The sequence below is a fragment of the Cervus elaphus genome, chromosome 20, assembly GCF_910594005.1.
Source record: "Cervus elaphus chromosome 20, mCerEla1.1, whole genome shotgun sequence".
Lineage (NCBI taxonomy): Eukaryota > Metazoa > Chordata > Mammalia > Artiodactyla > Cervidae > Cervus > Cervus elaphus.
Genome location: NC_057834.1, coordinates 86514172 through 86586260, shown reverse-complemented (window position 1 = coordinate 86586260; position 72089 = coordinate 86514172).

Genomic DNA, 72089 nt, shown 5'->3' with positions numbered 1-72089 from the left:
TGCGAATGACTATATAACATCCAGCTGAAGACTAGCAGGGAGGTACTCTTTCCGCCCCCTTCTGATGCCTATGTCAGAAGTTTTCTCTATCTCCTTTATACCTTAATAAAACTTTATTACACAAAAGCTCTGAGCGATCCAGCCTCCTCTCTGGCCCCGGATTGAATTCATCTCCTCCGGAGGATAAGAATCCCAGCGTCTTATCGTTCAGCAACAGCCTTTCACCCATCTATGTTCCATGAAGTGATGGGACCAGATGCCGTGATCTTAGTTTTCTGAACGGTGAGCTTTAAGCTAACCCTTTCACTCTCCTCTTTCACTTTCATCAAGAAGCTTTTTAGTTCCTCTTAAAGTCTATAGAGTTAGCAAAAACAAGACCAGGAGCCAACTGTGGCTCAGATCATGACCTTATTGCTAAATTCAGACTTAGACTGAAGAAAGTGGGGAAAACCACTAGAAGATTCAGGTATGACCTAAATCAAAATGCTTACGATTATACAGTGAAAGTGACAAATAGATTCAAGGGATTAGGTCAGATAGAGAGAATGCCTGAAGAACTATGGGTGGAGGTTTGTGACATTGTACAGGAGGCAGTGATCAAGACCATCCCCAAGAAAAAGAAATGCAAAAAGGCAAAATGGCTGTCTGAGGAGACCGTACAAATAGTTGAGAAAAGAAGAGAAGCTAAAGACAAAGGAGAAAAGGAAAGATATACCCAACTGAATGCAGAGTTCCAAAGAATAGCAAGGAGAGATAAGAAAGCCTTCCTCAGTGATCAATGCCAAGAAATAGAGGAAGACAATAGGTGGGGAAAGACTAAAGGTTTCTTCAAGAAAGTTAGAGATATCAAGGGAACATTTCATGCAAAGTTGGGCACAACAAAGAACAAAAAGTGTATGGACCTAACAGGAGCAGAAAATATTAAGAAGAGTTGGCAAGAATACACAGAACTAGACAAAAAAGATTTTAATGACCCTAATAACCATGATGGTGTGATCACTCAACTAGAGCCAGACATCCTGGATTCCAAAGTCAAGTGGGCCTTAGGAAGCATCACTATGAACAAAGTTAGTAGAGGTGATGGAATTCTAGTTGAGCTATTTCAAATCCTAAAAGATGATGCTGTGAAAGTGCTGCACTCAATATGCCACCACATTTGGAAAATTCAGCAGTGGCCACAGGACTGAAACAGGTCAATTTTCATTCCAATCCCAAAGAAAGGTCATGCCAAAGAATGTTCAAAGAACTGCACAATTGCAGTCATCTCACACGCTAGAAAAATAATGCTCAAAATTCCCCAAGCCAGGCTTCAACAGTACGTAAATTGTGAACTTCCAGTTCAAGCTGGATTTAGAAAAGGCAGAGGAACCAGAGATCAAATTGCCAACAACTGTTGGATCATAGAATAAGCAAGAGAATCCCAGAAAATCATCTGCTACTGCTTTATTGAATATTTGAAAGCCTTTGACTATGTGAATCACAACAAACTATGGAAAATTCTTAAAGATATGGGGATATCAGAACACCTTACCCCTCTCCTGGGAAATCTATATGCTGATCAAGAAGGAACACTTAGAATCAGACATGGAACAACAGATTGGTTCCAAATCAGGAGAGGAGTATGTCAAGACTGTATATTGCTACCCTGTTTATTTAACTTATGTATGGAGTATATCATGTGAAATACCAGGCTGGATGAAGCACAAGCTGGAATCAAGATTGCCAGGAGAAATAAAATACCTCAGATACACAGATGACACCAGCCTTATGGTAGAAATTGAAGAGGAACAAAAGAGTATCTTAGTGAAAGTGAAAGAGGAGAGTGAAAAAGCTTGTTTAAAGTTCAACATTAAAAAAAAGGAAAATCAGGGCATCTGGTCCCATCACTTCATAGCAAATAGATGTGGACACAATGAAAACAGTGAAAGACTTTATTTTCTTGGACTCCAAAATCACTGCAGATGATGACTGCAGCCATGAAGTCAAAAGATGCTTGCTCCTTAGAAGAAAAACTATGACCAACTTAGACAGCTTATTAAAAAGCAGAAACATTATTTTGCCAACAAAGGTCCATGTAGTCAAAACTATGGTTTTTCCAGTAATCATGTATGGATGTGAGAGTTCGACCATAAAGAAAGCTGAGCACTGAAGAACTGATGCTTTTGAACTGTGGTGTTGAAGAAACTCTTGAGAGTCCCTTGGATGGCAAGGAGATCAAATTAGTCAATACTAAAGAAATCAGTTGTGAATATTCACTGGAAGGACTGATGCTGAAGTGGAAGCTCCAATACTTCGGATGCAAAGAATTGACTCACTGGAAAAGACCCTGCTGCTGGGAAAGACTGTAGGCAGGAGGAGAAAGGGACAACGGAAGATGAGATGTCTGGATGGCATCACCGACTTGATCAGTATGAATTTGAGCAAGCCCCGGAGTTAGTGATGGACAGGAAAGTCTGGCATGCTGCAGTCCATGGGTCGCAAGAAATTGAACACATCTGAGCGCTGAACTGAACTGATATGTAAAATGCTCAGAAGTGCAAATCTGAATAAAAATAGTGAATTATAGAAAAAATAGCCTTAGAAAAGAACAAAACAGAAGCTGGACAACATGGGAAACACAGCCATGTTAGTTTATTACACAAACATTTTTACCAAGCATTTTTATATCAGGTTAAAGATTTTAAAGAATGGATAAGACACATTATTTTTATTGAAGATCTAGGAATCTCATGAGAAAGAAAGAACCATTAGTAATTACAATGCAATGCAATATTCATTATAATAGAATTATTTACTCTAAAATTGTTACTTTACTATTAATTAATGTACCTAAACCTGGTTTCTTTCAGGCTTCCAAAAATAATGTAAAAAAAAAAAAAAACATTCTCTTGAATCGTTCTCTTTTGCTTTGTACTTGTACTTTTTTCTTTGTACTTGCCAAGTTAAAACTTCACTGCCTAAAAACTAACCACAAGTCCCTCTACCACTTTGTAACATAGACCAAAGACCGTAGATGGATTCTAGCAAAAGTCTCTGGGTTGTTTGCCTTCACCTCCTCTTGTTACTTCAAAAGAGTTAAGATTCCAGTCTCTTTCATGCCTTCTTCCTCTAGATCAGTTCCTCCAAATTTATTCTGAATGAACCTTCAGTGGGTATATGGTGCATTATGCTTGATTACATCTTTTATTTGGAACCTAAAAAAGACAGATATTTACTCCCATCTTCTTCAATGAATGGATTCATTTTTTTTTTTTTTTTTTTAGATTTGCTGGAATTTGAGACAGAAATATGTAGAATGATTTTCATTGAAAAGAAAAACACACTAAGAGATCAGGGGTCCCTCCACCTCCCCATATGTTCATTGAATTTAAGTGCAAATGACTAAATGAAAGGAAAACATAAAAACAAACGATACTGCTTGGAGTTTTGTAACTAGAATTTCATTCCCCTTTGTTTTTCTCTTTCACCCCTTTCACATAATTACTCTGTTCCTATGTTGATTTTATTCCTATTTTGTTTTGTTTTTAATGATTAATTTAAATCAGAGAAATAAGGCATACTGGTAATAACTTCATTTGTAAATGAAGGAAGCGATTTATTCACTCAGGTACCTTTTAAAACTGAACAGATCTTTATCAGGTGCTTTTGCCCTATCATAGAATGAAATATGTATTTTATTTAAATAATGTGCTCGCTTTATTTGGAATAGATTATGTAAAGAACATACTTCTATTAAAACCTGCAGAGGAATAGTACACATTACTGTAAATCAGATTCTTATTTTGTAAACAATCAGGAAGTGATCAGGAAACATGCAAATTGAGAAAGTATTATTTAATAACAGTATCTTTAACCTCATTTAAAAATTAATCCAATAGGCATATAGTTAACTATCTTTTTAGTTTTCTCACCCAACTTCCAAACATATTTTGTGTTGATATTTTGGGAGTAGATACACAGAAAAACCAATTACCTCTTCCTTGTCTGCTACAGATGAAGCATAAGTTATTAGGCTTATTCTGTAGGTGACTTACACAGCAGTTTAAGGAAAAAATAACTTTTAATAAAGTTTTGAGCCCATGCTTGTTTTCCCAAGGTACAATATAGCTGTTATTTATAGTTTTACTGAAAAAGCTGGTGGTGAATTTTCAGCACTTCATGTAACTAGCTTTCTGCTTGGGAAGGCAACATTACTTTCCAAAACCAGCTAAGAATTTGTCTGTGACAGCAAGATTTTCAAGAAGAGATCTTTTCCCCCAGAAATCCATAATTAAACAACAATGCCTGTAGAAATCCAGTTATAGTTTTGTAAAATACATGTCTTTACTATGACTACTAAGAGAGCTTATTTCTTTAACCTGTACAATATCCAGGTAATCTAAGTGAGGTAAAATATTCAAAAAAGTTTTAAAGGGCATATGAGTTTCCTTCACACTAGGTGTAGAAATTCTTACATAGAAGAGCCAGTGATATTCAGAAACATGTTACATATTTTATTTTACTTGGAGAGCTCTTAACTCAGCTCTTGTATCTGTATTTCAAACATTAGCTGCTAACCACCTGGACTATTTTACTTCCCTTTAACTCTCACTTGTAATAACACTCACTTATGACCAATGCTTCTGCTAATTGAGAAGGTCTTGGGTATCTGATAAAACCTACCAAAATATCACTATCCTCCTTTCAGTGTGCTTTATTCTGTATATAATGTTCTTTTAAAATCACCTCTCTGAGGTATAAATGTGATGCATCACTTCCCCAGCGATTTCATTTCTACGATCTCCACAGTTTTGTTTTCATCATTCTACTGAAAATAATACTCTCAAGACACAAAACTATTTTACAAAATTCAAAGTTCTTTTTTGACTAAACTTGCAAGATATTTCTCAATAAATTCTCCTTCTTTTCATACCAAGAATATTTCTAATTTTTAGATAAGCATGGGACAATTTAGAATAAAGACATTCTTTAATACCCCTTTCGTTGGTAGTGGATTTCCCAATGGTCATAGTCATTGATCAGAAATATCTTGATATATTTCTAAAATATTTCTTTCAAAGGAGAAATGATAGTCTGCTTTATCCCTTCTTTCTTGTTGTTGGCTGTAATATACACATGATATTTGGAGTTCTGGCAGCCGCACTGGAGCATGATTTGGAATCAACACGGAACAGCTTAAAGGAAGGAAACTAAATCATTACAATTTCATGCAATCACCCTATACTGGAAGTCTTATCTACTAGCTTCTTTTATGTGAAATAGAAGATAATTATTTGTGTGTAAGCTAAGTTTTCTGAAGTTTAGTAGGCATTTGATCTTATCCAAAATATCCATAAGTTATTTGGTCCACACAAAGTGGTCCTTGATTTGGTCCATTTAGTCCAATTGGCTGGACCAAGTATGCTCAAAGACATTTTCAATAGGGCCAAATTTCAAGGACCTTTTGCTATAGACCAAGTAAGTGTCTTATGACATTCTGGGCAGGACCAAGTGTCCTGCAAGTCTTCTTAACAGAGCACACCATGGCACCAACCCTCTTTAAACCAATCCTTCGAGTCTGGCAGTACTACATATTTTGTTTCTCCTACACAAATTCTTTGCTCCAGAAGACAATTAAATTCAATATAATGAAATAACAAATCTGACACACCACCCAACAAATATTTGATAATTACCCACTTCTTCCCCACTATTCAGATAGAACCAATGTTCTCAACGTTGCACAAACTTGCCTTCTGTTTTTCCTTCTTTAAAGTTTTATATATGTGGTTTTTAATAGATTGAAATATGTTCTTTTCAACTTAATAATAATTAGAATTCATTATAGAGTTGAAGAAACATGTGAAAGGATACTTTTTATATGATAATTTTGTCTTGAAGCAATCGTGCTTTTCTTTTAGGAATCATGTCTCCTACAGAGTGTACCTTAATTTGATACTTCACATTTAATATCTCATCTTACTACTTACTTAATTCCAGTAAAAAATTAATATTTTTATCCCTCATTCTCTAGAAAAGAAAACACAATCTAGCATAGGTAATAATTTCACAAAAAGAAAAAAACATGGCTACAAGAAAAGTGAAATTAGAGATATTAGAGGTTAGATTATAGAAATAGTTTATTTATAAACTTACATTTATATAATATAAAAGTATATAATATGTAAATAAAATTTATATACTTAAACTATTTATTTAATAAAATATATCATTATACATAAAAATTCTGTATTTATGTAATAAAATAAATATACTCTTTCTATAATCTGACCTCTAATACCACTTTTCTTGTAGCCAAGTTTTCTTTCTTTTATGAAAAGAGACTTCAAAAATCTTGATATTTGAAGAGCCTTGTAAGATTGACTACAGCTTTTACAATAAGTTATAAAGATACTGAGGATGGCATGACAATCCACTCTAGTGTTCTTGCCTGGAGAATGCCAGGGACAGAGGAATCTGGTGGGTTATAGTCCATGTGGTCACAAAGAGTTTGACACAAATGGAACGACTTAGCACAGACACATATAGAGAGATACAAGGCATATATTAAAAAGGGAACCTAGCAAAGAGCTGGCACTTTACTGTGAACTTTGAAAAAATAAGAAATTGCTAGTTTCCCTATATTATAGCTATATATGAGAAGAAAGACAAGTTACATGGAAAACATGCTGGATCATATTGCTGAAGGTTCTAATTCCCACTAGAGATACTTATACTTAATTAGATTTAGATTCAATATAAACCTTGAAGATCTTTGATCAGAGAATTGTGACTGGAGCTTTGTTTTAAGAAATATAATTTGTTACCAACAAAAAGATATTCAGAGAGACTGAGGTAAGAGGTAAGGAAATATCTGAGGAAGTTAAATTTTTTCATAGGTAGTCTTCCTTTTGTATATAGTAAGGTTGTCTAATAATATATCCCTGTGATGTATCTTCATGTCTTTGTATGTAGTACAAGATCAGTTCAGTTCAGTTCAGTTCAGTCACTCAGCCAGGTGTGACTCTTTGCGAACAAATGCACTGCAGCACACCAGGCTCACTGTATATCACCACTTCCCAGAGATTGTTCAAACTCATGTCCATTGAGTTGGTGATGCTATCTAACCATCTCATCCTCTGTTGTCCCCTTCTCCTTCTGCTTTCAATATTTCTCAGCATCAGGATCTTTTCCAATGAGTTAGTTCTTTACATCAGGTGGCCAAAATATTGGAGCTTCAGCATCAGTCCTTCCAATAAATATTCAAGACTGATTTCCTTCAAGATTGATTGGTTTGATCTCCTTACAGTCCAAGGGACTCTCAAGACTCTCAAGACACTCTTCTCCAACACCACAGGTCAAAAGCTTCAATTCTTTGGAGCTCAGCTTTCCTTATGGTCCAATTCTCACATCCATACATGAGTACTGGAAAAACTATAGCTTTGGCTATGCGGACCTTTGTTGGCAAAGTAATGTCTCAACTTTTTAATATGCTGTCTAGGTTGGTCATAGCTTTTCTTCCAAGGAACAAGAGTCTTTTAATTTCATGGCTGCAGTCACTATCGGCAGTGATTTTGGAGCCCAAGAAAATAAAATTTCTCACTGTTTCCATTCTTTCTCCATCTATTTGCCATGAAGTGATGGGAATTGAAGTCATGATCTTCGATCTTTTAATGTTGAGTTTCAAACCAGATTTTTCACCCTCCTGTTTCACTTTCATTAAGAGGCTGTTTAGTTCCTCTTCACTTTCTTCCATAAGGGTGGTGTCATCTACATATCTGAGATTATTGATATTTCTCCCAGCAACTTGATTCTAGCTTTCACTTCATCCAGCCCAGCATTTGCATGATGTATTCTGCATATAAGCTAAATAAGCAGGGTGACAATATGCAGCCTTGATGTACTCCTTTCCCAATTCAGAACCAGTCAGCTGTTCCATGTCCAGTTCTAACTGTTGCCTCTTGACCTGCATACAGATTTCTCAGGAGGCAGATGAGGTAATCTGGTATTCTCATCTCTTTAAGAATTTTCCACAACTAGTTGTAATCCACACAATCATAGGCTTTGGCATAATCAATGAAGTAGATGTTTTTCTGGGATTCCCTTGCTTTTTCTATGATCCAATGGATGTTGGCAATTGATGTCTAGTTTCTCTGCCTTTTCTAAATCCCACTTGAACATCTGGAAGTCCTTGGTTCATGTCCTGTTGAAGCCTCTTGGAGGACACAAACAAAACTTGTGTGCGCCAGGAGCCAGTAGAAAGAAGCAGTGAACCCACAGGAAACAGTCAGACTAGAGTGAGGGAATACTATGCCCTGCCCATCAACAGAAAATTGGATTAAAGATTTACTGAGAATGGCACCACCCATCAGAGCAAGACCTAGATTCCCTGATAGCCAGTCCCTCCCATCAGAAAGCTTCCATAAGCCTCTTCTCCTTATCCTTCAGAGGGCAGACAGAATGAGAACCACAATCACAGAAAACTAACCAAACTGATCACATGAATCACAGCCTTATCTAACGATGAAGCTATGAGCCATGTCATCTAGGGCCACTCAAGATGGACGAGTCATGGTGGACAAAACGTGGTCCACTGGAGAAGGGAATGGAAAACCACTTCAGTATTCTTGCCTTGAGAACCCCATGAACAGTATGAAAAGGCAATAAAAAAAAAGACACTGAAAGGTGAACTCCCCAGGTTGGTAGGTGCCCAATATGCTACTGGAGAAGAGTGGAGAAATAACTCCAGAAAGAATGAAGAGATGGAGCCAAAGTGAAAACAATGCCCAGTTGTGGATGTGACTGGTGATGGAAGTAAAGTCCAACGCTGTGAAGAGTAATATTGCATAGGAACTTGGAATGTTAGATCCATGAATCAAGGTAAAATGGAAGTGGTCAAACAGGACATGGCAAGAGTGAACATCAACATTTTAGGAATCAGTGAACTAATATGGACCGGAATGGGTGAATTTAATTCAGATGACCATTATATCTACTACTGTGGGCAAAAATCCCTTGAAAGAAATGGAGTAGCCCTCATAGTCAACAGGACTTTCCTGGTAGCTCAGACAGTAAAGCGTCTGCCTACAATGCGGGAGATTCGGGTTTGATCCCTGGGTCGGGGAGATCCCCTGGAGAAGGAAATGGCAACCCACTCCAGTATTCTTGCCTGGAAAATACCATGGGCTGAGGATCCTGGTAGGCTACAGTCCATGGGGTTGCAAAGAGTCAGACATGACTGAGCAACTTCACTTCACTTCATAGTCAACAAAAGAGTCTGAAATGCAGTACTTGGGTGCAGTCTCAAAAATGACAGAATGATCTCTGCTCATTTCCAAGGCCAACCATTTGATATCCATGGCAAAACATTTGATATCACAGTAATCTATGTTTATGTCCCAACCACTAATGCCAAAAAGCTAAAGTCGAGTGGTTCTATGATGACCTACAGGACAAGACATATATAGAATATTTAAATAAATTCTTATTAGTTTAAATCATAGCTCCAGTAGAGAAGCTATTAGGGAAAAAACAAAACAAAACAAAACAATGTGGGATGCTGAATCCAAAATTGGGCTTCCCTGGTGATTAGTAGTAAAGAATCTGCTTGCAATGCAGGAGATGTAGGTTTGATCCCTGGCTTGGGTAGATCTCCTGGAGGAGGGCATGGCAATCCACTTCACTATTCTGGCCTGGGAAATCCCATGGAGAGAGGAGCCTGGAGGGCTACAGTCCATAGGGTCACAAAGAGTTGGGCATGACTGAAGTGACTGGGCATGCACGCATGTTTGACAGCAAGGCTTGAACCATTAAGAATTTACTTTCCTCTTCTTTCTAAAATCTAACTTTTGGTATTTACAATCAAAAAATACTTCATGTGTGCTCATTTAAACATATAGTTCATGCATCTGGGAAATGCAACATAAGATAGAAAAATCCATATACTTAGCATTTTACCATGGCTCAAGGGAAAGCATTATAAGGATACAGTGTTGAACTGCAAATGAGAATAATTTATAGTGCAATTACATAGTTTAGTCAAGGAAATAAAGAAATAAGAAAAACGTGTTGCAACATAAGGACTAGTATTGCAAAGGGAAAATAATTAAGAGGTTTTAAATTATAAACAGATGAGTCTCTTTATGTTTATGTATCAGTTTCATCATCATTTAGCCAATCGCATTGATTTGGTTGCTTCATTTACCAGCCATTTGATTCATACACAGTCTCTGTCCTCAAGAATATCCCTTGATTCAACTTTAATAGTTTTCTAGGCTCAAAAAACAAACAAATGCCTCCACTTTCCAACCTGACCCAAACACTGCTGATAAACCATTATGTTTATCTTGCTGATAAACCATTACATTAAATGTAAAAGTAAAATCATATTCTACAGTTTACCTGACTATCCCTCCTAAAACACAGACAGATTACCATACCTAGAAAAGCGATTCCTATTTAAGTAAAAGGTATAAATGCTAAAAATTTTAAACAAAACATTAGAATTTGTTTAAAGGAGAATGTTAGTCACTAAGTTGATATTTCATATGTTAAAAAAAATTAGATCTAATCTCAATAATATTTTCTAAAAATGAAATAAGACAATGTGCTATTTAACAACATTTTAGAAGAAAAAGCACCTAAGAAAGATAATTAATTGCCTTTAAAAATACATTTGAGCCTTGAACAACTTAGGAGTTAGGGATGCTGACTCTCTGTGCAGAAAATCCAAGTGTAGTTTGTAGTTGGTCCTCTATATCCATAGCTCCACATCAGCAGATTCAACCAACCGTGGATTGTTTAGTAACCTAGAATTCACTATTGAAAGGAATCCGGGTATAAATGGACCCATGCAGTTCAAATTCATATTGCTGAAGGGCCAAGTATATATGTTAAATGTAACACCACCACCAACTGTAGTATGCCTTAGTACACATTAATATTTACAGTAGAGGACTCACTGGATGTGCAGGTTATTGGAATTTCAATGGAAGACTATACATAACTACCACTTCTTCCCCCTTAACTTGAAATTGGCCACTCACCTTTCTCCAGACTAAATCAAGCCCCTTTGCTTCTATATCTCCTATATGTCTCAATCCTATTTACCTGTGCTGTGCTTAATTGTGTCGTCTCTTTGCGACCCCATGGACTGTGTCTTGCCAGGCTCTTCTGTCCAAGGCAAGAATATTGGAGTGGGTACCCTATGCCTTCTCCAGGGCATCTTCCCAACCCAGGAATCAAACCGGGGTCTCCTGCATTGCAGGCAGATATTTTACCAGCTGAGTTACCCGGGAAGCCCCCTATTTACCTACTGTTCTCTATTTCCTTAACTATCCTGTAACTACAGAGTGCTTTACTTTTGTACTTGCTCAAGACAGTTTATTGACAAGCATAAATAAACACATCTTCAATGAAAGTATTTCTTTGGTGTATCTGAAAATTAGCATATAAAATTGCATAAAGATAAAAGCCTTTTTTACCCTTTCACAACTTTTTTGTTGTTATTTTTATTTATTTTTTATTTTTTTCATTTATTTTTATTAGTTGGAAGCTAATTACTTTACAACGTTGTAGTGGTTTTTGTCATACATTGACATGAATCAGCCATGGATTTACATGTATTCCCCATCCCGATCCCTCCTCTCACCTCCCTCTCCACCCGATTCCTCTGGGTCTTCCCAATGCACCAGCCCCGAGCACAACTTTTATCCTAAATTTATACTATCCCTCATTGTTTGTGTATGAATCAAAATACTCAGGAAAGTATGTGTTCAGATTTTACCCAATGGTTGTCTTTCATTTGGTTTTCTATTTTTAAAGATGAAAAAGAAATCTCACGGAGGAGTAAAGCAAATTTTAATAATGAGCACTTAATCATCCTCTTTTTCTCTTTAGACATAGATAGTTCAATCTAAACAACGGATATACAAAAATTTTGAAATGTGTATAAGATCCACAGATTATTAAATGAGTATCAATTCTTAGTATTTTGGAAAGGGGATTCTCAGGTAGCGCTAGTGGTAAAGAACCCCCCTACCAATGCAGGTGACATAAGAGATGCAGCTTCAATACCTGGGTAGGGAATATACCCTGGAGGAGGGTACAGCAACCCACTCCAGTATTTTTGCCTGCAGAATCCCATGGATAGAGGAGCCTGGCAGGCTACAGTCCATACAATCGCAAGGAGTTGGACACAACTGAAAATATTTAGCACATACACTCTCATACACTGTCATATGATATCATTCTTTATTATTCAAGCTCAGCTCTTTAATCCACATACTAGAAACTTTGAGCTTATTAATATCATTCGTGCTGATAGAATAAAATTACTAAGATAGCTGTTCTGTTCAAAATCACTAATTGGGGAGGTAGCAAATATCATGAACACATACGCAAATTAAAGAAATTGCAAAGAGCAGTGGTATTCTTTTGGAGTTTTAATATCCTTTGAGGGTCTCACATAAGCCTCAAATTTATTTCTATTGGAGATTTCAGAGTAAAGGAGGAGAAAAGTTCTGCATTGTTTCAAGAACTGGCCTTAATATATGTCAGTAAATTGATGATAGTTTAAAATGATTCTCTAGGCACATATTAAAGATCTCATGGTACCTAAAGAAATACAGTGAGTAATAGTAGTGTCACGCCACACACTTAATAAAGTAGCTCCTGATAGCATTATTAATGACTTCCACATTCTTAGAGTGCTTCAAAAACATTTTTTATAGTGCCAAATGCTTTCTGTCTTGTGACTAAGCAGATAATCATGGCTATTTTTATTCAGTAAGTCACTTCTTGAATTGTTTGGTATTGCCATGTATATAAAAAACATCTTGTAAAACACAATTCTATTCAATAAACATTTGCTCTCTTTTTTTCCCTTTAGAAAAACTGAATCGTAGAAAAATACCATAAACTAAGGAGGCTTTCAGTAGAGTTAGACTTTCTAAAGCATTGTTGACCTGTCGCACATATACCTCTCATGTTCTAGTACAAAGTACTAGTTTAATAAGTAAATTTATTGATGGTCCTTGTGAAGTTTCCTCTAAAAGTGACATTCTCACTTCAAGATACTTTAGTTGGAAGCCTCCTAGAATGAATTTATCATCTTTAAATATTCATATAATTTTCCAGCTTTGAAATCAACATCCTTGTTGATTGAGGTTATCTGTATATTTAGAAGTACCATTATGACCAAGAGAAAAAGAGGGTTGCTATGTAAACAATACTCTCTACACTGCTTATACTACTCAGTATCCTTAGATTAATATTTAAATCTACATACCTGGCTTAGAAATGCAGCCTAAGCAAGATCTGGCTTTTTCAGTTACTAGTTACGTAAACTGTTAAACTTGAGATTAGGTCATTATTATTCTTAAAATCTAGACACATATTCTCACATCAACTGAGAAGTCAATATTTAGATTTAATTCTTACTATGTTAACAAATAATTTCTGTGTGCCTATGCCATGTCTGGAATTGTGCTAAGCCAAATTTAAAAAAAAAATTGACCCATCCTCTTCCTTTGTAAAACTTAATCACAGTTCTGTGGAAGCGTAATTATAAGTTTTGCTAGTTTCTATGATTAAAAACTATGCAGTATCAACTAGATATATTGCTGGCTGGAGAGTAAAATAATGCAACAACTTTGCAAAAGACTTTGGAAGTTTCTTTTAATATGAAAGATACTCATAAGACCCATTAGCCCTCATTCTCCCCAGAGAAATGGAAAAATATGTCCACATAAAGACTTTTGCATGAATATTCCCAGCACCCTTATTAGTAGTATACAAAAATTAGAAACAATATAGATGTCCCTCTGTTCAGTGTAGCATATGAATAAAAGGGATGCTTCTCAGCATTAGTAAGGAACAGAGGGCTGATACATACCGCAACACTGATATATTGCAAAATATATTGAAGAAGCCAGACACAAAATATGAAATTTTTTGTGAAATTCTAGAAAAGAAGATTCTAATGTGTGGTAAATTTTAATAATAATTCGAGCCTACCATAAAGCAAACATATTTTCAGTGGCACTGACTGAACAAAACCAAATAAAAATTTCTGGGGTGATGGAAATGTTCTATATGTTGATTCATTAGTGATTGTACAGATGTATAGATCTGTCAGAATTCATAGAATTATACCCTTAAACTGAGTAAACATCACTGAAGTTGCTATATTTCAATAAGTCTATTTTTAAATGTGTATGGTAGCATAAAAGGGAATAATAGGGGATATAGCTTATCTTGGGAAATCAGGAATGTCTTTATTTTTTTATAGTTGCCTTACAATGTTGTTAGTTTCTGCTGCACCATGAAGTGAATCGGCCATATGTATACAAATGTCTCCTTCCTCTTGGACCTCTCTCCCATCTCCACCCTATCCCATCCATCTAGGTCACCACAGAACACTTAGTTGAGGTCCCTGTGTTACACAGTAGGTTCCCACTAGCTATCTATTTTAAACATAGTAGTGTATATATGTCAATCCCAATCTCCCAATTTATCCCTCTTCCTTTTCCCTGCTCCCCACACTGTTCACAGTCCCACTACTGGGCATGTACCCTGAGAGAAACATAATTTGAAAAGACATATGCATCCCAATGTTCATTGCCGCACTATTTAAGATAGCCAAGACATGGAGACAACCTAAATGTCCAAGACAAATGACTGGATAAAGAAGATGTAGCATGTATGATATATACAGTGGAGTAGTACTCCCCCATAAAAAGGAACAAAATAATTTAAAGATATGGATGAACCTAAAGTCTGTCATAGTGAAGTCAGAAAGGGAAAAACAGATATACTATATTAATGCACAAGTATGGAATCTAGAAAAATGATGCAGATGAATTTATTTGCAGGGCAACAATAGAGGTGCAGGCATAAGAGAGCAGAGAGTACTAATGAAAATTGAATCTGGTGAATTAGGGAGTCAAATAGTATTGAGGGAAGGCAGAGAAGGGCCTTCTATGGGAGAGGAACATGTCTTATGCCGATAGTAGGTAGACACTGAAGGAACTGGTAGAAAATTGCAGTTAGAACTCAATGATTGATGGAGACAAAGAGGTGTGAAAATTCTGGAGAAGCAAGTGTATGACTAAGGGTCTCTGTGCCATATTAAGAATTGTTCTGTGTCTGTAAGGAAGCTTGGCTAGAAAGAGTAGAATAAACTGTAGCCCACCAGGGTCTCCTGTCCATGGGATTCTCCAGGCAAGAATACTGGAGTGGGCTGCCATTTCCTTCTCTAGGATATCGTCTCAAGCCAGGGACTGAAACTCTGTCTCCTGCATTGAAGATTTTTCTTTACCAACTGAGTCAGCAGGGAAGCCCAGATAAACTCAGAACCACTTCCTATTGTTGACTGGCTATCTTGTGACAAGTAGATACCTTCTGCATATTTTTTGCAAAAATCTGATTAAGTTCTTAATTACCATTAGAACTTTGGTAGTTTGCAGATTTATGCCCTGTATTTGGTGTAGTTTTGTTTTATTTTTAAGATGTGTAAGTACAAGCTCCTTGATATTCATCTTGGCAATGGTTTTTTGGAATTGATAATAAAATTAGAGGCTAAATAAATAAATAAATAAATGAGTGGGACTACCTTAAACTAAAAAGCTTTTGCACAGCCAAGAAAACATTCAACAACATGAAAGCAATCTATAGAATGGGAGAAAATATTTGCAAATCATATATGTGATAAAGCATTTGTATCCACAAGTATATAAATAACTCATACAACTTATTGGAACAAAAACTAATAACCCAATTAAAAACAGGTCAAGGATCAGAACAGACATTTTTCCAAAGAAAACTTAGACATACAAATGGCCAAAAGTTACAGGAAAAGGTATTCAGCATCACTAATCATCAGGAAAATGCAAGTCAGAATCACATGATATCACTTCATATTTGTTAGAATGGCTATTTCAAAAAGAGACAAGAGATGACAAATGCTGATGAGGATTTGGAGATAAATGAAAAATAAAGCTACTATATGATATAGTGATCCTACTTCTGGGTGTATATTCAAAGGAACTGAAAATATGATATTTAAGAGATATCTAAACTCTCATGTCATTGTAGCATTTTTCAGTACAGCCAAGATATGGAAATACCCAATGTGTCTATGTTAGTCAATGGAAAAAAGAAAAATAGGGTGTATTGGGTGTGTATGTATGTATATAATATTACTCAGCCATGAGAGAGAAGGAAATCTTACTGTTTACAACAACATAGATGAAAAGTGAAGGTTTTATGCTAAATGAAATAAGCTAGATAGGGAAAGACATACTGTATGGTATCACCTCTATATAGAATATAAAACTCAAATTCATAGGAATAGAGAGTAAAGCGGTTAACAGGCTGAGGGTGGGGAAAATAGAGAGATGTTGGTGAAAGGGTACCCATTTTTAGCTACAAGATGAGTTACAAGATGACTAAGATTTGAGGACCTTTATATATGAGGATCAATGTAAACTTTAAATACCTTACAATCTTTTGTGAATTATACTTCAGCAATTTGAAAATTACCTTCTACATTTTCATAGAAATTGCTGTGGAACAAAAAAAAAGCCTATGCTATATACTACAGAGTTTGTATTTTCTTTAAGCTTCTGGGGGTTCTCAGCTGATATTGTTAATTTGAATATAGCTTGAAATGAGGAAAAATTAAGTAAATGAGAGGGGGAGAAAAAAGAATCCTCTTGTTGTGTTCATTCTATAACAAGCATTTAGCACATACAGTATGTTGAACACTATATTAAGAATAACCCCTCATCTGAATCCCAACCATTCTCTAATTGAGTATCTTGGAATAAGTTATGTATTTTAAAATTTCCCAAAACTGTAATGAGAGTACTGTCCTCATGAGTTAAATCAAAGTCCAAATTACTTACCAAAGCCACAAATCTTGCTTATGAAGTTATTGAAATATGTCAGGGTGGGATACTATGGTAGGCAGAAATTTAATAACTCCTTGAAAGAGATCTATACTCTAATCCCTGAATCTGAATATATTACCTTACATAGTGAAAGGGACTCTACAGATGTGATTAAGGTTAAGGACATTGATATAAAGGGAATATCCTGGATTGTTTGGGATACAGACAAGGTAATCACATGATTCCCTTAAAGTGGAAAATGAGTAAATCAGTGAGATTCAAAATATGAGAGAGACTCAAGCTGGACCATGAGGCAAGGAATGTGAGTGGCCTCTTAATATCTCAGCCAACAAAATATAGGAATCCCAATCCTACAATTGATAAGGATAGAGTAGGATAATTAAATAGTTTAGAAATCCCACTAGGAGATTAAGGGCAGAAAGGGAATTTTAAGGGAGTTTGGGAGACTGTTGTAAGCTAAAAACCACTCAAGAATATAATAAACTAGCAACAATCTACTCTACTTTTTTTTTTTTCCAGTTTTTTAAAATTGTTTGATTGGAGGCTAATTACTTTACAATATTGTGGTGGTTTCTGCCATACATTGACATGAATCAGCCATGGGTTTACATGTGTTCCCCATCCTGATCCCCCCTCCCACCTCCCTCCCCATCCCGTCCCTCTGGGTCATCCCAGTGCACCAGCTCTGAGCACTTGTCTCATGCTTCGAACCTGTACTGGCGATCTGTTTCACATATGATAATATACATATTTCAATGCTACTCTCTCAGATCATCCCACCCTCGCCTTCTCCCACAGAGTCCAAAACACTGTTCTATACATCTGTGTCTCTTTTGCTGTTTTGCATGTAGGGTTATCATTATCATCTTTCTAAATTTCATATATATGTGTTAGTATACTGTATTGGTGTTTTTCTTTCTGGCTTACTTCATTCTGTATAATACCCTCCAGTTTTATCCACCTCATTAGAACTGATTCAAATGTATTATTTTTAATGGCTGTCTACTCTACTTCTTGAAGGAAGACTAAGGGCATCAAAGCACCAGGCATAAGCAAGACATAAACCCTGATAATCAAAGTGTTAGTTGCTCAATCATGTCTGACTCTTTGCCACCCCATGGACTGTAGTCCACCAGGCTCCTCTGTCCATGGAATCCCCCAGACAAGAACACTGGAATGGGTAGCCATTCCCTTTTCCAGGGGATCTTCCAGACCCAGGAATAAAATCCAGGTCTCCTGCATTGCAGACAGATTCCTTACCTTCTACCAGGGAAGCCCAAAACACAGGATGGTAGATAATGGGATTAGAATCTTACATGAAGTCAGAATTAATTGCCATTGAAGAGTAGCATTTCTGCATGTAGCCAAGACAGAAATATAGGTGAAATGGGAAAAACTAGGTAAAAGGTGTCCTTAAATGGAAACCAGAGATAAGTTATCAAATTTTACTATATGTTTCCACCCTTTTGGAGAAAGGAATGACAACCCACTCCAGTTTTCTTGCCTGGAGAATTCCAGGGACAGAGGAATCTGGCAAGTTACAGTCCATGGAGTCCCAAAAAGTCTGACATGATCGAGTGGGTAACACACACACACACCAACCTTTTAGGGGATGACAGAGGATGAGGTGGTTGGATGGCATCACCAACTCAATGGACATGAATTTGAGCAAACTACAGGAGATAGTGAAGGACAGAGGAGCCTGGGGTGCTGCAGGCCATGGGGTCACGCAGAGTCTGACATGATTGGGCGACTGAACTATGACCACCCTTTTGCTAATATTCATATGATTTGAATAGTGTCATGACTGTTATGGTTAAATCATAAAGGGCCAAAGGAGGAACTAATGATGTAAGCCTTGATGTCTACTCAAGAATGAGGAAGAAGGTGGTATTCTTCCCTCCCTGCTTTTTCTTTTATTATAAAAATATAGCCTTCTTTATTCTCAGGACTGCTGCATTCCTTTGTTAGCCTGCTTGTCTTGCTCACAAGTGTTCTGTGCTAATAAATTTATTATTTGCCTGGTGCTTTGCCTCAGACTAAATTCCTTCTAAGAGAAAAAAAAAAAAAAAAAACACCTGAGCTTCTAAATCCTAACACAAGGTAAGCAGTTTTAATCAAATGATAGTGGGTTGGATTACGCTCCTCATCAGGGATTGTGGTCAAGTCCCAACCTGATTTTAGGGTGAGTTTGAGTTCCACCCCAGATGTGTGGTTTTACAGCCATAAGAAATTGAGTTCTGCCCATAACTTGAATGAGCAAGAAAACAGATTCTCCCTTAGAGTTCCAGAAAGAAACTCAGCTCCACTGACACTAATTTTATCCTTGTGAGGCCCATACTAGACTTCAAGCCTAGGCTTCCCTGGTGGCCCAGACAGTAAAGAATCTGCCTGCAATATAAGAGACCTGAGGTTGATTCCTGGGTCTGGAAGATCCCCTGGAGAAGAATCCCTAGAGAAGGGAATGGCTCTATAAAACTGTAAAATAATATATCTGTGGGATTTTAAATCAGTGTTTTTTAACTTTGCCAAATTGTAATACTTCCTAGATTTGATTTTCACAGAAAAAAGCTAATGTCTGATGACTGTTTTATTCTCCTATTGTTTTTTTTTCTAGTGTTTCTCCTAGTCTTTTTTACAATAGAACTATCTGTGTATATTAAAATTAGTATTTTTTAATCTCAATTACTCTGCATGACATTTAACCCAAAAGTTTTGATAAGCTTCTCTTTCCAATCAGGAAAAGACTACAGCCTGGCATTCAGAGATGTCCATGTTAAGGTATCAATCTTCTATATAGAAAACCTGGGTTTTCCATTTGTATCTGAATATATTCTGTAATTTCTTTCATCTCTATCTCTTGGAATTCTATACTAATGCTTGCCTTTCCTAATATATCTCTTTTCCTATTCCTTCCTACTTTAATTTGTATCCTGCATTATGTCCATTTTAAAGACCCTTCCAAAGCTATCCTTTCCTTCAATGATTCTACAATGTATATCAAAGCTGTATTTCATTTTTTAAGTCAAATATTCCTAGTCATGTTAGAAGTTACTTATGTCAGCATAATAAAAATAGCAACACCTGACAGGCAGTAAACACACACAACAATTACATTCATTTACAAACATACAAGTATAATAGTAGCAAATTAATTTTCAAATGTTTTAGAGAAATGAAAAAATAACAGTGAAGTTTATTCAGATAACAAATATAAATGTACAACATAAAATCTTGGAAAATAAGTTTTATAAATATGAAGCCATAACATCTCTACATATTAAAATGTGTTTTGAATCTACTATATTTCATATCACTAAAATGAAATTGAGTAGGGAGTTGTAAAAAATCAAAATACATTTATGACAAAAAGCAAAATTTTAATTAATGGGAAAAATTCAGTAGAGTATTTTTGAAAGACAGACCACCAAATTGGAGAAAAGACTAAACTGAATTTCCCATGTTATGCCTGATATCAACACACAAATTTGTTGATATGAATATTTTCCTACAAGGGCAGTCACCTTTGTTTTGTTCAGTGATATAGTCCTAATCCCTTGAAAAGTACCTGCCATGTAAAGAAGCTAATAAGTTTTATGTTTTGTAAAAATAAAATCTAGAGGAGAAATAATAGAACATATATAATAAAATGTTTGTAGAGGATAAAGCTTACAAGTATTTAAATGAATAGCACAGAAAAAACACAGCTCACCAAGAATAAGATTGACAATGAGCTAATTTCTTTCATTTACAATGAATTCATATGAAGTAACAGGAAAAGCAGGCTGCCAGAGCAACAGATAAGTTGAATAAAAAATAATTACAAATACTCAGTAAGCTTTAGAAAATATTTCCATCTCACTTTTAAGGAATGCAAATAAAAATAAGATACTTTATTTTGTTTTTTAACCAATTAAACACAGAAACATGCAAATGTTTGGTAATATTCAGAGCTTATAAAAGAGTGAAGAAATATACAGATTCAAATACTATAGTTGCCAACTATTTGCAGAAAATTTTGGCAAAATTTATTAAAATTACAAATGCACATATCAATTGATATAGATCACATTGCTGGAAATTTACTCTGCTGGAATTCACACAAACTATATAAATGTATTTACCATCAAGTGATATTTATTGAACTACTCATGAAATAGGAATATCCATGGAACTGGTGTGAAAGAGGTTAATAAGGAAGATATCATTTGACTCAATATATGTAACCAGCCAAGGGGTTCACAGTCTAGTCAGAAGGTAATATGGTATCTGTGTAAGTATGGTCAGCAAATTACTGTTTATAATAACAAAATAAGCATGAACCACATAAATTATCCACATGTATAGTACCTGTTATTAATTTTCACATACCCATCCAACGGAATATTATATAACCAGTATAAAGAATTTGATAGACATATTTGCACTAGTATAAGAAGATAGAAATTATATACACTTAAATGAAAAAAAGTAAGATGTGGAATAGTGCATCTGATATTATTTCTTTTATGTATATACAAAAATTCAAAAAAAAAAAAAAATGAACACAGCTTTTTTGGTAAGAGTAGTGCCTTTCTTGGAAGATATAGGCTAAGAGGGTAAACTTCTTTTTAAATTTGTTTTATTGAAGTATAGTTGATTTACAAAGTTGTGTCAGTTTCTTCCATATAACATAGTGATTATGTTTCATACTTTGTTTTTCTTATATCTGCCTATAATGTCTGGATTTTTAAACCATGTCTAAACAAAGCCAGCTTCCCTGGCTTTAGTAAAGCTTCCCTGGTAAATAATCTACCGGCCAATGCAGGAGACACAGGTTCAAGCCCTGGGTCAGGAAGATATCCTGGAGAAGGAAATGACAACCCACTCCAGTAGTCTTGCCTGGGAAATCCCGTGGACAGGGGAGCCTGGTGATCTATAATCCATGGAATCACAGAAGAGTTGGACACGGTTTAGCAACTAAACAACAATGACAAAACAATATCAAGAGAGATTTTTGGACAGCAGCTTTATCTGCCAATTTGATTTTTTTTTACACACACAAAATTATTTTTAAACATTGATATATTTTGCAAAATAATTAAAACTATAGAGAAAAATAAGCTTTCATTTTTGAGGCCACAGTTTGGAAGAGGGAGAGAAACTGTTTCTTTTTGGGTCTCAGGAATGATGCTTTCTTAAATTTATTGTAAGTAGAGATTACTTCATGTTTTCAATTTCCCAAAAAGCAGACCACAAAAGTATACTTCATTTGTTTAAGTCTGAGTTGTAATCTGAAATGAAAGTTATAATTCCATTCGTGCAATCAACAGAAGCAGGAGTTGTGGAAGTGCTGACACCATACAAACTAGTCTTGTACTGAGAACGATGTTATAATGAGTTGGGCTCATTGTGAGTTTCTCAGACATATGCTTTTTATTTATTTATATTTTAAATCATTCTGTTGATGGCCTGCATCACTTGCACTATGTAAAACCTCTTGATAAAATATTTTATCAGTTATTTGAAAAGAGGATCATTTTGTTCAGTTAGCTTTTAGTTTGCCAAAGGTTTTAAAAATGTGCAAATTTATTTTTACAAATAATTAAGAAAAAAAATCAGCATTCTGCATCAAGGTGCTAGATGTTCATTTCATCTTTTTCCTAATGAGATACTTTAGATAGCTCCTTTCTCTGCTCTGTAGCTCATGGAGGGTAGATGTTATCTGCATTATTCATTATTGAAACGTTGGTATATCTTGGTTAGATTCTAAACTCAAAGTAGTTCTTATGACTAACCCTATGTCTCCCATAAAAATCATGAATTATGTAATGTGCAAATCTTTTCACTATAACATCACAGTTTCTGGCAAGATAGTCAGTTATTTTTATTAAACGTTGCTCATTTGCCATATGGACCCCCGTTTTCAAGGTAATTATGCAACAGAGATGAGGATATATTAAATGTACCGAGTATCTTTCTAATTAAAAATATTTTAGACCACACATATAAAATCATTTCTGCACGACTCCAAACATCAAGATTGAGTGTTCTTTCCCCTAATTATGTCTAAAATGACACAAAATGCTAAAATGTTTTCTTCAGGTGGAAGTTGTAAACTATTAAAAAATATACCATCACTTCAACCTAAAAAAAAAAAAGTTGCATTCTGCACTATACAGATATATAGAGTCCATAGCACTTTTAATTGTCTATGGTCTTTATAATGATTATTCAAGTTGTTGTTAAATATGTATAAGCTTGAAAATGTGTCATATCATTAAGACAGCATTGATGTGAACTAAAGTCATTTTAATGTGTTAATAAACCATGATTAGTTCTCCTTGAAATTCCAATCATTGTATTTCTTTCTTCATCTCAAAACTATATTCTTTAGCTGCATACATCCTCTGAACTAAGTATCTTTATTTTAAATAACCTACTTTCCAATTTGTATCTAGAATGCATTTCCTGAATTAAAACTCTTTTTCCCCTATGGATATTGTTTGAAAGAAGACTGTTGATTTTTCTAGCCATGTTACTTCCTGAAAATCACCTTCTCTAAATTATCTGACTTTTCTGTGTATGCTTAATTATTCAATTACTTATTATATTGGTGGAGAGGATGATCATACTATTTTTGCTAAGATAAGGGTGAAATCCTGGATCTTTTTCTTTCTCAGTTTACAGAAGTGTTAAAGAGGGAACAAACTTTATATTCACTCATTCATTTATTCTCCAATTGCTATTCAATTGCTATAAATTGCTATAATTTGCTATAGCAATTGCTCCAATTGCTATAAATAAGGATGAATTAAGCCCCCCAAAAAGGAAAAACTGAAGTTAAGTAAGGGTTTCTCAGATCAGTTATGAGGTCTTAAATTGGTAGTTAACTAGAATGGCTACTACTATGATCTAAAATTACTAATAACTTTTCTTTCCAGGAACTGACGTATTTATATTTAAGAAGAAGGAAACAGATATGTGGGCTTCCCTGGTGGATCAGGCAGTAAAGAATCTGCCTATAATGCAGGGGACCCAGGTTTGATACCTGCGTCAGAAGATCCTCTGTAGAGGAGAATGGCTACCTACTCCAGTGTTCTTTCCTGGAGAATTTCATGGAGAAGTCTGGTCGGCTACAATCCATGGGGTCACAAAGAGTCAGACACGACTGAGCAACTAACAGTTTCACTTTCAAATGAATATATGTTGAGAACTAATAGGTTCTAATTATGTCCAGTTATATATTATAATCTCATTAAATCACAGAAAAAGCCTAAATAACTTCTTCATGTCATACAATAATGGGCCAAATAAATACATCTAATTCCAAAATCTATGCTGTGCAACCATTCTGAAATAGTGTTTCAAAAGCTGTAATTATCAATATGACTGTTATTTTGTTCTTCTTTCCAGTGTAAAAATTATCTTAAGAACCAGTACGTAATCTATTATTTATAATAATTCAGTGAGGCATGAAACAGGGGCTGTTATCTCCACTTTACTGACAAGAAAGTTAAAGAGTTATGAGTTTAAGGAACATGCTAGATTATCACATTATATAAGTGAATATAACTTTGCTATAGTATGATCCTTAAATACTAGTTATTTAACCCACAAAAGATGTATTGCTTAGTCAAGCAAGTCCGCATTTCATTTGTCCTGGTATTTGGGAGATGCTGTATGTAGTCCTTCAATTATTCACCATGTTGTTTCCAGGATCATCCTGGACATCAACTCCCAGGAAACAAAAGAGAAGGGGCGGTGGATTACACAGAAATTGTTTTTTCTGGGCCAAGTCAGAGAGCAGTTCTTAACATCTTTAATACACATTCCATTGGTCAGAACACAATCATATAGCTAGGAGATCGGGAATGGAGTTGTTTTATCTATTCTTGCATGACAAACTACTCCAAATCTTAATGCCTTCAACGGATTAGTGGTTCTGACAGTTGACCAGATTCAGATGGATGGTTTTCATGTAGGGTCTCTTAGGATTGTATTTTGATGTTGGCTGGGTCAGTAAACATAAGAAGATAGCTTACTTTCAAGATAGTTCACTCACATAATTGACAACTGATATTGCCTATGGACTGGTAGCCTAACTGAGGTTGTAAACCAGAACACCCACAGGTAGACTGTTCACGTGAAGTGGGATTCTTATAACATGATACCTAGGTTCCTAGAGGAAGCATCCTAAGAGTAAGCATTCAAGAAAGCAGGAAAAGGAAACACTGTTTAATTTAGAACTATGCTGGAATTGGCACAGTGCTGCCTCTGCCATATTCCTTCAAGTAGAGGCCCCACCCTGTTTCAAAAGAGAAGAGAAATAAACATCACTCCTTAAGTGGGATAGTGGCAAAATCACATTGAATGAGTATGGAAGGTGGGAGAAATTATTGCCACCATCCTTATGAAATACTGTCTGCCACAGTAATCTAACTATGTGACCAGCAAAAAAAAAAAAAAAAAAATTTATTTAGAAATAGCCAGACTATTTCTGCCACACTGAATTAATAAGATGTACACCAAGGACATAAAACCAAGTATCTTGAATACTCAAGTTAAATACTATATAATCAGGGTAGAATAAACTTTTATGATTATTTTGTTAACTATTAATATGACCAACCTAGACAGCATAGTAAAAAGCAGAGACATTATTTTGTCAATAAAGGTCCATCTAGTCAAGGCTGTGGTTTTTCTAGTAGTCATGTATGGATGTGAGAGTTGGACTATAAAGAAAGTTGAGCACCAAAGAATTGATGCTTTTGAACTGTGGTGTTGGAGAAGACTCTTGAGAGTCCCTTGGACTGCAAGGAGATCCAACCAATTCATCCTAAAGGAGATCAGTCCTGGGTCTTCATTGGAAGGACTGATGTTGAAGCTGAAACTCCAGTACTCTGGCCACCTGATGCAAAGAGCTGACTCATTTGAAAAGACCCTGATGCTGGGAAAGATTGAGGGCAGGAGGAGAAGGGGACGACAGAGGATGAGATGGCTGGATGGCATCACCGACTCAATGGACATGAGTTTGAGTAAACTCCAGGAGTTGGTGATGGACAGGGAGGCCTGGTGTGCTGTGGTTCATGGGGTCACAAAGAGTCAGACATGACTGAGCAACTGAACTGAACTGAACTGAATCTCTACTAAAGTTTGATGAGTAATAACACCAGGCTAATCACCATTTGCAATGGATCAGCTGCTACCTTCTTGCTAAATACTAGAACTCTACCAACAAATGGTAGGCAGGTTAATTTAATTTGACCCCTTCCATCATAGAGGGAATTCTTATTCTTCACTAAAAAAAGAAAATTACTCTGAATGTATATTTGCCTTTTCTTCCTGCAAAACTTCCACAAGCACTAACAGCTATAGACTTAGTTCATTATACATCTTACATGAAAAATTCTGCTTCTGCTCTAGGAACTAATGTTACAGCAAAAGAAATTAAACAATTATCTCACCCCATACAATGTATGGTTCTTAATGCTTACTCCATTACCCAGATATAACAGGCCCTAGAGAATATTGAAATAAGCTTGTTGAAGACTCAGTTACTCTCCTAATTGGGAGAAAACACTGAATCATTATAAACTATATCCCATTATAAACATGTTTGAATGAGTAACCACTATATGGTGATCTTTATCTTATAGCTATACTGTATTTGTCTGATAGTCAAAGAATGAAAGTCAGTTTAGTATAGACCATAACTCATAATGCTTTATATACTGTCCCCAAAATTTTAGACTTCACTGGATTTGAGTTTGTCATAATGATGGTAATTAATTTTAGTCATTGAGTAAGTGATCTCCAATATGTCATCATTGGCTTAATTCTACAAAGGTTTATTTCTCATTCATGTAAAGTTTGGTAGAGTCTCTCTTCTATCCTTGGAGATGGAAATGGCAACCCACTCCAGTATTCTTGCCTGGAAAATCCCATGGAGAGAGGAGAGGAGCCTGCAGGGCTACAGTCCACATGACTGCAAATCAGTCATGTCTGAACAATGGAGCACACACACATGCTCTTCTATCCTGTGATTCAGGAAGACTGATTCCAACTATTTTGTAGTTTGTTCTCAATGCACAGTTTCCAAAATCTGGCTGATAAGTGAAAAGAGTGATGAAGAAAGCATGCCAAATCTAACGTGCCACAGACTAGCTATGATACAACTCCACTTACATTTCCATTGGCCAGAACTCAACCACATAGCCTTAAATCAACTTTGAGGAATCGCTCTCTGTCTCTCTCTCTCTCTCTTTAGTCACTCAGTCGTGTATGACTCTTGTGACCCTATGGACTATAGCCTGCCAGGTTCCTCTGTCCAAGGGATTTTCCAGGCAAGAATACTGGAGTGGGTTGCCATTTCCTTCTCCATTGAGAAATATAGGGAGTGTGTTAATATTTGTTGGCCTTAAGTTTTTCTGCCACAAAGATCACAGTGACTAAGAGACAAATGATCCCACTAGAAGACACAGCAATACTTCTACTGAAATTAAGTAACTTGAAACTGTCACCTTTTGGGATCCTCATGCTACTGAATCAACAGGCAAAGAAAAATGATTACTGTTGAGATGATTAATCCTTGTTCAGTCAGTTCAGTTGCTCAGTTATGTCTGACTCTTTGAGACCCCATGGGCTGCAGCACAGAGGCATCCCTGTCCATCAACAACTACCAGACCTTGCTCAAATTCATGTCCATTGAGTCAGTGATGCCATCCAAGTGTCTCATTCTCTGTCATCCCCTTCTCCTCCTGCCTTCAATCTTTCCCAGCATCAGGGTCTTTATTTTCAAGAGAAAATAATATTGCTACCATACAATGGCAGTAGGAAAATCTCAGCCAGATATCTAAGGACTTCTCTAAGGATAGATCCTAGTATTGCCATTCCCAAAGGAAGAACAAAAATATAGTTACAGACTACTGTACCCTAGCAATCAAGAAAAACTATATTAGCCTTTGCTACATAACAGTAAAACTTCACCAACAACAATAAAGCCACAGAATTTCAGTAGCTAACAAAACAGACATTGTCACATATACATGTTTACTGGCATGTAAATTAGCAGAGACATTACTTTGCCAACAAAAGTGCATCTAGTCAAAGCTTTGGTTTTTCCAGTAGTCATGTATGGATGTGAGAGTTGAACTATAAAGAAAGCTGAGTGACAAAGAATTGATGCTTTTAAACTGTGGTGTTGGAGAAGACTCTTGAGAGTCCCTTGGACTGCAAGGACATCCAACCAGTCCATTCTAAAAGAAATCAGTCCTGAATATTCATTGGAAGGACTGATGCTGAAGCTGAAACTCCAACACTTTGGCCACCTGATGCAAAGAACTGACTCATTTGAAAAGACCCTGATGCTGGGAATTATTGAAGGTGGGAGGAGGAGGGGATGGCAGAGGATGAGATGGTTGGATGGCATCACTGACTCTATGGACATGAGTTTGAGTAAACTTCAGGAGTTGTTGGTGGACAGGGAAGCCTGGCGTACTGCAGTCCATGGGGTCACAAAGAGTCAGACACAACTGAGTGACTGAACTGAACTGATTGAAATTAGCTAAAGTTAGGCTTATCTGGGCTAAATTCAGCTGAACAAGTCTGGATCTCATTTTTGGACTGGTTCAGGTCTTCTCTATTACTTTTCTGAAACTAGGCTTTAGGGATAACATGATCCTTACCTGGAACATGCCCTTCTTCTGCAGAACACAGAGAGTAAATCACACTGAAGACTCATACTCACATCACATCTGCTAAGTTAAAACAAATAATATGACCAAGTCCAGTATCTAAAGAGCAAGAAATTATTCTTTGACTAGGGGGAATTAAAAAGTTACATGGCAGAAGAGGTAAATGCATAGTTCTATAGCAGGATGGAAGAGAAGATTTGGAAATAATACACTTAAGTAATATTACTTAAATAATGATGCTACATTCATTAATGAAAATTTCAATCTGTTGCTGCACCAATAGCAAGATTTTGGCTGAGGGTTAAAAGAATGCAGAATTGGGAGCAGAAGAGGACAGTAAAGGCTAACTTGTCCACAACATGAAAAGTGTTGATTTCATGGAAACTAGCTGCCCTCTCATAATTAAAGCACTCAATCCTGTTCTGATGAAATACCTGGACTCCAGGTTCCTTAGTTATATCAGGAAGGGCTCTAGTACTCACCCAATCATGATAAGAATTGAGCAATGCCATTCATTCAACAAGTTTTGTAATTGCAATCACAAAGTGTGTGCACATTCCCTGAACCGACTGCAACCCATCATATTGCTATTGTAACCTTGTCCGTCATTCTGCAACTGCTTTCCTAATCAAAGCCTCTAATAAATTCCCCAGAACTCAAGTTTCAGAATCTAATCTTTAAAATCTAGTGTTTGTCCCTGCTTGATCTCTAAACACTCTGTCTAGAATTTCAAGGCAAGAAGGGCCTGGACTATCTGCTGCTGCTTTGTCTTTGTGAGGTTTTACTAACAGGCCTCTTGTGTGTGTGATCAACCACTGCCTTTGTTTGCTTAACAGTCCCCACCTGCAATTTTATGCAAGATTGTTGATATGGTTTAGGTTTTGCGAAATAGGAAATATACTCATGAGACACTTAATAGACAGAAAAATGGGGTAGAAACATTCTTTTACTTCCAAAATAGGTGGGAGTTATCTGGACAGATGAGAATTTTTAGTTTCTGATTAAATTTATTTCCCTAAAAGTGATGCATGATTGAGGTGTTATGATGTCAGCACAATTTTCTGTAGGTTTCTAACCGTTAGGGGAAAATTGCAACCTTCTATTTCCTTGAGCCTCAGCTGTACCCCCACTCAGAGACTACCTAGATTTTCAGTTCACCAGTTCTCCCCAAAATGTTTAAGCACACTATTTCCTATATGACATCCCTTTTCTACCTGTGATATATATTTTTCCTCCTGATTAACTCTTGCATGATGCTACATCCCTACCTTAATACTTTACATTCAATACCAACTTTTTCCTAAATGGGTGTTACTGTTTTCAAGGGTCAGAATTAAAGGCTCTTCTGAATTAAAAGCATTTGGGATGCTTTAAATAATCCTCTCATAACCAGCCTTCTATTATTTAGGGTTGGATGCCAGGCTGTTGTCTGTTGTCTGTTGAGCTTAAGAGCCTGACTTGGCTTGGCTCTCAATGCGGATCAACCATGTCAATCAACTTAACCAAAAGAGTTACAGATTCCACCTGGAAATACACGCTTGTAAAGCAAACGTATAATACAAATTCAGAATGTGTTTGATTACTTAAGCTATTCTGTCATCTCTCAGTTCGTGTCAAAATATTGTATAATGGGAATATTCAATTGTTTTGTTAATAAGCTGATTGTATGCAGGCACTTTCATAGTTACAAATTTCTCTATTCCATTTTGGGGCTCAATATAATTAGATAATATTTGTAAAATCAGTTTTTACTTTAAACCAGGGAGATAGATGTCAGATATCCATTAGAGGCAGATAGAAAAGACAGATAAATGTACCACACAAAGAGTGGCAGTGAGAGGGGAATCAGATGCTGTTGAAAATAAAGGAATTAAACTTTGTGAGTGTACAGTTGAATCATGTAGAAGTAAGACTAATGAGGCAGTATGTTAGAAAGTCTTGAATTATAGTAATGAAGAGGCTAAAAGTGTGTTTACATATAAAACTTAAAAAAAATATTAATAGACCAAAGACTTACAGGTGCTTGAAACAGAAACAATGGAAATGACATAGAATTGAAATCCTAATTCTAATGTTTTACATTTCTCTCTTACCAATCATAACTTTCTGATATATCTAAATGACTATTCATTATTCAGTTTGCTCTTTTCTTGCCCTCTTAATTTAACTCAATAAACATTTATTAAGGGCTTATGTGGAAATCACCATGTTAGTACTATAAGGAATACAAAATTGAGTTACACAATGTGTTTTAAGTTCTAAAGAACTTGCAATCTAATGTAGAAGACAAGTACACCTGTTACTTTATTCAAAGCTAGATCTGCAAGTGATGAGTGGAAAAGAAAGTTCCATTGTATTACCCATGAATTTTAGTGAGGCAAAGATTCTGATTATGGATATAGAGGCATGTATGTAGAGGATATGCAGTCTTAATTAGGTAGAATTTGGAAGGTGAAAATAAAAACATAATAAATTGTTTTCCTAACACTATAATATCAGGGAATTTATTCCTCATAATTTCATAATAAATTGAAAGTGATTTAAAAGTGATTTAGTAGGGGAAAACATTTTTCGTTCATGTAAATGTGAATACATTATTCTTTTCAAACTACTGTGGCGATCCATTAATGGACTGTGAAATCATCAAGTAGGTATCTATCTACATTAAAAATATTAATAGGAAGAGCAAAGATCACAGTGCATACCTGTATTTAACATAAAAGCAAACATGAACTATTTGTTTCATTATTGTGTATGTGTGTGTGTGCACATTTATGTGCCTATATAATGAGTTACTGTGTAAACTGTCCTTACTATTGGATATGTTCAAAATGTTTGATCTATATGTATACTCTGTATATATATATATATATATACACACACACACACACTATCTGTACAGCTATATTAGAATCTCTTTGTATACTGTAATCAGTATGTAAATCATACATTTTGGATAATATAGGATACTCCTAGTAAGACATCTCAGTAGTGAAGCTCATTATCTTTGCTTTGTAGTTTTGTGTTGCTATGTCCTATATATGGACTATGGGATAAGATTATTATTTTGGAGCTTTGATGTTATTTCAGGGGCTGAATTTGAGCATAGGGTATGGTGGCTGAGTGAGTCATTCCATCTCAAGAGCTATCTTTAGCCATTTTTCCTTCCTATTCTTCTGTATTCTCTAAGTTTTTTCTGTTGTTTTTGTTAAAGTATTTGTTAATGTATTATCTATTCATGAGTAAGATGGATAAAACAGAAAACATGAGAAAGAACAAAGACTGAATACTCTTCAAACTTAGCGAGAACTGGCATTGATTTTTAGGCTGATTTATTTTTCTCTCCTGTTGTCACGATTTACTTGATTCACTTATTATAATTTCTTTAGTCAACAGAAAACATAAGGCCTTGTTAAGAAAACACTATTTTACTGAAGGTCTGGCAGGAAGGAAGAGGTTTCCACTTGCCAAGTATGCCTGGTATCAACCTAGCAGTTTTCAAGGAGGTCATAAAAATTTTGCAATATATGATTATGATAACAGAAACCAAAGAATCCAAGTTCGTCTCCCAGAGAACATACACATTTTCATTGGTTTGTCCTTCTTGTCCTTGGTTTGCCCTTTCATTGTTTGTCCTTCTAGGAGAACATAGAGTGTTCCCCTATGAATTTTATAAAGAATTGAGATAAAAACAGAGAAACCCTTGAAAGTAGAAGTGTTTGTCAGTCGTGTCTGACTCTGTGACCCCATGGACTGTAGCCCACCAGGCTCCTCTGTCCATGGAATTCTCCAGGCAAGAATTCTGGAGTGGGAAGCCATTCCCTTCTCCAGGGGATCTTCCCAACACAGGGAGTGAACCTGAGTCTCATGCACTTGCAGGGAGACTCTTTACCATCTGAGCCACCAGGGAAGCCAAGAGAAACCTTTGGAGAGTTCTGAATTGAAACTGAATCCTCCATCTCCTAATTCATAGGCAAAGGCCTCATTATAGGGGTAGACCTGAGGTCAGAAACATCTACAGTATAATAAGACAGATTGGGGTTCAGTCACTGAGAAAATGGTTTGGCCTCCTTCCATAAGCAATGCCATTATATATTTACATGACATATATATTTCACTTACACCTATTTGTGCTCTAAATAAATTTCCAACTAGCTTTCTTTGTACAGATTTTAAATGAACAAAAACAATACAAAATCCATTTTAAAAAAAGTAGAGTATCAAAATGCATAATCTGTAGGATATGCTTTTTTGTGAGGTGATAATATTGAAATAAACAACAATTTCCCATTTTTCCCTCCTCTCATCCCCCGGCAACCACTATTCTACTTTTCAATCCTATGAGTTTAACTGTTTTAAATAACTCACTTAAGTGGAATTATACAGTATTTGTCTTTTTGTGATGGGCTTATTTCACTTAGAGTAATGTTATCAACTTTCATCCATACTGCAGCATGTGTCAGAATCTCCTTCCATTTTTAAGACTGAAAAGTATTCAATTTTTTATGTATGTTTTATTTTGTTTATCCATTCATCTGTCAGTGGACACTTACGTAGCATCATGTTTTGGCTTTTGCTGCTATGAACATGTGTGTGCAAATAGCTCTTTGAGTTTCTGCTTTCATTTCTGTTGAGAATATACCCAGAAGTAGAATTGTTGTAACATATGTTAATTATATTTTTAATGTTTTAGGAATTGTCATACTATTTTCCATACTGGCTCCAGACAGTACACCTTTTAAAAATTGAATTATCCTCTATTTATTCATCTTATCTCCTTCCCAAATAGATTATGATATCCATGGTTCAGGTAGGGGTTGGTTATGAAACTCTGTTACTATTACAACTATATTGACATAAATAAGCATAGTACACAATGAATAAACACTGATTTGATCACTAACCTTTCAGTAAACATTTATTGAACATTACCTATGTTTTAGAAATATTTTTAGAGGTTAAACATATTGAAGTAATCCAGCCAGAAAATCTTTGCCTTCCTCTAGTGTGGGCGACAAATATTAAACAAATAAATATAAAATATATTATCAGCTAAATTATACTGATATTTTAATAAACCACAATAAAGGAATATAGAGTGAGTGAAGAATTTTGATGGGGTAAGAAGGTAAAATCTCTGACTATGTGATGATTGAGTAGAGAATAAATAAAGTTGATTAGTTGGAAGGGTCACAACTCTCTAGAGATGGGATAAGAAATGGATATCTGAGTAGCTTATTCTTTCTCTGATGTGTTTGTTTTTATGACTATTTTCTGCTATATATATGAAATTCATTCTAAATACTGTGCATGAAATGGAATTGAATTAGCAATATAAGCCTTTAAAATTTGGATTTTATGTTTTTCTTTCATTTTCTATTATGTTGAACATGTAGATATGCAGTAACAATTTGCTCTGAAAAATATTGTGAATTTCATGGTTTTGTACATCTATGATAATGTCTCAGACATCTCATTATATTTCCTAATTTCTTCTTTGACATGTAACTAAACAACATTTTACTAACTTTAGTCACTAGGCCATAAAATTTGGAAAATTCAGCAGTGGCCATAAGAATAGGAAAGATCAGTTTTCATTTCAATCTCAAAGAAGGCAATGCCAAAGAATAATCAACATACAATTGCACTCAATTACACACAATTACATATAATCAATACATACCATTACATACAATACATACATGCATGCAATTACATACAATCAATAATTACATGCAATTGCACTCAAATACATACAATTTCACATGGTAGCAAGTTTATGCTCAAAATCCTTCAAACTAGGCTTCAGTGTTACGTGAACCAAGAACTTCCAGATGTACCAGCTGGATTTAAAAAAGACACAGGAACCAGAGATCAAACTGCCAACTTCTGCTGTATCATAGAAAAAGCAGGGGGATTTTTTTAAAAAAAGCTATTTCTGCTACACTGACTTTGCTAAAGCCTTTGACTATGTAGATCACAACAAACTGTGGAAAATTCTTAAAGGATGGAAAAACCAGACCACCTTACCTGCCTCCTGAGAAATCTGTATGCAGGTCAAGAAGCAAGAGTTAGAACCAGACATGGAACAACCGACTGGTTCAAAATTGGGAAAGGAGTAGGTCAAGGTTGTATATTGTCACCCTGCTTATTTAACTTATATGCAGAGTACATCATGTGAAATCCCAGCTAGATGGCTCACAAGTGGGAATCAAGATTACTGGGACAAATATCAAGAACCTCAGACATGCAGATGATACCACCCTAATAGCAGAAAGCGAAGAGGAACTAAAAAGCCACTTGATGAAGGTGAAAGAGGAGAGTGGAAAAGCTGACTTAAAATTCCACATTCAAAAATGAAGATCATGGCATCTGGCCCCATCACTTCATGACAAATAGATCAGGAAAAAGTGGAAAGAGTGTCAGACTTATTTACTTGGGCTCCAAAATCACTGTGGATGGTAACTGCAGCTATGAAATGAAAAGATGCTGTCTCCTTGGAAGAAAAGCTATGACCAATCTAAACAGTGTATTATAAAGCAGAGACATTATTTTGCTGACAAAGGTCCTTCTAGTCAAAGCTGTGGTTTTTCCAGTGGTTATGTATGGATGTGAATGTTGGACCATAAAGAAAGTTGAGCGCTGAAGAATTGATGTTTTCAAATTATGGTGCTAGAGGACTCTTGAGGGTCCCTTGGACAGCAAGGAGATAAAATCAGTCTATCCTAAAGGAAATCAATCCTGAATATTCATTGGAAGAACTAATATTTAAGTTAACACTCCAGTACTTTGGTTATCTGATTGGAAGAACCAAATCACTGGAAAAGTCCCTGATGCTCGGAAAGATTGAGAGCAACAGAAGAAGAGGATGACAGAGGATGAGATGGTTGAATGGCATTGCTCCAGGAGATAGTGAAAGACAGGGAAGCCTGGCATGCTGCAACTCATAGGGTCACAAAGGACTTGTGACCTAACATGACTTAGTGACTGAACAACAACAAATAAATTTTGATATAATTTTCAAATATTTAATATTCAAAATACACTACAAAAATGAACTGTCCTTCAGTTACTAAATGTTTATTATATTTAGCACTACTTTCTTAAATAGATTCTCTGTTGCTATTTCTTGTGTGTGTGTGTGTGTGTGTGTGTGTGTGTGTGTGTATAATGTATTAATATATAATATTACTAGTAGTTTGCTAGAGCAGCCATACAAAAACACCACAGACTGGGTGACAAGAGAAATTTCTTTGTGGATGGACCTGATGGCCGGAAGTCCAAGATTAAGGCTTAGTTTCTTCTAAGACCTCTTTACTTCATTTGTAGATATAGATTCTTGTTGTGTCCTTATTTTCTGTGTGTTCATCTCTGGTGTTTCTTTGTGTGACTGTCTCCTCTTCTCCTAAGGATAGTAGTCAGATTGAAATAGGGTCTACCCTATCAACTTTATTGTAACTTACTCACATCTTTGAAGGCCTAATATCCCAAAACACTTACATTTTGATGTACTAGGGGTTTGAACTCAATGTTTGAATTCAGGGGGTAGACAATTCATATATATGTATATGTGTGTATAAATATATATCTCTCTATATAATTATATATATAGTGTCTTATTACCCTATTGTGAATAATTTCTTATTCTCAAAACCACCTATTTTAAGACAAGATGAATACTTATAAAATATTGAATTTCTTGTCCTAACAATAATAGGTAAAAGACAAAGTCCTTGGACAGAAAATAGTGAAGTGAATATGTGTATTAATATATTCCCCCTGAAATATGTCCTAAAATGTTTAGATGTGAATGATATATTTTATTACTAATACAGACTCCCAATATATAATATGAAGTGATCTAAAAATGAAACATTTGCAAAAAGAAGCTGAAAATTAAAGAGAAAATAATTAACTATCTTAGTAAATTACATTTTTTTTAATATGAAAGCAAAACTGACTACACTTCTGTAGGACAGCCCTGAAATGTTAAAAAAAAGGCTTTGTAGTTCTAAAATATAACCTTTAATATTGTTGGTTAAAATCGTATTAGTTTCATCAATTTATGTTCTGTGGTTTTACGTATGGCTGGTTATGATTACTTACGTGTGGGTCATAAAAACTCAGTGTGTTTTCCAAGCAGTCAAATTGCCTGTCAGCTGCTAAAGGGGCAGAATTAATGAGAAACTTACTTTATAGTCTAAAGAATAGCAGCTGGGGTCTGTTTTAACAAGTCCCGGGAAACATACATGGAAGGAAATTCTTTGTGGTTAGACTTATATTCTGCCTTTCTCTACAAAGTTCTACTCATTGAGTTGAACAGTCAGACAAAAATCAAGGACATTGTAATAGTTTTGCACATCACTGATTACTAGTAAAAGAGGACAATTTTCCATTTATTTTCTACTATGGAAAAGTGTAATGTGTTTCACCAAAGTCCTTTTCCTCCTAGTATATAGCTGGACCACATTGCTCAGCCTCCCTTGCATTTAGATGCAGCCTTGTAAATTAATTCTTGCCAGTGCACTATGGAAACAAGTCAAATGTGCTACTTGCAGGCCTGAACCTTCTCCATTATGGATGTCTTTTTTCCCTCCCTAATACATCCACCGAGAGAACTTAGAGCAGTTCAGAAGACCTGGAAGAAGACTGAATAATAAGACAAAAGGAGCCTGGATCTTGTAATTATCATATAGCCCATCAGCCAATCGGGCTTCCCTGGTGGCTCAGACGGTAAAGAATCTGCCTGCAATGCAGGAGACCTGGGTTTGATTCCTGGGTTGGGAAGATCCCCTGGAGGACAACCCAACCCAGTATTCTTGCCTAGAGAATCCCCATGGACAGAGGAGCCTGGCGGCCCACCTCCATGGGGTCGCAAACAATCAGACACAACTGAGAGACAGCACAGCACATCAGCCAATCACTAGTATTCCTGTGTAAATTAGAAAAAAATTGTAGTAAGTGTCAGATATTTTTAGATTTACTATTAATTATAGTTAGCTTATTCAGAAAAATGTATCTGCTCAAGATGTGAATTAACTTATTAGGAAAGCTACCTGATAATCTAACATAGTGGTCTCCCTAGGGATGAAGAAGAATCAATTGAGGAGGTATGAAATTTTTAAAATTTTTCTAAATGTCTTTTAATTTCAAAGGAAGAAATCTTTCCTGCCATTTTACATATACCTTATAGTATGTACCTCTTAAATAGACATATATTTTTTTGTGATAAAAGTCAAAAAAATTTGTTAGTTAATGGGACATGATTAAAAGATGTAGATATCTCTGATCAAAGATCCAACTCCAGTGTCAAGTTTCAAAAAATTTTTACTTTTGAAAATTTGAGTAGTGTAGCATATCAAAAATACTATGCAATTTCAAGAAGCTTGAAAAGTATAAAACATAAGGACATTTGATACTTAGTTTATCAAAATCAGCTAGTTTATATCACTATTAATTATTTTAATTAATTAATATTAATAAAGACAGCATCATTGTTTATTCTCCACTTCTTGAAACTAAAATGGCCTTATAACTTGCTTTGACCAATAAAAATGTAGTGGAAGTATCACTCTGTGAATTCTGATCTGAGGTCTCAGGGTGACTTGACTTTTCTGCACTTGTCCTTTTGGTAACTGGCTGCCTGGATCACAAGTCTAGCCTTGACTTCTGGGAATGAGAGACTATAACAGAGAACAATCCTGACTCCATACTGCATCTGTTTCTTTAGTTTAACCTTTGTGCTCTATTGCCTATGCTTAGTCATGCTGACTCTGCACCTTTGTGAAGGAATGGCTACTGAACTCTGAAATATACATAGTAGCGCTTTCTCAAGGCTTTGCCCCCTATTTGATCTTTCAGTTATATAGAGATAAAAAGCTGCATAAGGGAAAATATTTGTCTTATTGAAGGTTTATAGAACATCATGACCAGACCTGCCTGAATAGGTGTAAAAACAAAGGATTTTCATTTCCCCTCTAGGATCTGGCTGGCACCAAGAAGTTTGCAACAGCCAGCCACATGCCTCCTTTTTTAACATAAAAAGTCCCTAATTCTAACCCAAGTAGGAAGGTTTTTCAGGACACTAGTATGCTATCAATCTGCTGACTTCCTGAATAAAGTCACTATTCCCTGCCCCAACACCTTGTCTGGATTTACTGGTCTCTCAAGATGCAAGCAGTACAAACTTAGAACTCGGTGACAAGACCATATACAGAAGATGATCCAGCTTTCCTAAACGTCTCAGCCATCCCAGTGATCCTAAGGGGCAAAATATTCTAGCTAATCTGTTGTCAACCCAAACTGTTGACTTGCAAAATATTCTAGCTAATCTGTTGTCAACCCAAACTGTTGACTTGCAAAATAGTAAGCAAACAAAAAACTTTTTTAAGCCATTAATTTTGGGATGTTTTGCTACATTGCAAAAATTAACTGATACATATGTTATTATAGAAGGCATGTATTACAAAGGTAAAAGATGCATTGTAGTATAAACTCAAAGTTGATTTCAGTTAAAATTAATATTTTAAATGACTAATTATAACAATTATATATAATGTTAATAAATAATTGAAATAAATATGCTATATCTTATAATTTCCAAATAAAATACCTTTAAAGAATAATTTTACTAACCAAAAAGTTGATCATTGAACTCACCCAATTTTACACTCCCTAGGAGGGTGGTATATACATCCCCACCTTTGCCATAACATTACTATAGTTGAAGTGAATGTCCCAACTCCATGACTTTGGGCTTGAATGTGTTACTTAGATTGGACACTAGGATGTTAGCAGAACTGAAGGGAACAAATACTTATAATGCATCTGTGTGATTGGTTTATCCTTTTACACTTCTTAATGCTTTATCTTTCTTATGTTTCATGAGTGGAACATACCCGTGCTTCCAGACTGAATCCTAAAATGAGAGATGTGAAGATTTATCCTAGTTTATCCACCTATCAACATCCTGAAGTAGACATTCCCAGGTTGAGACCATCCTAAACCACTTGCAACCCATAAACTTTAGAATATATTGCATTTTGAGATTTTTTATTCAATATTATAATGATAGTAATAGTCTAATAGACATATCTATATTCAAAAATAAGTGTAAATGCATAAAAGCACAAAAATATTCTGAAAAACTGAAAAAATCTATTTCCCTTGTTTATTAGTGTTCTGTGCTCATTATGTGTGTGTGTGTGTATATATATATATATATATATATGTTTGTGTGTCATGCTTAGTCATGTCTGACCCTTAGGCACAGCACACACACACACACACACACACACACATATAATAAGAACAGGACACAATAAACAAGAGAATCAATTTTTTCTATTTTTCAGATTTTTTTGTGTGTTTTTATGCACTTACATTTATTTTTGAATATAGATATGTCTATTAGACTTTCTATTACCAGCAACTATCATTATAATATTGAATAAAATAATCTCAAAATACAATATATTCTTATGTTTCTGGGTTGCAAGTGATTTTTTTTTGTTCATTTTATATATATATATATATATATATATGTATATATACACAAATATATAACAAGTCTACTGCTACTGAACAATCTGATCTAGAAAATAATCATAAGAAGCAAATTAACCCTCTCAACAACTATAATTTTCATATATTTTTAGAATCAGTACCTGATTAATTATCAAGCAATCATATTTTTATGACACCACCCAATAAAACTGAATGCTCTCCTGGACAGACAAAAGGAAAGTGAATTCGCTCAGTTGTGTCCGACTCTTTGCGACCCCATGGACTGTAGCCTACCAGGCTCCTCCGTCCATGGAATTTTCCAGGCAAGAACACTGGAGTGGGTTGCCATTTCCTTCTCTGGGAGATCTCCCTGACCCAGGGATTGAACCTGGGTTTCCCACATTGCAGGCAGATGCTTTACCATCTGATCCACCAGGGAAATCAGGGAAAGTCAAAGCCATCTTAAATTCATAAAAACAAAAATGTTTCTAATAATGCAATCTTTTGTTTCTAATATGCAATCTTTTATTTTGTTCTCATGAAGAAAGTAGAAATGATATTCTATTTATTTACTGATATAAAATATGGTTAAATTCTCAATCTCCTTCAATTAAATTTTCAGTTGATACTAAACTCTTTGATGATGTGTGCTCAGTCACTCAGTCAGGTCTGACTCAGAGAAGCCTGGCAGGCTACAGTCCATGGGATTTTTCCAGGCAAGAACATTGGAGTGGGTTGCCATTTCCTACTCCAGGGGATCTTCCAGACCCAAGGATCAAAATCTGCATCTCTCACGTCTCCTGCCTTAGCAGGCAGATTCTCTATCACTAGCACCACCTGTAAAGCCCAGGCATTGATGATAGTAATCATATCTATATATTTCTATATGTTAAAGGACACTTAATGTATTGTTCTGCAATGAGTTCTCTACAAATCAATGATTTTCAAATTTGTCTGTTAACTGATAACCATCAAGATCACCTAAGATGATGCCAGAGCCTCATTCCAGGTCTACTGAATCAGGACCTGTAGGGCTGTAACATGCATCTGTGTATTTAACAAGATCTTCATGTAATCTGTAAGCAAGGTTTCAGAGTCAATGCCCTCAATATTTCTCAGTGATTCACTTGACACATTTTGCCTCTTTGTCATAAACACCATCTCTTCCTACTCTTCCAGAACACAAGTATTTTGCATATCAATCCTTCAAAATCCATCTTCCACTTTCATACCAGCTCTAGCCTTAAAAATGGATATATGAATATGACCTCTATTGTTAAACACTGATATTCTTGTAGGGAGAATGCAAACAGAATTATAATTATTTGATGATTTCAATTATTCAATATTATATAAAGTAGAAGACCCTTATTTTATCATTTTTATTTTAAATTTTTATTGATGTAACTGTGGATTCACATGCAGCTGTAAAAATAACATGTAGAATTCTAGGAAAAATTTACTCAGATTTCCCCAAGAGTAACATTTCAAACTATGGTGCAATATCGCAACCAAGAATTGGTGTACATATAAGTCATCAATACGATTTACATTTTCTCAGTTTTACACATCCTTATGTATGTTTCTGTATAGTTTATGTTTCCACCATCCCAGTCTAGATACTGACCAGTTCAATCACCATGAATCTCTCATGTTGCTCTTTTGTAACAGCCTTCTCCCTCCCACCCTGTCCATCTCCCCAAGCCCTGGAGAACACCCATTTTTCAACTTTTGGAATGTTGTCACTTGGAAATGTTATATAAATAAAATTAATCATATGACTGACTTATGGGTTTGGCTGATTTTACTCAGCATAGATCTCTGTTACACATATCAGTACTTATTTCTTTTTATCGCTGAGTAGTATTCCGCAGTGTTTAGGTACCACAGTTTGTTTAACTATTCATCAGTTGAAAGATGTCTGAGCTGTTTTCAATTCCTGGCTATCATTTTAAAAAGCTGCTATAAACATTGGCATACAGGTTTTTGTGTGAACATAGGTTTTCATTTCTCTGGGATAAATGTTCAAGAGTGCAACTTCAGGGTCAATAAATGTTTAATTTTTTTTTAATGAATTAACTTTATTTTTTTAATTTATTTTTATTAGTTGGAGGCTAATTACTTTACAGTATTGTAGTGGTTTTTGCCATACATTGACATGAATCAGCCATGGATTTACATGTGTTCTCCATCCTGAAGCCCCCTCCCACCTCCCTCCCCATCCCATCCCTCTGGGTCATCCCAGTGCACCAGCCCTGTGTACATTATCAAGTGTGAAACAGATCGCCAGTCCAGGTTGGATGCATGAGATAAATGTTTAATTTTTAAGCAAACTGCCAAATTAGTTTCCAAAATGCTTGTACCATTTTCATTACCAACATCTAAGAATGAGTGATCCAGTTTCTCTACATCTTCACTGACATTTGGTATTATCTCTGTATGATATTGTGGCCATTCTAGTGTGTATGAGATTTCATTATAGTTTTAATTTGCATTTCTCTGATGAATAAACTTGAATACATTTTCATGTGTTTACTTAACATCTATGCATATTCTTCAGTGAAGTGTCTTTTCATTTCTCTTGCCCATGCTTTTCACTAACTGTTGAGAGGATGAGATGGTTGGATGGCATCATCGATTCAATGGACATGAGTTTGAGCATGCTCCAGGAGTTGGTGATAGACAGGGAAGCCTGGCATGCTCCAGTCCATGGGGTTGCAAAGAGCTGGACACAACTGAGTGACTGAAGACTTTCCTGATAGCTCAGTTGGTAAAGAATCTGCCTGCAATGCAGGAGTCCCTGGTTCAATTCCTGGGTTGGGAAGATCTGATAGAGAAGGGATAGGCTACTCACTCCACTATTCTTGGACTTCCCTTGTGCTCGGCTGGTAAAGAATCCATCAGCAATGCGAGAGACCTGGGTTTGATCCCTGGGTTGGGAAGAAAACTGAACTGAGAGTCTTTACACATACTAGTATGCAATTTGCAAATATTTTCTCCTAATTTATCATTTTTAAGAAGATGGATATAAAGTATTTTATTTGATTCTCTAAAATTATAAGAGGACAAAATAAAATTTTTGAATGTCAATTTGAAACTAAAATTATGTAATAGATCAAGTAAAAATCAAGTAAATATTATTTACATAAAATTGAAAAGCAAATTAGACAAATTTGATAAGCCCCTTCATCTAGTTCTTTCACAATGTTCTATTCCATATTTAATGACAGTGAAGGATATTAAAAACCCAGAGTAAGGAGAAAATAAGAGGATTTTGAATTTGATATACAAGATAATTCATGAATAATACACAGAATTTGGAGAGGATATTTTTTAAATTTTTACCTTAAAGACTCCTACAAATGTCTAAAGAACCCATAGAAAATTAGAAAATTTCACCCTAATCACTGCCTTTCTCTTTTTCTAAGACACTATTTTCCTGGAAAATACTCTTAAAATTGAAAAATGTACATTTTATTATCACAGTGTTCTTATAATGCTCCATTTTTTTTTAATATTATTAAATTTATGATTAATTTTAAAAATCTATGGTATCTAAGAAACAAGAAAACTTAGTAAATTTGTGGTGCTTTATAAGATGTCCCAAATACTCTTATTTATTTTTATATTAGACTTATCACTAGTTCAAAATTACTTTAATCCAACTAAGACAAGAGATGCATTTACATTTTATTCCATCACTCTGTGTTTATGCCTCAAAAAATGAAAAGAAATACAAAATATATGAAGTGGTTCATAAATAGGTAAGTATTACTAAAGAAAATGAGGGACTTATTACATGATAAAAACAGCATACTAAATAAAGGTGAAATGAAGGAATACCATTTAGGAAGTCAGAAGACTTACTGTAATTTTGAGCAAGGGTTTTATTGAGAGAAAAATTGAGATAAAACAAAACTGATATGAATCTCAGCTCTGTTACTTTGGGCAACCTTAACTCCCTATGTATATCAACTTCTCATTTATAAAGTGGCATAACACTTTAGGTTGTATAAACGGGAGACTTTATTATTACAGGTAATACTATGGGTTATAGACAATGATAAAGGGGGCAGTCAAGGTTGTTTTTAATTAATTAGGACAACATGAGCTAGGCCTTGAAAGATAAAATTAAGAGAAGATACAAAAAGTAATCATGGAAGTCTTATAGAAAAAGTGGAGTGACATATATCTTAAAAAACTGGGTAAGAATTTTAGAAAAGAGGGGAATCAGTGGAAGTGTTTAGACAATGAAAACACTAAAGCCAAGTCACAAAGAAATATTGATAGCTAAGAACAGAAGACAGGGGCCCTCTAGTACCAGGCAGTGGACTTCAATGCGTTTGGGTAGGCATCGCATTCTGGACATGATACGCTAAAACTGATTCTGTGGCATATTGAATATGTTAAGCCCAAGGAGTTTGAGAAAACGGCAGAAGCGGGAAGGTCATTCAAACCTTCGCTCTCCGTGGCCTCTTACCCTGAAAGGAGTCATAAAACTCTCATGTGAGAATTATTCTCTCTTTATCCAAAGGGAAAAAAAAAAAAAAAACAACAAATCCTTATCTCCAGACAGAAAGATGCCAGAAGAATCTGAAGGAACAAACGGGCTTTGTGCCTTTTCCCTAGTTTACTACATTTACCCCATATTCTTTGAACTCACGCTATTTTTTGACTTTATGCTCTCCATATTACATCATATTTCTCCATGGCAGTGTACTTGTCATCAAAACTAGCAATAAAATACTCCAATTTAACCCTTTTATCTGAAATATATATATAGGTATTCTATATATATATAACTGATATTATAAATATAAATATATATATATATATACATATACATATCTGTATAACTGAACCACTGTGCTGTAAATCTGAAACAAACACAATATTGTAAATCAACTATACTTTAATAAAAGAAAAATAGAACAAAGCAAAACAAATTCAGCTTTACAATTTTTCAGGCCTTGATTTCCTTATGAGGGGTCCCATGTTATGAAAAACTTGTATAAAATAAATTCATATGTTTTTCTCCTGCTAATTTGTCTTTATCAGCTTAGTTTTCAGGTAGCCAGGACCTCTGAGAGGGTTGAGGATAACTCCTCCACTTACACCCACAGTAGAAAACCCTCTGAAAGTTTTTGTATGGGTTGGCAAGAAGATAAATACATTAGTTTGGCAGGCCAAAAAGTGGACGGATAAATGAGCCACTTTAAGAAATCAACAGAAAATCCAAAAATGTATGCTTAAATTCCAGCTCAAGTAAAAGAACTTGACTTAACCTATTCAATATGCCACAGAATCAGTTTTAGCATATCATGTCCTGAATGTGATGTCTACCCAAGCACATCGAAGCCCACTGCCTGGCACTAGAGGGCCTCTGTCTTCTGTCCTTAGCCATCAAGTTTCCTTTTGTTATGGGAAAGTGCTAAAGTACCTTAGTGATCTTAAATAGTCAACATCCATGAGCGCAAAAAGGTGACTGCTTGATTATATGTACTTTTATCTCAGTATTTAGCACTTGATTTAGTTGACAGGGTCCAGGTCTTAATAAATAGTAAAACTAGTCCTACAAGGTGAACTGTATTTCCAGAAAATAGAGTTTTCTTGAAAAAAAGAAAGAGGTTGCCATTCAGAGAAGCCTCTGCAAGGACATCCCATTACACTATGAGAATTTCAATGGAAAACGGAAAGGAAATCCTCTGAAATATGTTTATCAGCAAATGACCTGATCAGCTATGATCCATCACAGGCAGATCACGGCTCTGTAAATCAGAACATCCCAGGAAGTAAGTTTAAATGGATTTGAGATTATTGACACTTTTTATTAAAGTTCTCTCATAACTCAGGAAAGGAAAATATAATGCCCCAAATGTTGCACTTTTAAAACTTCATAGGTTATCTTATTTAAAACAGAAAACTTTCTTATTTTAGGCTTCTTTATAAACAGCTTAAGCCACTAAGGTTTAAAAGTAGAGCTGACAATTTTTAAAGACTCTTTCTGAGATTGTATGCCATTTTTGGAGCACTGAATGCTTCCTATCGCAGACTTGATCAGTCCAAGGCAGCTCTCTCGGTAGCTTCCTCAGCTATGAGACAGAATGATATAATACACCATCTGAGGACAAGAAGCAGTCAGTGAGAACAGCAGCCCCAAGTACACTAAAAGTACTTAGGGTCCTCTTACTTTAACGCTGAGGAAAATAGACATTTGTTTTTACAGAGTAATCAGCTTGGAAGCCTTAGTCTTTAGGCAAAGCATTTTGAAAATTATCCCTGCTTTGGGAGAAATACCCTGGTGGAGTCAGATTTCCTAATTTGCAAACCTTGGTTGACCCCAGTTCTTTGAATGACCTTAAATGTGAATCTTGAATACATCTTTTCAGTTGTACTAATTAGTTTTACATACTTAAGCACTATATGCAAATTTATGTAAATCAACATTCTTTTTTTTTTTTAAATATAAAGTCAAGTAAATATGCATGCCCTAGATTCTTTCAAAGGAAGTTTCAAATTTGTTTATTTTAGAGGTCCTTTCACTTTGGTCTTCTAATAATCCCAATAAGTGGGAAATAATTACATTTGATATTTTAATGTAACCCTGTAACAATAAATTCTAAGTCCTCTGATTAACTTTCATAGGAGGTATGCTTTAGTCTTTGTTTCCTCAGTTTTCAGATAGAATCTGATAGCTCTGTTTTCATTAACTGGCTTTGATAGCCTTCCTTGCTAGATTTCCAACAGACAGAATAAAGATATCAGAAAGTTCAACTAAGATCATGAAATGTTAAGACACTAATATTTCCTTATTATCAGGGACCTCTAGGGTTCTTTTTATCTCTTTCCACAGAGTCAGTCAACCTTTATTTGTGTTATAGGCCATTAAACCTATTGCTCAAAAGTCTATTTGAGCAATTAAGACAAAATGAATTCAATAAAAATGTACAATAAAGTACCTCACTAGGCTAATTTTAATTTAAATATAATATTTGAAAATAGTGGTATGTCAAAATTATGGGGAAATTTTTGTTAACAAGTGTGTTACACTTATACACACATTTTGTTAACAAATGTGTGGCACGCCAAGAATAGCATAAGTTTATTATTTTGCTTATTTGGAATTCACAGTGGTCACCTAAATCTTGATTGTAATTGGGAATTAGAGTTTATGCAGCCTTATCTGTAACTGGAGAGATTTATAATGTTCTGATTACAGCAGAAAAATGTAAAGAGCATGCACACAGACACACACAGCACAGAATATCCTATAGGAATTTCCTATACATTCAGTTCCAACATGAAAATATATAAACTAAAATAATATATAGGATACGTTTTAATAACACAACAATCCCTATTAGGAATGATCAATACATACAGATCAAGGCAATCTCTCTTCTGGTCTTCTTGAAAACTTACATTTTTTGTTAGCATTTGAATGAATATTTTCTAGTTATCAGGGCTTATATACCAACTGCACAGAATTTTGATTCTTTTTTCTGTAATGAATATTTTTCATATTGTTACATCTTCACTATTTATTTAGATAGTTCTATTCCAGTTATTGCAGAAATTACTCACATTTCCCCAATATATGATTTAAAACATCTATTTTACTGCTATTGTTAACTGAGATATCATCTTTTGCTGTTTTTACTTCACTTCATAAAGTAGAGCTGTATGACACTTGAAAATAAGCAAAAAGGATATGGAATGTACTTTTAACGTCATAATGCTTTTTTGTTTTGCAAGTACACCCAAGGATTCTTTAATTTTCCGGGAGAATATCCCTGGGCTTGGTATTGCTATTTAACTAGAGTTATGTGTTAACCTGTAGATTTCTAATCAGTAGAAATGGAGAAGGAAATGGCAACCCACTCCAGTGTTCTTGCCTGGAGAATCCCAGGGATGGGGGAGCCTGGTGGGCTGCCGTCTGTGGGGTCGCACAGAGTCGGACACGACTGAACAACTTAGCAGCAATCAGTAGAAAACATAAGTTATGGTTTTAATGCCTTGTGGATTGTTAATCAGTTTTGTATGCAATTTAAGAACCTTATTTTTATATCCATATTTAAAAGCATATCCTTTCTGATGGCTATATAATCTTCAATCCTCAAAGTCTTTTGAAACTATCTTTATTACTCTATTGACTTTCTCATTAATTAATGAGTTCAATAAAATATCTGACATGAATCCATTCTCTATTTGTATGAGAGTCATGAAACTACACTTTGACAGTTCAAGATTCTTTTTCCTTCCAAGCTGTGAATGCCTCATTCATATACAAACAAATTCTCCTTTTAAAGAAATTGAAATATTCTACATAAACCTAAAGTTTAAATCCTTTCTCCCCTCTTCTCTAAATCTGCCTTATGCTACCAAATTAGGTGACTCCCCAGATATAACTACTGTTATTAGCTTGGTGTTTAGCCACTGTGACATTTTCCGTGCATTTACACATATCCATATGTGCTTATGTTAATTTAAATAATAGTAAACTTGTGGTTCCCAAATGTCTCAGTGGTAAAGAATTTGCCTGCTACTATAGGAGATGCAGGAGACATGGGTTTGATCCCTGGGTTGGGAAGATCCCGTGGAGGAGGAAATGGCAACCTACTCCAGTATCCGTGCCTAGAAAATCCCATGGATAGAGAACTCTGGCAGTTTACAAATTAGCGACTGAGCACAAACTTGTGACAGACTTACACAACAGACTGGTTAGACAGGTAGCCTCATCATTAAATATTGAAAACAGAACATTTTGCCAAACTATTCAATGGGGTAGTTCAATGGAGAAACATAGTTTTCAAGAGTTAAATTCTAGTCATCAAGGAAGAGGAAAATAGTGTATAGAAAAAAATTTACCCCTGAAAATATGTTTGGTTTACATGTACGACACTGTAGAAATTTTTAGCAGTTTCTCTAAGTTACATTCAATATATTTCTTTGAAATATCATTTAACTCTCATTTAAATCTTAATGGGAAATCAACAACACATTTTTTCATGTTTCATGTTTGTTTCTTACAATAAAATTTGAAATACTGTCTCTCTCACCCAAGGCACAAAGCTCATCGAGCTAAGTGGTAGATGTTAAATTTTGCAGTCTTCTATTTTATATAAACAATTCTGAGAAAATTTTGTGGAGTTTTTATAAGTTAAAAATTGTGCTTTATGATACTCTCCACTGCAGCATATTGATCTTTTTGAAATGTAAATCAGATCACATTTCTCCAATCTTTTTACCATGGCATTTTTCACCTCTCATTACATTTAGGATCCCAAAGGAGAGAAAAGTGTTTGGCACATAGAGCACACTTGGTAAATACCTGTCAAGTGAATGGATTGTTGTTTACTGAAGGGAATCAATGTATGGCTAGTTTATCAATGTTCTATTGATGCATTTTGGAAATTGCGAATTATCTATTGGTTTTGAAAAGATACATATACACTTATTAATATAGACAATTGAATTGTTTTACTGAAATATTTCACATGTTTAATTCGTTTTTAGTCTATTTGCCCCATAGCTTTCTTTTTTTTTTTTTAATTTTTTAATTTTTTAAATTTATTTATTTTTTATTAGTTGGAGGCTAATTACTTCACAACATTTCAGTGGGTTTTGTCATACATAGACATGAATCAGCCATAGAGTTACATGTATTCCCCATCCCGATCCCCCCTCCCACCTCTCTCTCCACCCGATTCCTCTGGGTCTTCCCAGTGCACCAGGCCCGAGCACTTGTCTCATGCATCCCACCTGGGCTGGTGATCTGTTTCACCATAGATAATATACATGCTGTTTTTTCAAAACATCCCACCCTCACCTTCTCCCACAGAGTTCAAAAGTCTGTTCTGTACTTCTGTGTCTCTTTTTCTGTTTTGCATATAGGGTTATCGTTACCATCTTTCTAAATTCCATATATATGTGTTAGTATGCTGTAATGTTCTTTATCTTTCTGGCTTACTTCACTATGTATAATGGGCTCCAGTTTCATCCATCTCATTAGAACTGGTTCAAATGAATTCTTTTTAATGGCTGAGTAATATTCCATGGTGTATATGTACCACAGCTTCCTTATCCATTCATCTGCTGATGGGCATCTAGGTTGCTTCCATGTCCTGGCTTTCTGAAAAAAGTAATAAAATAACTAGAGTTGTGGATTTGTCACAATAGCAGTTGTCACTTCTTGAAACTCAAAGCAATTTAAAATTTAGGTGCAAGAAGATTTGTGTCTATTACATTACTTTGATATGTTGCTATTTGCAGGACTTTCCCAGTGGCTGAGCTGGTAAAGGATCTGCCTACAATACAGGAGACCTGGGTGTGATCTGTGGGTTGGGAAGATCCCCTGGAGAAAGGAACAGCTACCCACTCTGATATTCTGGCCTGGAGAATTCCATGGACTGTATAGTCCATGGGGTCATAAAGAGTCAACTTTCACTCACTCACTTATTATTGTTATGAGCTATGTCTCTTTATAGCAGTTAAGGCATTTTGCCCTGAAATTGATTTTGGAATTTTGGTTTTGTTCTGCTTTTATTTGAGTTTTAGTTTTAAACCACTGAGAACATTAATGAGAACTAATATGTATCTTTATCCCAACGGGTACCTACTTTGTGTTTTCTATTTGCCATATCTTATTGTATGTATGTGTTCAGTCACTCATCCACGTCCAATGCTCTGCAACCCCATGGACTGTAGCTTGCCAGATTCCTCTGTCCATGGGATTCTCCAGGCAAGAATACTGGAATGAGTTGCCATTTCCTCCTCCAGGGGATCTCCCAAACTCAGGGGCTGAATCCATGTCTTCAGTGTCTCCTGCATTGGCAGGTGGATTATTTACCACTGAGCCACCTGGGAAAACCATATCTTATCCTTACTATTGTACTTTCCTTCCTATTTTTGGACAAGGGTTGAGTGCTCTCTGATTTTCCATTTTATTCATTTGAAGGGTATGATCTCTTCCTATGTATCCCTAAATGCTTGACATGCTTAGCTATTATTGCATTTTTCAAATATTAAGTGTTAATGAGTGTCCATAGCTATCTCCTACCAAGACAAGATTTGGAATGCTTTTACTTCATCTCTTTTCCCTACTCAATCCACAAACCATGATGGCTATTATTGAGGAATTTTATTTTATATTGTTAGAATTTATTTTTGTTTGTTTACAGTCAACAGTGTTCTACCTCACATCTCTGGGACTTAAATTTCTTATGTCACTTTGTCAGGCCTATTATGTCCATAACTTATGGCATACATTCACTGAGATAAATCATAGGTATTTATGTCTTATCTTCTCTACTAATTTTATATAAATGTGTTTCTGTGGATTTATTTAAAGTTAACTTTGGACTTGATGAGTCCTCACCTTTTCAAACCTAGAGAAAATAAATGACTTAAGTGGCCAAAGCGCTTATCTAAAAAGAAACAGCTAGAGATACAGGACAGAAAACTACTGAATTGCAAGCTCAATTTGCAATTTGAGCATCACAATCTCTATTTAAGACAGTTTGAAATGTATTTTTAGTCCAATTGCTAGGAAAGTTAGATTTTTTTTTTTCTCCAACATATGTACCAACTTGCCTATATGCATGTTTTTGCTGGTTTTTCTATTTATCATTAAGGGTTCTAAGTACTGAAAGAGAAATCTGTTTATTTCAAGCAGAAAGAGAATTGGGGCTTTTACAAAATTGTTGGAAGGAAGAAAAAGGGAGAGTGGCAGTACTCAGATTAGGATGAGCAGGAAGCCAGTAGGTACTAGTGCCTACTCTGCATTCCTCTGGGGCTGCCCTTCCAGGGGCCTACGTTTGTCTGCTGTTATGGCCTTAAGAGTCCAAACTGTTTTTGCCTACTGTAGCCACTATTATGGATACACAGTAAATAAATAAATGCAAGTACTTTCTGCCTGTTACATGGATGTGAGGGACTTCCATTGACAGAATCTAAACCAGAACTTGGGCTTCTCTGGTGGTTCAGTGGTGAAGAATCAACCTACCAATGCAGGGGATGTGGGTTCAATCCCTGGGTCAGAAAGATCCCCTGGAGAAGGAATTGGGAACCCACTCCAGTACTCCTGCCTGGGAAATCCCATGGACAGAGGAGCCTAGCAGGTTACAGTCCATGGTGTCTCAAAAGAATCAGATATAACTTAGCAACTAAATAATAACAACAAAACCAGAACTTTGGTGGCAAAGTGGTCTGAGACATATAATTTCTCAGAATCTACAGGAGAAATGGAGAAAATGTCAGAAATGATGTTAAGACCCCAAAATAAAATTTAACTTACCCAAGTGATAAGAGATAGCTTTTTTCTTATCTATTCCGACTCATACTTTATTTCTGGTTTTAACCCATATTGAAAGCCACTCCTGCTGTGAAGTTGAATCTTATATCCCTCATATGATGCAAACTCAATATTCTTTCAACTCCCTATACCCATGTACGTCTCTTCCTGTACTTAAGATCTTCTCTGTATTATAGTAATATTTGTAGCACCTTATCTCTTCTCACTAGTTTGTAGCTGTCTGGAAGGGAGAGAACTTGCACAAGCCATTAACATGGCTTATACAAGATTTAAAGATACGTTTTCAATCTTAAATGCAGAATCAGCATTCACATTTTAGTCACTTTCAGAATTTGTCTTTGTCTTTTATTTTTTTTTTCATTTATTTTTATTAGTTGGAGGTTAATTACTTTACAATATTGTAGTGGGTTTTGTCTCATACATGACATGAATCAGCCATGGATTTACATGTATTCCCCATCCCTATCCCACCTCCCACCTCTCTACCTGATCCCTCTGGGTCTTCCCAGTGCACCAGGCCCGAGCACTTGTCTCATGCATCCAACCTGGGCTGGTGATCTGTTTCACCATAGATAATATACATGTTTCGATGCTATTCTCTCAAAACATCCCACCCTCGCCTTCTCCCACAGAGTCCAAAAGTCTTTGTCTTGTATTATGATATTGATTTAGTTTATAGTAGAGATCCCTCTCAATAATCCAGGGCGTGGGTGATTTGGTATGAAAAACTTTAGATTTAATAAATGATCTCACGTGAAGACAAAAAGTATGCATTCAAATTCTCTTTGCTACTAATTTGAAATCAGCTTATGAGAACTCATTGATGAATAATCAGCTGGAAGAAAATAGCTGTGATATTTTGTTTCCAGATACAATTGAGTTTTCTACTGATTAGATACATAAGTGAAAAAGATCTACCAGGCTTCAGTGTCTCAAATCATGACATTTCGCTCTGCTATATATTATTGACAAACTCTGTAAATGAGAAATAAACCAGAAGACTTCCTTCAAATGAAAATGATTTAGTAGCACACACTTTTTGGAATAGTTCATGAAAGAGAGTATTACAGAGGAAGGCTATAATGATATAAGTTTTGAACTCAGAGAAATAATTGTCAGTTATCAAACTCAGTAGAGTAGGAGACTGTTTTTCCATCAAAAGTTTTAAAAAAGCAATTAATTGAGAATTAAATGAAATAATATACATAATGGCACTTTTAAATTATCTCACAACTGTTTGATGCTATTATTTATAATTATAACAATTATTCATTTCTGCCCATGTGCCAGTCACAGACAGGAGCATTTTACCTTCAACTCATTTAGTTCTTATATCAAAACCTTATAAGTTTTATTAATTTGAATTTATATTAAAAAGCAAAACTTTCACAAGGTTACTTAGGACCTTGGTGACAGAGCAGTGGTATAGTCACAACTCTCTTTGGAGCAGACATACTTACTCCTTATCCCATACATAGGAGTAAAACTGCTTTATCTTATATTAGCAAGGAGAGTTAATAGTCAATTATCTGAAACATGGGTTAAAATGGAAAATCATAAAAATATATTTAGCATTTTTAAACATAAAAGATATAACTTCATTTTGCTCATCTCTGCATTAGTTATGAATCATTTTCTTGTCTAAAACACAAAGATATTGTTCATCTACAATTTCAGTTTTTATTTCTTTAATTGGAGAAAGGAATTAAATAAATACAGATTCATCCAAGGGTAGAATTTCTCTTTGGTGCTATCCAATAGAATTGGGGGATGACAGAAATGTTCCATATTTATGCTGTTTAACTTGGTAAACACAAGCTGTATGTGGCTATTGAACACAGAGCAACCAAAGGACTGAATTTTTTATTTTATTATATTATAATTAATTTGGATTTTAATATGAAGAGCTATATGTGGCTAGTGGCTACTGTATTGATTTATATGTTCTGAAATCACATTCCCTACCACCAACCACCAAAGAGTTTACATTATTTTTATTCACACCTAAATTCAATAGCATTTAGGAGAGTTACATAAATATAACCAGACTATTTAAAAGTTTTTATGGGCAAACATGTCAAATATTTTTGCACTCCTCTTTTCCTTTTTAGTTTATACAGTAATTAATACTTTTACCTAATTACAATAGAAAGTTCTAACCATAAAAGGTTGTATAACAGTGGTTCTGACTCTTGGAAAACAAACAAATCAATTGGTAGAAGCCTAAGCATGCAGACATACTAGGGGCAGAGCAATGGCTACAGATATTTAGTGTATTGTGAACATCTGGAAGCACGTGTATGCTTTTCAGGAGCAGAGAAATATTCCTGATACTGGGCGAACAGACTAAGGAGGTTGGTAAAACCAGTGCTACTGACCATGAGTGCTTCTGTTGATTATACATCATCAGCAAAAATCAAATAATTAAACAGATATATGAAATAATATTAAAAAAAAAACAGGGTAATGGGAAAGTTATTTTCTAACACACACACACACAAAACAGCATGCAAATACACACATGACGAAGTGAATTTAAAAAGGTAAAACAAAGTCAAGATAATGCAAAAATAATTTAAATTTTTTTAAAAAAATTGTTCTACTAGTTAGAAATAGCTCATTTGAAAAGCATGTTATATAAGGCATTCTCATTCTAAGGGAAGCCATGCTGATAAAGAGAAAAATCCTACTGATTTGCTTCATGAGAAATTCCTCAAAACTGCTTGCTAGGTTGCTGTGAAAAAATGGCTGGCTCAAAATGAATCCCAAGTAGCCCTTCCCTCTATCCTAAAAGTTCTCTCTTTCAGTTACTACACCTGCAGAAACAGGTGTAGCCAGGTTATAAAAGGCAGCTTGATTGGTTATATGCCAGATCAAAGTATGGTATATATTTGAAAATAGAAAAATGTCTGGAAAATAGGAGACTTAAATGAAAGTGGCCCTGGGGGCAGTAACAACAGATGTGCTGAAAATTTATGAATATTTTACTGTAAATACTCTCACTTTCCATTAAATAAGGAACTGCATAGCGCCAGACACTGTGCCGTGATGCCTAATGCTTCCTTAGAATAACTTGTAACAAACTGGAATTCTTTGAAAAATAAGACTCAGGAATGTGCACATTTGACTTCTGTTCATCTCAGTAAGTAACACTGATGTGTCCACAGGCAGGGTTGTGCACATCCACAGCACAGATATATTTAAACAGGAAGTACTAATACATATCAAGATTGCCAGGGGGAATATCAGTAACTGCAGCTACGCAGGTGACACCATCCTGATGGCAGAAAGTGAAGAAGAACTAAAGAGACTCTTGATGAAAATGAAAGAGGAGAGTGAAAAAGTTGGCTTAAAACTCAACATTCAGAAAACTAAGATCATGGCATCTGGTCCCATCACTTCATGGCAAACAGATGGGGAAACTGGAAACAGTGACAGACTTTATTCTTTTGGGCTCCAAAATCACTGCAGATGGTGATAGTGGCCATGAAATTAAAAGACGCTTGCTTCTTGGAAGAAAAGTTATGACCAAACTAGATGGCATATTAAAAAGCAGTGACATTACTTTGCCAAGAAAGGTCTGTCTAGTCAAAGCTATGCTTTTTCCAATAGTCATGTGTGGATGTGAGTTGGACCATAGACAAAGCTGAGTATCGAAGAATTGATGCTTTTGAACTGTGGTGTTGGGGAAGGCTCTTGAGAGTCCCCTGGACTGCAAGGAGATCCAACCAGTCCATCCTAAAGGAAATCAGTCCTGAATATTCATTGGAAGAATTGATGCTGAAGCTGAAACTCCAATACTTTGGCCACCTGATGCGAAGAATGCACTCATTTGAAAAGACCCTGATGCTGGGAAAGATTGAAGGCAGGAGGAGAAGGGGACAACAGAGGATGAGATGGTTGGATGGCATCACCAACTCAATGGACATGAGTTTAAGTAAGCTCTGGGAGTTGGTGATGGACAGGGAAGCCTGGCACGCTGCAGTCCATGGGGTCTCAAAGAGTCGGACAGACTGAGCAATTGAACTAAACTGAACTAATAAATATCAACTCATTCACAGTGCATGCACACCCACACGTGGTTGCAGCAGGGAGATTAGTTTTGGCATTCCATTGCCTGTGTTATTATTTGATATACTGGTAATTGTGACAACTCTTGAGAGAGGTAGCTAACACTTGCCGGGAGCACAACCCAGGGGGTTCACCTTTAAATTCTCCAAAGAGCTGCACGAATTAGGATAAACTTTACATCTAGTGTGTCCTCAGTCACTCAGGCATGTCTGACTCTTTGCGACCCCATGGACTGTAGCCCACCAGGCTCCTCTGTCCATGAAATTTTCCAGGCCAGAATACTAGAGAGGGTTGCCATTTCCTTCTCCAGGGAATCTTCCCAACCCAGAGATCAAACCCACATCTCCTGGGGCTCCTGAATTGGCAAGTGGGTTCTTTACCATTAGTGCCCCCTGGGAAGCACTGAGCTTTACATCTAGAACTGCATACAAATAGGCTTTAATGGGAGAGAGTCCTAAAGTGCTTCCATATCTAATAGTAGGGCTAATTTATTCTCCCCTTCTCCAATGATACAAATTAAGCCTGTATATGAAATCTGTATAACTCAGGAATGTTATTTTATAAAAGTAAGGTTTAGGATACAGTGTTCAGATTTGTCTAACATTCGTGTATGCTGGAATGATTCTAAAGAAAGGAAGATTGAAAAATAGTCTTTCCAAAACACTGGTGCAATGGGCCATAATCGATTTGATGAAACTATCATAGACTATCACATTCTCAAAATTAGCAGGCTCACCACAGCATTCTAAATGACTACAAGGGGACCTTTGGATATTACATGAGCTCTAATGAGTAGAATGTGATTCAAGCAGAAGACTAACATATTGAGTAAAAAGCCTCCAAACCCACAAAATATTTTCATGAAATGATAGCTTATTTGTTTTTCTTGAAAGAGAAATTGAGTAGTTATCGAGTAGTGAAGAGTCAATTCCCCAAAATTGACATATCTAATCAATATTTCATCAAGGATAATAGCTTTCTATTTTGACTATTATTGGAGGAATGAGGGAATTCATGAAGGGTAATAATATTAAATAGGGAAATAATAAAGCTAGGGCTAGAATTATGGCACCCACTCCAGTACTCCTGCCTGGAAAATCCCATGGATGGAGGAGCCTGGTAGGCTGCAGTCCATGGGGTCTCTAAGAGTCGGACACGACTGAGCAACTTCCCTTTCACTTTTCACTTTCATGCATTGGAGAAGGAAATGGCAACCCACTCCAGTGTTCTTGCCTGGAGAATCCCAGGGATGGGGGAGCCTGGTGGGCTGCCGTCTATGGGGTTGCACAGAGTCAGACATGACTGAAGGGACTTGGCAGCAGCAGTAGAATTAAAAAACAAACAACAAACCAGGTTTGAAACCTCATGCTTACACTGCAGTGACATAATCCAACTTTAAACAGTCTACCATTGTTGATTTAAATCATCTTATAGGAGATTTTTTTTTTTATTGTGATTATTGAGCCAAAAGACAGGACATGCATCAGAGAGGGGAAAAACACTATCAAGAAAATACTTGGTGAGGCAAACATTAATATGTGCTGTAGAAAAATAATTTTTTTTAAAATTGTTAGCTACACTTCCTTCCTTGTCAAATCCTATGCCAATCCAGTCTCAGCACTCTGGAGGATTAATTTTAGAGATTTATGAGAAATATTAGTACGTTTAAAGGATTTACCAAAATAAATGCATGTTCAAAGCCAAAATTCCCTACACTTAGTGAAAATATTGCAACTATTTTCAATTATTGCTTTTCAATTATTGAATAAAAAATCTAATTTGTATTCATCAGGTTTATAATTTGTAGCAACAACAATGACAAAAATACTTAAATTCACATTTTGTTCAAAAGAACTTTCCCACAACTGTCATCATCTTATTCATTTATTATTGTTTTCCTTTTTTTTTTTTTGTTTTGTTTTGTTTTGTTTGTAATAGTAGAAGTCTCACAGCTTGATAAACTACATGGCAAAAGAAGTCCTGCTTACTGTTCAGGGGCTTAAGGGTTTATTTAAAAAGTATTTTCTTTTTCTTTTTTTTTATGGTCACTTGTACATGCTGACTTAGCCAACACACAGAAGTATTTTGGTGTCAATTTATGATAACTGTATCACATCATTATTTAAAAATCTAACAGTGCTTCCTAGATTTGAATATATTACTATACAGTGACACCAAAGAAAAATCTGTTCATCTTTTTTTAAGGGTAAAACTGATTTTTCTATTAGAAATAATTTTCACTGCACAACAAATTACAAATATGCACAGTCCAGAAGGTAAATATTATTTAGATACACAAACAAGCTTAAAGTGGAACAAAGAAAGATACTCAAAAGTCAACACTCAGTTTTACTCCTTATATTTTTAATCATTTAAATCAATTAAGCATGGTCTATTACAAACATTTTTAACTTTTTTCAGTACTGACTTTTATGATATAACCAATAAATATATCAAGCTATCATAACTATGTATTTGAGGGTGAGGAGTGCACATTATGTAGGAACTTTGTGCTGACAAACCTCCCATGAAAAATGGATTTACTAATCTTGAAAGTAAACAAATCAAAACAACATTTTTTTAAAAGGAAGCTTGCTTGAAAAGAAACATTTGTCTTATATAAAATATGTTAATTAGTTATAAGAATGTCTTGAACTTGTCTTGCATAATTATTGTAGAGAAAGACCATCATCATTATGATAATCACCACCACTAAAACAGTGGAAAATATGGATATGAGTGACTTAGTGGGGAACAAATTCATTTATAGCCAAACAGAAATGAAACTAATAAAGTTTTGATGGTTGTTATTGAATTACAGGCCATTTATGAAATTGCAGAAATATGTTTCAGAATCTACACAGCATATTTCTTGTTCTAGCCACATATATAATGATCCTACTTTTTCCTCTATAGCTTTTATTTTGAAGCCCTAGGGGAAAGTAACAGAGTAGGAACCAGATGCCTCATTGATATTAAAGAGAAGGCAAATTGCAGCTTGCAGCAATAGTTATAGTTGTGCTTCTGCAGTTGTCATTTTATTTCAACGAATAGTAGCTTGTGTTTTTCAAGTGCCCAGAACTGTGTGAGACACATTCAATTAGAATGGAAAAAGAAACTTTGTAAGTAACATACATACACACACAGAAATGCTGGACTGTTGTTTGGACACAAAGTTTAATTCTTGTTAGGATTTTTCTCTTCATAAAAGAGATCATTTTGGTCTCTATTAATATTGGTTCACAGTGGTTAAGTTTGAAATAGCCAGAAACACTGACTCAGTTTGATTTCAAGGTGCTTTATAGACAGCCTGTCTTTCACAGTTTTGGCTAATAATAGATTGACATTTTAAAATTTATATCCACTATCATTAATTCAAACTTCCATTCTACAGATATTTATCTTGACTGTGTGAAAGGATCCCACTGGGCCCTGAGGTTGAGATTTGAATGAGATGGACAGAGAGCTATATATTTGTGATTTCTGGTGTCCACTATTGGAAAGAAAAAGCACTCCTTAGTAATTAAACTTGCATCATTTTAAAATTCCCTGTTGGGCCTCTCTGGTAGTTCAGTGGTGAAGAACCCGTCTGCCAGTGCAGGAGACATGAGTTCAACCTCTGATCTGGGAAGATGCCACATCTGTGCCACAACTGTTAAGCTGTGCTCTGGAACCCAAGAGATGCAACTACTGAGCCCATGAGCCTCAGCTACTGAAGCCCAAGTGCCCTAGAGACTGAGCCCAAGTGTCTAGAGACAAGAGAAGTCACAATGAGGAGCCCAAACACCACTACTAGAGAAGGTCTCACTTGTCACACCTAGAGAAAGCCCGTGCACAGCAACAAAGATCCAGCACAGCCAAAAACAGACAGATAACTAAATACCAAAACTTTTAATTTAATGTTCATTTTAAAATATAAGCTATAGGTATGAAAGTTTGAGCCAGAAGTATTTTTAATTCTAAGATAATTAAGGTCCAAATTTTATATTATTCAACCCACTGCCTTTGAGCACATTAATATATGCAATGAATGTGTTAGATGTTGTGGAGAACACAATAATAAAATAATTCTTCTCAGTTTACAAAGCTTCATTTAATCCTAGTAACAGTTTCAAGATTGTAGATGTAAATATTAAGGCTAACAGCAATTTGAATTGGAACTCTAATCGTCAGTATAGAGGAACTTGTGAAGGTTTGTTTCCCTTTGTTTTCTTCTTTATTGCCAGCCTCCAGTCAGGTCTCCCTTAGACCTCACTTTCTTTCAATTAGTTCCCAATATTGAGGACAGGAGGAGAAGGGGACAACAGTGGATGAGATGGTTGGATGGCATCACTGACTCAGTGGACATGGGTTTGGGCAGACTCAGCAGTTGGTGATGGACAGGGAGGCCTGGCGTGCTGCGGTTCATGGGGTCACAAAGAGTCGTACACGACTGAGTGACTGAACTGAACTGAACTGAACTGATTGAGGCCCCATACGCTTGGTCCTGTTGGAAGGGAGGAAAGAATGTCTGCTTTGAGGTTTTGTTTGCCTGTTAGTCGGTGGCAGTATTCAAGCACCTCTTAGCTTATTGTTCTGTGTGTTCCTCTTTAATTGAATGTAAATATTACAATCCTAATGTAAAGTCCTGGGATAAGAACTTATCTCTGTCCTATGAAGGGAAATTGAAAATAGGAAAAAAACAGATTTACCCATCTCCCTTTTAGTTCTTCTCTGGGTTTTGATACTTCAGGAATATTCAGGTTTGTGCTACTGACCCACCCCGGGATAAGAACTGGTCACCAGTCTTCCCAGTAGAAATAGTAGTACCTATGTTTGCTAGAGATACAGAAGATGTCTTGTGTGTTCCTTTTGTATTTACATTGTTTTTTTTCATTAAAAAAATACTTTATACCATACTCTATATTCTCTTTCAAATGGATTGCAACATCTATGTAATCCATTCAATGACTTAGCCAAATAGCCAACCACTCTTCATGCTCACTCTACTTTCTGTTATGCAAACAAAACATATCTGAAAAAGGATTTCTTTCCAGATGAAATCTTTACAGCCAGTAGCATACATTAAAAAAAAAAAAAAATTCCAGTTGTCTAACTCAAATACATGAGATTTAGATTGTTTATCAAGATTTAGAGAAATAAGAAAAGTTGCAAAACAGATATGTTACAAGTGGGAAAACATCTGTTTAGAAAAGATAAACATTGGATGGTAATATTCTGACAATGTTAAGTAGGTCTCACTGAAACACTTGAGAAAAATTTCAGTAAGTAGCAAAATGTTCATTTATGCCCGTGAAACTTATCTATGCCTTCTCTTTGTCAAGAACTAAGTATAATTAGTGTTGGGGATACAGAGATGTACAAATTTGAGTCCCTATCTTCCGAGAGCTCACAGTCTAGTGTGGGGACATGTTATTATTATATATTTAGTGTTTCACGTTTTATATATACTAGCGTATAAAGAGGTTCTGGGAGCACTGATTTGAGTCTGCTCTGTTGGCCTGTAGTCTTTAGGTAGTAAATCATCATCTTTTGCCCTTTCTTGCATAGTAGTGTTTTTCTCTCCTTTTAAGAACACTGTATCAACTTTCTATTGAGTGATTCCCTTCACCCATTGCTTGTGGTATGTGGAAAACATCTATCAAACTTAGGTGCTTGTTATATATATATTAGGCAAACATCTGGCAAAATAAAAACTGAAAAGATACATTATACAAGTGTTTTTATCAGTAAATAAAGTATCTTTGGAAAGTATTCTAAGTACCTTCTATCAGTGACTGCTTCAAGAAGAGGAAACTAGACTAGAAAACAGTGATGAATGAGGGACATAATTTTTTCCTATGTAGTGTTTTGAACTTTTAAATTTTTTTCTAAAATATGTATTCATAACCTACACAAAAAGAAAGCATTTTAAAGAGATATCAAAGCCACAACAAAAAAAAATCAAAGGATTATGCAGGTTTGGTATTTCAAGCCTCTGTAAGAATTAGAAACATGAAATTTCTTATATTTGACTATTTCCTTTTCAAAAGTTTACAGTTTCGGGTGGCTCAGCCAAAAACTATACTTTCATTTGAACAGTAGACCCAAGTGAATAGGCAAAGAGAGAGAATATAGGCAAGACAATGGTCACTAGTTATTCTTACCTATTGCTTGTAGACCGCTATTATTTTGTTTTGTTTCTGTGTTTTATATTTTATTGAACTCCATCTCTGTTTAACTATCTGGGTCTTCCACTTTCAGTCTGAAAGTAAATGAAGGATTGGTCATGCTGAGTAATACAACTAGTAAGTGGCAGAATCAGATTTGAACTTGAGTATTTCTGGGATTTTTTAAAGCCCATACTTGATCAATTAGGCCACCCTGTCCTGGGACCAAGAGTGGAATGACAGATGATTGGATTTCAAACCTGATTCTCCCTTACTGATCTCTGACAAATCACTTAATTTGATGTGTGCCTCAGTTTCCCTAGACTTAAAATGTAAACAATATTCCTTACTCTGCCCACCTCACAGTAATTATAACATTCAAATAACAACATGTATGTGGGAGAACTTTGTAAGTTGTAAGGCTTATCTGAGTGAAAGTGAGTGAAGTCACTCAGTTGTGTCCAACTCTTCGCTACGCCATGGACTGTAGCCTACCAGGCTCCTCTGTCCATGGGATTTTTCCAGGCAAGAGTACTGAAGTAGGTTGTCATTTCCTTCTCCAAGGCTTATCTAAATGCATCAAATATTATGTGTTATCAGCACTGTGATACAGGTTGTATGAACAGCAGCAGCCTATGAACAGAAACAGCCGAAGGAGGATAATGGAAGACTAGGAAAATAAGTTAGAATGTGAATGATGTATTTTGCATTTACAGACAACCAGATAATACCAATAAATGCCAGAGAATAAATACTTCAAAGATGTGCCACTTATTCCGAAATAAACTAGCCAATAATTATTGAGATACTTAAAGAAATTCAGAATATTTTGTCAATTCAAAACAACATGCCTTTATTTTATGCAAAGCATTGAATAAAAATGAGCCTCCTGAGCATAAGCAAAGGCTTCACGAGTTTTGTAAAGTTAATTTGGTAGAAACAGATTCCAGAAAAGACTGTTCACAAAAATTCTTTTGATTTTTCCCCCTTAATCAGCATTTGAAATGATGAAAGTGTGAGAATATAAGCAAAGCCATTTTAAGATGAAACAAGACTTCTGTAGTCATTATTCTTCCTCCCATCCTCTTCCAAATTCAGTGCCTAAAGGACCAGGGGGCACTAGGCCCGAAGGCGTGGAGTCTGGGTGCTGGCCTGGAACAGGAATAGGCCAGCTGCAGCCATCCCCTCAGGTTGGAAGGCCCAGGAGTTAGCTGAAAGGTTTGCAGCTGCAGTACTTGAGGCTATAGATTCAGCTACAAAACCCTTGGGAGAAGCCTGCCTCTGTCCAGGGCTCAAAAGTAACTTTCTCAATAGTAATCAACCAGGAAGGTGAGGCGGCAGCAGCAGAAGATAAGGTGGCAGCAGCAAGAAACAGCTACCAGCCCTAAACTATGACTCAAACATGTATTTTTACCAACGACAACCTCTGTGACAGCCTCTGTCTCCTGTACCTGACATTGCTGAAATGACATCCGGTGCTAATTAGGATTCCTTCTCTGGAAGATAGTGGAAGTTTCTCCCAAATTTGGGTGATAACCCCATTTATCCAGTGCTCCACTGAATTTACAAAATAATTAGTAACAATGTGCTGCAGACAAACTTACTGATTTTACTAACTCTGAGTTTGGTTGTTGTAATGATAATAGCATTCTTGGAGCGCTTTCTATATACCAATCCCTAATCTAGACCCTTTGCAAGCATGATTCATTTAACCATAAAGTAGGTGTATTTCTATTCCTATTTTTCACTTGAGGAAACTAAATGAGACACAGGGAGATTCAATCAATTTATCCCAAGTTATAGAGCTAATAAACTGAGGATAAAGTTTTAAATCATTTTTATCTGCCTATGGACCTTCATAACATTGAACAGGAGGCACTGGTCAAAACCATCCATAAGAATAGGAAATAAAAAAGGCAAAATGGTTGTCTGAGGAAGCCTTACAAATAGCTGAGAAAAGAAGAGAAGTGAAAGGCAAAGGAGAAGAGGAAAAATATACCCATTTGATTGCAGAGTTCCAAAGAATAGCAAGGAGAGAGAAGACAGCCTTCCTAATCGCACAATACAAACAGAGGAAAACAATAGAATGGGAAAGACTAGAGATCTCTTTAAGAAAATTAAAGATACCAAGGGAACATTTCATACAAAGATGGGCACAATAAAGGACAGAAAAAGTATGGACCTTAAAAAAGAAGAAGATACTAGGAAGAAGTGGCAGGACTATACAGAAACTATACAAAAGAAACCTTAGTGACCTGAATAACCATGATGGTGTGATCACTCACCTAGAGACAGATATCCTGAGTGTGAAATCAAGTGGGTCTTAGGAAGCATCACTATGAACAAAGCTAGTGGAGGTGATGGAATTCTAGCTGAGCTATTTCAGATCTTAAAAGATGATGCTGTCAAAGCACTGTACTCAATATGTCAGCAAATTTGGAAATCTTAGCAATGGCCACAGGACTGGAAAAAGTCATTTTTCATTCCAATCCCAAAGAATGTTAAAACTACTGCAAAGTTGCACTCATTGTACATGCTAACAAGGTCATGCTTTTAAACCCTTCAATTAGGCTTCAATAGTATGTGACCTGAGAACTTCCAGGTGTACAAGTTGGATCTAGAAAAGGCAGAAGAACCAGAGACTGAATTGCCAACATCTGTTGGATCACAGAGAAAGCACAAGAATTCCAGAAAAACAACTCCTTCTGCTTCAATGACTATGCTAAAGCCTTTGATTGTGTGGATCACAACAAACTGTGGAAAATTCTTCGAGAGATAGGAATATCAGACCACCTTACCTGTCTCCTCAATAACCTGTATGAAGGTTAAGAATCAACAGTTAATGAGACACGGAGGAACAGACTGGTTCAAAATTGGGAAAGGGGTACATAAAGACTATATATTGTCACCCTGCTTATTTAGCTTATATGCATAATACATCATGCAAAATGCTGGACTGGATGAAGCACAAGCTGGAATGAAGATTGATGGGAGAAATATCAATAAGCTCAGATATGCAGATGACCCTTATGGCAGAAAATGAAGAGAAACTAAAGAACTTCTTGATGAAGGTGAAAGAGGAGAGTACAAAAGCTGGCTTAAAACTCAACATTCAAAAAACAAAGAGCATGGCATCTGGTACAATTAGTTCATGGCAAACACATGGGGAAACAGTGGAAACAGTGACAAATTTTATATTCTTGGGCTCCAAAATCACTGCGGACAGTGGCTGCAGCCATAAAATTAAAAGACTCTTGCTCCTTGGAAGAGAAACCATGACAACCTGGACAGCATATTAAAAAGCAGAGACGTCACTTTGCCAACAAAGTCCATATAGTCAAAGCTATGGTTTTTCCAGTAGTCATGTATGGATGTTACAGTTGGACCATAAAGAAGGGTGAACACTGAAGAATTGATGCTTTCAAACTGTGGAGTTGGAGGAGACTCTTAAGAGTCCCATGGACTGCAAGGAGATGAAATCAGTCAATCCTAATGGAAATCACCCCTGAATATTCCCTGGGAGGACTGATGCTGAACCTGAAGCTCCAAACTTTGGCCACCTGATGGGAAGAGCAGACTCATTGGAAAAGATTTTGATGCTGGGAAATATAGAAGACAAGAGGAGAACGGGACAACAGAGGACAAGATGCTGAATGACATCACTGACTCAATGGACATGAGTCTGAGCAAGCTCTGGGAGATGACGAAGGACAGGGAAGCGTGGTGTGCTGCAGTCCATGGGGTCGCAAAGAGTCAGACATGATGAGGGACTGAACAACAACAACAAACAGAGCTTGCAGCCTTAACTACTATACCCTAGTGCAACTCTTTATAATTGAAAACTGGCTAGTAGTAATAAAACCACACCTGCACTATTGACAATGAAGGGATGACTTCTCAATGGCAAAATATTGCATGGATCTTTCTCCCTGTGTTTCAATCTATGCTAGCCCTTTTTTGTTGTTGTGTCGCTAAACCATGTCTGACCCTTTTCCAACCCCATAGACTGTAGCCCAGCAGACTCCTCTGTGCATGAGATTTCCCAGGCAAGAGTGCTGGAGTGGGCTGCCATTTCCTTCTCCAGGAGATCTTCACAACACAGAGATTGAACCCACGCCTCCTGCATTGCAAGCAAATTCTTTACCACTGAGCCACCAGAGAAGCCCATGTTATCTCTTATTGAAGGTTTACTGAACAGGTTTGCTGAATATTTGCTGAGGACATATGTAAAAAATAGGCAACAAAGCATACATTTTTGAAAGAATGTGTTATTTGATATACGTGCTACATGATAAATATATATGTATCAAGTAGTCACCTTGGAAAAGCTCAGAAATTTTTGTTGGACATTTTCACATGTATCTTAAGGTATTAATATGACAATCTTTCTATTTTGAATTACATAGGATGTGGTACCATAATTTGTTCAGTATATATGGAACTTAAATGCCTTAAAATTAGATACAGCCAAGCTGAAGTTTCTCTGTTTCTTAAGAAGCTTCAGGTATAATTATCTTTCATTTCTTTTAAATGCTACCATGTCAGCCTCAAAAATATACTAGTTTCCTTTTCTATGCTTTGAAATTATTAGGAAATAACTTTCTATTGTGTTATCACATTAACTTTCTATTTTGATAGAAAGAAGTAACTTTCTATCAGTTGTCAATTTCAAGGGAAAAAAATAACATGAAATGAATAATTAACTCTATGTTATATATTATTATAGCCTTATGTTTGTGATTTGTTTCCCCAATATGAAGACTGAATTAAGTAAAAACAATAAACATGGAGGGCAATTTCAGGGTTATAATGAATGCTTGAAAACTTTTGAGAGTTTTGCAAAATCTGAGTCCAATAAAGCTATAGCCATCAATAATCCCCCAGGAAAAGTCCTTCAGGAAAAAAAAAGTGCATGCTTTTGGATTTATTTCAAAATTAGATTTGTTTTTATTGCTGATACCAGTTTAATTGCTACTGCAAAATATTTGTAGAGAATGAATGTCAGATATATTGGCCAATCACATTGATCAAATTGCCTTCCAAATTCCTTTTGACTTATAATCACTTACTAGAATTCTTCATTTAAATTCCAAAGGAGGCAAAGAGTAATTAGATGTGCTATTTGTTAATATTCAACTCTCAAAGAATCTATAATTTTCTGTTGGAAGAAAGGAGCCCATTTAGTTGAACTCTACAGTTCATTGGTCTAAAAACTACTAGAAAGAGTTTTAGTATTTTTGTTTTTTCCAATTTGCCCTATTTTAAAAAAAACTAATATAGATAGTTGGAAATCTGTTGTAAGAACTTGAAAAACTATTTCACATGTCTGTCTTCCTAGAAGTTGTTAAAAATCTTTTAATTTTTAAAAGATTTTTAATACTATTTTCTGTTAATCATGAATCAATAGGCTTAAACTTTTTGTTCATTAAAAGTATATCTGATGCTAGCAATCATTAGGTTACAGAGCAATGCATAATCTCATTAAGAATCCAACTAATTCTTTAAGGATCATTTGGAATACAAAACCAATACCTTGCTCACACTTTCTCTGAATGTCTCAATATATGTCACTCATGGCTTCATTATTTACATGGCAATTTTCCCATATGCCTAGATTTTTTAAGTTTTGGGGTTGGTATGTATGTTTTTACAAATATAACACCAAGAAGGTATGCTTGTGCATACATACTATAAATAAAGCTGAGAGCTGAAGAATTGATGCTTTTGAACTGTGGTGTTGGAGAAGACTCTTGGGAGTCCCTTGGACTGCAAGGAGATCCAGCCAGTCCATCCTAAAGGAGATCAGTCCTGAATGTTCATTGGAAAGACTGATGTTGAAGCTGAAACTCCAATACTTTGGCCACCTGATGCGAAGAACAGACTCATTCGACAAGACCCTGATGCTGGGAAAGATTGAAGGCGGGAGGAGAAGGGGACGACAGAATATGAGATGGTTGGATGGCATCACCGATTCAATGGACATGAATTTGAGTAAGTTCTGGGAGCTGGTGATGGTCAGGGAGGCCTGGTGTGTTGCAGTCCATGGGGACACAAAGAGTCAGACACGACTGAGAGACTAAACTGATGTATATTTGTGAAATGAAAGATAAAGGTTGAGTTCATTGTTTGTTTACTTGTTTAATATGGACATAGTATACCTTCATTTCTTGTACATAGTATACCTTCAAAATATATATTATTTTAAGTAAAGTAGCCTTCTTGTTTTTCCCATATCTATTAAAAAAAATGGTCATTTTTTTTTTTTCTGAATGCTCTTTAGATTTGGGATAGATTCTTAAAATAAGTTGACATATTCTGAAAAATTCTGTTGTATTTTGCCATATCTTCCTCTACCACAATCATCTCAGGTTAAAATAGTATTTCCATGTTTGATGCAGCCCCTCAGTTGCTGCTAGACCACGCAGGAAAGACAACCAGGAGACGTTTTTGTCTAAGCCTGCATCAGTCATGGTGAGCATTAATGTACAGACATTGGTTATCCTGTACATCTGGCACCTGAGGAACTAAAATTTTCTACTCAACAGGACCCTAAAATTTTTATGCCCTTGTTGAATTTACAGTTTGTCCCTAGAGGAAATGGCATGCACTTTAAAAGAAAGGCGGGAATTTGCCAAAAATAGAATGTACCTCTTTAAAATTGTCAGAAACCCATTCAAGACAATCTTCTTAAAAGGAAAAAGTCAAATTTGAATAGAGTGTCTTAGAGAGAGAATGGATTACATGATAGAATGTTTTACATAATTTTAAGAATCCTTTTTATTATTTTGTTTGTGGACTTTGGTAGTTGATAGCTATGAATAAAAAAAAAAAAGAATCCTTAATTGAGAGGTATTTACATAGCTTCATAATACATGCATTGGGGCTTTTTTCCCATGGTAATACTTTTTATGTGTACAGAAAAGGGGTTTAGGGTCAGCTGGGACAATAATAACAGCCAGGGAATAAATGAGGAAGAAAACTGAAGTGTGAGAAACAGCTGGAATGTGCATTTTGCTGGACTAGCTCTTTGACGCAATCATTTGGCAAAGACTACAAACTCCCCAAGAGGGAGAAAACAGTTTGAATATATGTGGAAAATATATAGCTCATCTGTCTCTAATCTAGTTATGCAGTTGGCCATGTCTATCCATATATGTGACATAGGATTATGTATATCCCAATGGATATGAAGAGATTCAATTATGGTTTTATCTACAAATTAACTTATTTAAAATACATTTTACATAAAGGAAGACTAACTCTATGTATGTATGTAAGTTGCATTATACATCTCTTTCTAGACTATTTTGACATATATATATGTATTATTTTTAATTTATTCCTACAAACTAAAAAAATATGAAATAATATTTGACATGTGAATAAAAACCAAGTCTCATGCAAAAGTTAGTGAATGCAATCTTAGTAATGTTATAAAAAAAAAAGAGATAAAAGAAAAAAAAAAGAGGGAGAGAGGAGGTAAAGAAGGAAGCCTCTCATGACAGCACTCCACTCTGATTTTTAAACATTGATCTTAGTTATTATACCTTTAATCATAAGCAAATTTTAAGCACTCTATATTGCTTTCTTTTATTAACAGGTATTTGACATCATATTTGCTCTTAGGATTTTGTAATTCATAATGCTATATCCTCTATTTAGTTTTCTCAATTGCATGACTTTACATAGAGTTATACAGAAACCTAGACATATACCTTCTATAGGAATCAATATAGATAATATCACTAAAGAATAAGTATCTATTTGATTCTTTTGATGAAGATAAGTACATGAATACAATCTATTATATACCTATAATATATGCCATTCCCAATATCAAATATAACATAATATAATATCTGGTGAATAGAATACATCCCAAATATGTGTATTTTTCCCATAAAAATTAGTTCAAATGTATCAGATTCATTAATCAGCTTTATTGACTTTACCTCATTACTACTTGAGCTCTGGGCTTTGCAACTCTTTCCACGCTTTGAATAGGAAGTTAAAAAAATTACCTGGAAGATTTTTTGGAGTCATCAAATGAATTTGCAAATGCCAGCATAATAACAGGAAAAAATTTTACTAATGAAAGCTGCTGTCAAAACTTTTTGAGTGATTATCCTTATGTTACCCATCAGCCCTTCAAGCTAATTTTCAAAGGAATGGATATTAAACCTCAGTAGATTTTGCTTAAGCAGTACTGAGTTGCTTTCCTGAATGAAAAGACTTTGTTCTTAATATGACCTCTTTGTCCAGAATCTTAGTTTATTGAGCTCTATATTAAAGTTGCATCTTTGTTGAGTTGTGGTCTTGGTATTTTCTACTTGAGTCAAAGGAGATCCCACAATAAAAAGTGTAGTTCTATAAGACTGCACAATTAGAACTCTTCAACTGGTTGGTGTCAGTAACCCAAGCCCCTCTGACAGCTGCCATTCAGGAATCCATTTCTGCAAATCGAAAATGTGGAACTTAAGAGATAATACAGACTTTATTATTTGTATTTAATTATGCTCTGGTGAGAAATAATGGCTGTAGATTCTTTCCCTTTAATGGCCAATTTTAAGCATTTTGTAGTATACAACCTCCTCAAATACACTTCGTGACAAAGTCCAGTTTTGCTGCCTCAGGGTAAAAGCTCAATTTTCCTAATATTAATTTAGACAGTTGCAGTTTCCCAACTAAATAATTAGTCTCTATATGAAACCTGAGTAATAAACAAAGTTTAAAATAATGAATGAATCTTTTAAATCAGTAACAATGATTTAGCACTCTCCTAAAATCAAATTGTGAAATGGAAATTTCTTTTGATTGGAATTATAGCATACTGCTAGAAAACATGATTGACATTTTATTTTTTGGCCAGTTATTGAATACAAAATTAATTTTATATCCAAGCATTTTCAAGATTTACTTTAAATATATTTAAACACTATATAAAATGTGTATCCATTTCCACATTCCAGCAAATGCACAATGTGGATTGGAAAAAACTATGTAAATGTATATCCTTAAAATGCTATAGCTGCGTTTTATAAGAATAAAAACTTTAAAATATCCTATTGAAAAATAATGCTTTTCAACTTTCTGAAGACTGAACAATTCCTTAGATTAGAGGGTGAACATATTTTCTATGGCTAGCATCTATAGTCAAAATATCTTAAGATTCCAGATCAAATGACAGGACAAGGGTCATTCTTTTCCTTTCTTTTGTGCCACTTGAAGGGAATGTTTTGACTTTTCTATCTTGTAGAACTCTCTTTTGTACAATATGATATTAAAATTGAGTCTAAGTTTACCTACATAGATCTGATACAGTTCATCCTTTTAGGATCCTGAATCCTTCTTTGTATAACTCTTCTGAGATCTGTGACAAAGAAATGTGTTTATTAGCATTAGAATGGAGTTTTATGCCTCTATTACCAAGGCAGCTTTTGAGATTTGGAACTGTGAAGCCATTTTATCTGATATCAGTCCTGAT